The 72089-nt window shown below is 44.1% G+C and overlaps 3 protein-coding genes, 1 long non-coding RNA gene and 1 pseudogene across 4 annotated transcripts; 1 reads left to right on the forward strand and 4 right to left on the reverse strand.

Moving 5' to 3' along the window:
• Nucleotides 1-3973: 3973 nt before the first annotated feature.
• Nucleotides 3974-35500, reverse strand: LOC123753250 (uncharacterized). Its single transcript, XM_045735236.2, has 4 exons — nt 35439-35500; nt 14824-14842; nt 4836-5650; nt 3974-4690 (listed from the first exon to the last, which is right to left on the reverse strand). The coding sequence occupies exons 3-4, from the start codon at nt 5462-5464 to the stop codon at nt 4480-4482; spliced, it is 840 nt and encodes a 279-aa protein (XP_045591192.2). The 5' UTR covers nt 5465-5650; nt 14824-14842; nt 35439-35500; the 3' UTR covers nt 3974-4479.
• On the reverse strand, nt 8281-26939 carry LOC138370715 (uncharacterized). The gene is made up of 5 exons (XM_069335314.1): nt 26580-26939; nt 26354-26431; nt 25993-26226; nt 25571-25774; nt 8281-8525 (listed from the first exon to the last, which is right to left on the reverse strand). The coding sequence occupies exons 1-5, from the start codon at nt 26737-26739 to the stop codon at nt 8281-8283; spliced, it is 921 nt and encodes a 306-aa protein (XP_069191415.1). The 5' UTR covers nt 26740-26939.
• A 4606-nt stretch (nt 35501-40106) lies between the features above and the next one.
• On the reverse strand, nt 40107-43355 carry LOC138370717 (A-kinase anchor protein 5-like). The gene is made up of 3 exons (XM_069335315.1): nt 43346-43355; nt 41091-41518; nt 40107-40490 (listed from the first exon to the last, which is right to left on the reverse strand). Exons 1-3 carry the CDS (start codon nt 43353-43355, stop codon nt 40107-40109), a joined length of 822 nt encoding a protein of 273 aa, XP_069191416.1.
• A 128-nt stretch (nt 43356-43483) lies between these two features.
• Nucleotides 43484-46650, forward strand: LOC138370682 (uncharacterized). Its single transcript, XR_011230205.1, has 3 exons — nt 43484-43782; nt 44969-45056; nt 46433-46650. It is a non-coding gene; the product is annotated as an uncharacterized lncRNA (long non-coding RNA).
• Nucleotides 46651-57811: 11161 nt separating this feature from the next.
• Nucleotides 57812-60394, reverse strand: LOC138370718 (tRNA (guanine-N(7)-)-methyltransferase-like; annotated as a pseudogene).
• Between the last annotated feature and the right edge of the window lie 11695 nt (nt 60395-72089).

The following is a 72089-nucleotide window of genomic DNA, read 5'->3' on the forward strand; positions in this document are numbered from 1 at the left end:
GTAACCTCGCCAGAGCCGTTTCCCAACGCCGGTTACGGTGGTAGGAGGACGGCCACGAGGAAACACAACATTTAAGAGTACGTAGTTTGTTACCAGTAACAGACGACCAAGAAGCCTGCCAACGGGTAAGGACGGAGGAATGGATAACCGGGTATAAGTCGGAATATGGAAAACCTTTACGAGAGATGGGACAAGAGCGGACAGCTTCCTTGGCGGCAGCATCCGCACGCTCATTTAAAGACACCAATATGGCTGGGAACCCAACAAAACTCAACCGACTTAAATTTACTTTGAACAAGAAACAGCCAATGCTGGATCTCGACAACTACAGGATGAACCGGATTAAAGGACCCGAGAGCCATGAGGGCACTACGAGAGTCAACAACAACTACAAAGGAAGACTGACAACGAGAAAGCAGGAGACGAAGAGCATAGAGAATAGCATAAAGCTCTTCTGTAAAGATGCTAGTCTCCGGAGGTAGCGACACATATAAGTGCGATCAGGAAAAACAACAGAGTAGCCAGCACCATCCGCAGACTTAGACCCATCGGTGAAGACAGAAACGGAGCGGGAGTGAGAAAAGTGCTCGAGGAAAAGGCGTTTTAGAACCGTAGGAGGGGTAAAAGCTTTAGTGATACGGGTCAAGGATGTACAAAACCGCGGAAGAGGGACTCTCCACGGGGGCAAAGAAGGAACAACACGAGGAGAAACATCAGAAATACGAACGGAAAGAGAATCCTGTAGGCAAGATAACCGGACAGAAAGAGGGAGGTGGTGAAGAGGAACAGGAACCGCAGGAGGGGTAAAAGTTAAAGCACGGCAGAGGCGAGAGGAAGGATGTTGCAAGGACCGCGCAAGATAGCGAAGACAGTAGCGATCACGGCGGTCCTGGAGAGACAGGAAGTCAGTGTCAACATACAAGCTAAGGATGGGAGTCAAACGAAAGGCACCAGAACTGAGGCGCAACCCAGTATGGTGCAAAGCATCAAGACAGCGAAGAGTAGAAGGAGAAGCAGACGAGTAAGCAGGGCAACCATAATCGAGCTTAGACAGAACGAGAGGGGAATGTAAAGCAAGGAGAGTACGCCTATCTGCCCCCCCAAAAGTATGGGACAAGACCCGAAGGAGGGTAAGGGCCTTAGAGCATTCAACACGGAGGTAAGAGATATGGGGAGACCAGGACAAACGAGTGTCAAGGAATAACCCCAAAAGCTTCGCGGAATCTTTGTATTCAAGGGGATGACCATAAAGTGACAAAGAGGGACGAAGAACGACCCGTTTCCGCGTAAAAGTCATGGCACAAGTCTTAGAAGTAGAGAACTTTAAGCCATGATCGGTGGCCCCACCCAACAAGAAGCTATCGCCGATCATACCGGGACCCCCTAGGGGTTCATCGTGACTATATGCCCCACAAACATCACCTTAAGAACTGTCAGTCCGTCTAAATCGGGTTCAATGACGAAAGGGGGATTGATAATAAAAGGTTTCCCTCGCTCGAGACGTTGGGTACTACAGTTTTACGGATGCAAGAGTATGCCTCAAACACCCGAGCGTCAAAACAAAAGAAGGCCAAAAGAATGATCAAAACAGGGACAAGGTCAGCAGTTAATGACTACCAGAAAGAGGGGGAGGGGGAGAAAAACGAAAAAGGAAAAGGTGTCCAGCAGAATTAGAGAGGACAGCAGCAGGAGCACAAGGTTACAAAAGGACAAGACTCTTTAGAAACACTCCAGCATCCACCCACCAAGCCCCCTCACAGCAACGAGCTTGACAGGGAGGGGGAGCCGGCCATTAAGCAACCCCTCCCCCGTCACGATGGCTACGGCCTGGAAAGAGAAGGGGGCACTTCACAAAACAGCAATACTGAGAGCAAATGGCTGCTCAGAATATAATGTTTTCCCACAAAGCTATATGCAGCCTGATATGCAAATGGCGCCGGCAGGGAATCTAATGTACGATTTGGCATTGTCCAAGAATTGCAGTGTGTGTGTGTGGACGGGGTGGGGAGGGTTAGGGATGGGGGCTATAGCTGCAGTCTCAACCCATCTGACTTGTCCATTACATCCAGCAGTCGACACCCACAGACGCATTTATAAATTTTAAACCATGCTGTTCATTTAAAACAGGAATTCTTAAGTGAATTAATATTAATGTATTAGCATATATATAGGCATAGATTAGGGTAGGTGTTTAAAGTTCTGTTGGCAATTATTTGTATTTGCAGTACGTGGGTGAAGCATTTACAGCGTCGTATTTCAACCAAAAAGCGTCAGTGAAGCACTTTCTGGAACTGTTCAAACGTCATCAGTCGCGAGACTTGTGTAAATCGTTTTTCATTCATAAACAGAGGGTTTGGCGGGTGCATGGAATCACTTTTGGGTCTTTGTTTGGAGGCCAGGCTGGCAGGCTTTATAGTCCGATAACGAACCCAGTGAAGGATCTTTGGCAGAGTCGCCTCTCAAACTTTTTAACTATAGTATAATGGTCCAAGATGAAGCCGGTTGTGAAATTGGGCGTCTACTTACCATATAAACGAGCAAGAGTTATATTCGGCTTTTATTTATGTTTTAGCCATGGTATGATAGGGGACGAGCATACACAGGTTTGCACCAAATTTGTTTAAAATAGTCGTCGCCTCCTCCCTTTCCTTGCAATCTTGACATTCTCCACAGCAAACTTCCCTTAGTCCTTTATAGGAAACTCTGCACAGTGTGGTTCTAGTTGTGCCTATGACCTTTATAAAAAGGTCATCTTAAATTAATACATTTTTTGTTATTCCGCCTTCCAAAGATGTTGATGTCTTCAGTGTTCACTTTCCAGGTTAAAATTCACAACATGAAACTGAAGCAAAAGATTAAGCTAGTGACATTTACTGCCAAAATCTCTAACTGCATTCCGACTTTACCGAGGCTTTAATAGATTATATACCGCACATGCATAATGAATGTGATTGAAGTGACTGTTTAATATCAAGATTAGAAAGTAGCAAGCAAAACCGATTGGGTATTTGTGGCCACCGAGTATATCAATCTCAACAGTCTAGTGATATTGTGACTTCTGTCTGTAAATAATTCGTCAACATGGCTAAGTAGCTTGGAATGTTACATAGAATGCAATTGTAAAATAGTTATTATTGGCCAAAGATTTGTGTGGATCCTCCTCAGTGTGTTGACGTTAACAAGCCTAACATTGTAACAATCACTTTTGGCAAGCTGTTATTGGTGCGTTTATGTCAACACCAGTGAGTGCTGTATTGCAAGTCGAGCATGAAGTTTAACGTTCAATAAAATGTTTCACAACTTTTTCCGAGTCATTTTTTTTGTAGATTAGATTTGTTAATATACTGCAAATTAAATATCTAGTATTAATAGTGTAAACTTTTTATACAAAATTCCCCCATTTACCTCACCCCCCCCCCCCCCATCCCTTCTCCATCAAACTGACCAACTTTTTACAACCATGACCATGTTTAGCTCTTACAATACTGGCGGCAGCGGCAGGCAGGACCAAGGCCCCAGATTCACGAAAGCACTTACGCAAGCACTTAAGAACCTGTCCATCTTTTCTCAATCTTTGGCGGCTTTGTTTACAATTATTAAACAGTTAATGAGCTCCGAAGCACCAGGAGGCTGTTTATAACAATAACAACAGTTGATTGGCAAGTTTTCATGTTTGTAAACTGTTTAATAAATGTAACCAAAGCCGTCAAAGATTGAGGAAAGATGTACACGTTCGTAAGTGCTTGCGTAAGTGCTTTCGTGAATCTGGTCCCTGGTCACTACAGTTACCAATTTAGAGCACTATTTGCCTGGTCTAAAATATTTGTCCCGACTGAAGTTGTCAAGACATTAGATGTCAGGACGAAACGGAGCCATGTTTTAGATCCCACATATTTTAAAGACCTTTCCAAATTTAATAACTATAAGGAAGAGAATTGACAAGTACAAGAATGCCTATTTTATAATTAGATCATTTGCAATTTATAGATATTTATTTGGTATTAAAGGACAATGGTGGAACTATCAACTTTCTAAGCAAGTAAAAGGGTAAATTGTTACCCTTATATATACACGAGGACTTCAGAAGTCAGAGTAAAAGTTGATACTTGCCAGATTTGGTACTCCAAGTAGTAATTAGTTACATTCATAGAGATACTTTTGGTAGGTTCTGGGTCCGAGGCTCGTGCAAAAACACCGACAGTTCAGGATCAATGTCCACCACATTGCCACAGTCTGCTACAAGGCCGAATTCATTAGGTATAAATAAATTTCCTGCCATTTCTTCACTGGGCAACATTAAAGACGTGATCGATCTTGCTCAATCAGTTCACCATACAAGGCGAGGAACCGAGATAGAAATTGTGGATTTTTCTTCTTCTCGTCCAGGGTACTGGAACTCTCCCTCATCACCAACGACACCGTCATTGACCCATACAGCATACCGTACTCCATCTTGTTTCTGTACTCTTGATGGAGCTCCTATAGGGTGAAGGGCATCCCCCTACCCCCAGCCTCCATCACACTTCTAAAGGAGTCATAGTAGTAGGAGAGGAAGTCCCGCCAGTTCGCCTTCCTGTCTTTGCCGTGGACGCTGGTGTAGAGAAGGTAGTTTAAGTCTGTGGCCGGGGAAACCAGACGGTTCAGCTGGAGGTCAAGGAGAATTACATCAACCGGTTTACCTTCACTGTACCTGGAAGTATGAGGTAAAACATTAGTGGCACACGAACTATTTTGTTTATCATTTAACAAAAAATACCGATTTGAGCGAGTTAAATTTTCAAAATTGAGAGCCAAAATACATCTAAAAAGTGTAGGATGAACAAACTTTTTCCTACCTGAATTGTACGTTGTTCACCCAGCAGTCGCCATGACAAATCACATCAAACTTGGGATTTCTGACCAGAAAGTGTTTGACAAGATCAAGAGAGTTGTTCTGATGCTTGGCCAACCACCGCCTCGCCACCTCGTAGCCCTTCATGTTGGTCAACAAGGCCTCGGCACCCGCTAGACTTCCCGAGCATGTCTTGTTATGCATTTTCTTCGCATTTTCCGATAAACTGGTCCAGTCTTCAGCAATGTGCGGGAATGTTTGAGCCAGGTCTTGCAAGGGCGTTTTTGCCTTCAGCAGGAGAGAGGCTGCATGGAGTCGGGCTAGCTCCTTCAGGACCAGGTTTGTATGGTCTACATCGAGGCCCACTTTGCAGTCGAATACTTTAAAGCCCAAAGGTCGGAGGTCTTCCAAGAAGATCAGCTCTTTATCCTCTTCTAAAGATGTGTATAACCACCTTGGCATTCTCAAGTTACTGTGGCCCAAGGAATTCAGCTCTGAGTTGAGTTGCGGAAGGATTTCCTTGAAAAATTCATTTTCTTTCTTCATCATGGATAAATGAAAATCAGCCAAGTGGTCCTCTGATCTATGTGGGCTTATTTTTACCACATAAGACACTTCGTTATGGTTCCCCATCAGGGAGAATTTGACTTCAACACTGGTAACTGTTGAAGAAAAGTGGTCGCCCTTGCCAGCAAGGTCTCTTACGCTTTGAGAGATAAATATGGCCTCTGCCCTTGTCCATCTTCAGTGCCTCCTTCACATGATCGTCCTCTATGTTGGCCTGCGGTCCGACAGCGCCCGTACTTCCTGCAGAACCCACTGCCAAACATACATCTCTTAATTTTAGAAACTTGCTCGCGACTTTCTGGCTTTTGCACGATAACCATTACATATTCATATTACCTTTCATAAAAATACAAAAAAAAGTTACATTAATAGCACAACACTTATAATTTTATCATGTACTATGAGGGTAGCTGTTAAAGGCTCTGGATCCCTCCTGCCAATTCAACATCTCTTCCCTCTCTCCAGTAAGCAGATTTACACATTTATGTGCAAGCAAAGGTAACAGTCTACCCCAACCTCTTCACCATTGAACCCCTTATCTTTCATATTTCACCCCCACCCACTCTCTTAATTTGTAATTAAGGGGGTCATAATAAGTTGTTCAAGGTCAAACTTTTTTTTACTAGTTTGATATGAAAATGGCTGCAACTGTTTCAAGTTTCAGTATTGCAGCTTCAATAGAAAGCAAATTAGTTTTTTTCAACGAATTTCACATTCATTAAGCTGCTACAACCATAATAATTAATAATCAAAAGGAAGGCACTAAACTGGGAAAGCTATGTAGCACCGTCAAATGTGCGGAATAATCAGAGGGTGCTTAATAACACCAAGGATGCCAATACGAGAACAGAAATACACAAGGCGAATGACATTAGAAGTATCCGATTCGCCAAGAACTCTATCGAGGGGAAAAGTGATCGCGAGGGACTGTCGGAAAGCAGGACACGCTTGTCCTGGAAGTCATGGTATTCAACAAGGATATGCGCGACTAAGAGGGACAAAGCAATTCGGAAAATAAGGAGCAGGGCAGCGCTCCATTAAGTGACCGCAAGTTAAGTGCTTATGGCCAATACGCAACCTCGCCAGAGCCGTTTTCCAGCGCTGGTTACAGTGGTATGAAGGAAGACCATGGGGGACACTACGCTTAATAGTACACAGTTTGTTACCAGTAACAGAAGACCAACAACCCTGCCAACGAGCAAGGATGGAGGAACTAATAACTGGGTAAAAGTCTGAATAAGGTATACCTTTACTGGAGATGGGACAAAAGCAGATAGCTTCCGTAGTGGCAGCATCCACACGCTCATTTAAAGAAACGATAATATGCCTGGGACCCCATCAAAACTACCGATTTAAATTTACTAGAGATAAGAAACGGCCAATGTTTTATCTCGACAGCCACCAGATGGACTGGATTAAAGGACCCTAGAGTCATTAGGGCACAACGAGAGTCAACTACAACCATAAAGGAGGATTGACACCGAAAATGTTGGAGACGAAAGCATAGAGAATTGCATAAAGTTCTGCTGTGAAGATGCTAGTCTTCGGAGGTAGGCAACACAAGTGTTGTCAGGAAAAAATAATAACAGTGACCTACACTTTCTGCAGATTTAGACCCATCGGTGAAGATGGAAATCTAGTGGTAGTGGGAAGAAAAATGTTCAAGAAAAATGAGTGTCAGAACCGTAGGAAGGGGTAAAAACTTTAGCGATATGGGTCAGGGATGTACAAGATTTAGGAAGGGGGGACCTCTACAAGGGGCAAGGACGGAACAATACGAGGAGAAAAAGCGGTAATACGAATCTAAAAAGAATTCTGTAAGCGAGATAACTCGACAAAAAGAGGGAGGTGGTGAAGAATAACAGTAACTACCGGAGGAGTAAATGTCAAAGCACGATAGAGACGAGAGTAAGGATGTTAGGACCGCGCAAGATAGGGAAGACGGTAGCGATCATGGCGGACCTGAAGAGATAGGAAGCCAGTGTCAACAAACAATACGAGGGCAGAACGAAAAGTACCAGAGGTGAAGCACAACCCAGTATGGTGCAAAGAATCAAGACTGCGAAGAGTAAGAGATGCAGACGAGTAAGTAGGGCAACCATAAATGAGTTTAGCAGGATGAGAGAGGAATGTAGAGGATCATGCTCTTCTCCGGTCCAAGTAGTATGGGATAAAACCTTAAGGAGCTTAAGGGCCTTTGAGCATTCAACTCTTACATCAGAGATATGGAGCGGCTAAGACAAACTAGTCAAATATTAACCCCCAAAAGCTTAGTGGAATATCTCTACACAAGGGGATGGCCATAAAATGTCGGACGAAGAAAAACCACCCTTCAGAGTATAAGTCATAGCACAAGTGTTAGACTTTGAGAACCTGAAGCCATGATCTGTGGCCCAAGACGATACGGCATCAATCTCGAGTTGAAGCCACCGTTGAAGGAGAGGCGAATCATCACCGACATAGTTTAAGATCGTCGACAGAGCGGAGAAGACGTCAGGAGGAAAGAAAACCATTTAGGGCAACCAGAAAAAGTAGTGCTCAGAAGACTACCTTGGGTACACCCTCGCATTGCCGAGAAGAGGCAAAGTGGGGCACCAAACTTCACTAAAAGAACGACGAGAGGAAACTGGAGAGAATGGGAGATTACCACAAAGGCCATAAGAATGAAGTTGGGACAGAATATGATATCGCCAAGTGGTATCTCAAGCCTTTTACAGGTCAAAAAGGACGGCAAAAAACGTAGGTCTTCGGAGCAAAAGCAGTACGAATATAGACCAAGTTCACCAGGACATCTGTTATGCTGTGGCATTTGCAAAAAACAAATTGAGAGGGAGAGATGGTGAAAGTGTTCCAAGAACATCAAACGAACGTTAACCATACGTTCAAAGAGTTTGCAGACAACGCTTGAGGGCAATAGGGCGGAAGTCCTGAGAAGATGTCCCTAGAGATACTGGTTTCTGAACAGGGAGGACAACAGCATCGAGCCAGTCCACAGGAACTGACGACGACTCCCAGACCCGGTTATTCAGACTCTTCAAATAGGGAGACGTGCACGGAGGGAGATGGCGAAGCATCCCATAATTAATGTCTTCAGAGCCCGCTGTCGTAGAACCGCAGAGGGCCAGGGCTGATTGAAAATCGGAGATAATGGATCGTCATAGGGAAATCTGAGATGGGCACGGAAATCCTAAAATGAGATTCAAGAACAGGCTTACGAAGAAGGAAAGACTGAGGAAGACGAGAACCAGAGCTAACAGATGAAATGCGAGAACATAGTTCGGCTGCAACTTACAATATGTCTGTCACAAGAGTACCGCAGAGGTAGAGGACCGGCGAGATATCGGGAACGAATTTTACTGATAACTTGCAGATACGCTTTCAGATCTGCAGCAGAGGAGTTTCGGACGTAATGGTTGAAACATACGACTTCCAACTCTCCCTTTTACCCCATACGGATGGTCCTACCAGCCACCACTCCCCTTGCGAAACAGGAAAAAAGAATCAGCCGTCTGCCGGCAGCGGTGTCGTTTCCAGGCTTCATGCTTACAGTGGATAGCCCGAGCACATTCCACTTCCCACCAGGGAACTCGCTTCTGCGTGTCCCAAGACGTAGCGCGAGGAATAGAGTGGAAGGTAGCGTCGAAGACTCTTGAAAAAGAATAAAGATACGAGGGAGAGGCAGAATGTAGAGGTTGGAGAGAGTAGCTCAGAGGGTAAAGAGGTTCTAGTCTCTCTTGGACAATTGCCACCTAGGGAAGGAGAGGGGAGGGTGAAGAGAGAGGTAACAAGAACGGGGAAATAGTCACTGCCATGGAGGTCATCAAGAACCCGCTAAGTGAAATGCAAGTAAAGAGACGAGCAGAGAGAAAGGTCAAGACAGGAAGGGTGAGAGCGAGTCTACACGAGTAGGCACACCAGAAATCAGAAAAGACATAGAAGAAGAGAGGATGAACAGTTCGAGAAGACGAACCCAGTAGTCAGAACATCACTCTAGAGGGTATGTCAACCATTTAAATCGCCCAGCAGGAGCACAGGCTCTGGCAAAGAGTCCAGTAGGTGTTAAAGATCGGAAGGTAAAGTGGGACATTTGGGGGAGAAATTTAACAAACCGTATACCATTTACTCCCAAAGACTGGCAGCAGAACATCCGAGAGGCGACGAGAAAAGTAGGGAAACTAATGTTATATCAGAACGAATCAAGAGAGCAGTAGAGTAACGGGCCTCAGCAAAAACCTGGGGTAGGAGAGACAAAGGAATAGCCATGGATGCGACCAGGACGAGCACCAAGCATCTGCTCGTGGAGACAAAGGGGGGAAAACTGAGATCAGAAATTGGAGTTCATGGAAATTTGCGTAATATCTACGAATATTCCATTCAAGAATAAACATTGACAAAAAGAGAGAGGACAGCAACAGAATAAAGAATACGTAAAGGGTTAAAATGGAACATGTTAAAGAAGCTCAGGAAAGTCAGAGGACATGGGTAAACCGAGTAAGGATGAAGGGAAGAGAGCAGGAGGGCAGACCAGAGGCGGATGAGCAGGGTCTGTAGGAGGAGACATCCGAGGGTCAATGACAGCAGGAGGGGCAGAAACCGGGGAGCACACCTTAGCAAGGGCACAAACCGTGAAGGAAGCAGGGGCCAAAGAAACCATAGCAGGAACGGGGGGGGAAACGACCACAGAAATGGGAGGGGATGGAGCAATAGAGTCAGAGGTCGGGTGCGAGGAAGAAAGCGAAGCGTTCTTTCCCGCTGGGGAGGAGGGAGACGAGCCAGGCTTTCGCTTCTGACTCGAGACAGGTGTGCCAGCAACAACGTACTGGACAACAGACCTCTAGCGTGTGAACAGACAAAGAGGGAACACGATTGCTGGGAGTGATGGAAAGCAGTTCGCACATATAGGCAGCGTGGAGAGCCAAGAGACAGGGAAGAAGAACGGGAAGGAGGATCGGAGGGAGATTAGAAAAGAGACAGGAGACATGACAGTTGGTAGAAAGTGAACCCCCCCCCCCCCCCCAGACAGAAGCAGCTGGTGAACCCTCTGGATGTAAAGGAACAGGGGAGGAGGTGGGCGTGTACGGGTCTAATGCCTGGAAACTTGCGAGACTGAGGAAGGTGCGAAGGATGAGAGGAAGATTACAACACAAGATGTCAGCAAGAGTGGGGGAGACGGCGAACTTAGCGCCTTGCTTCGGGAAAATACAAACGTTCCCGGTGCTTCAAGTTGAGGATGGCTGCCTCAAGTTTTAAAAGTATACACGCACAGGAGAAGGTAGGGTGGGGTGGGCTTCAATGCAATTGAAGCAGCTGGCCTGGGGAGAAGTGCACGCCAACAGAGTGACCCTCGTCCCCACACATTAGGACGAGACAGTACTGGAGCATCAGAAGGCACCATGTCCGAACTTCCAGCACTTATTTCAAAGCCGAGGAGAGGGAATGTACTCCTGAACGGAGCATCTGGCACCAACAAGAGTAACAGCGGGCGAAGTGTCCGACCATCAAAGGTACTCTTCACAACCCAAAGGGCCAGACTGGGACGGACACGAGGCGGTCGAGTGAACGTCTACCTGAAGAACAGAATGGCCTAGTGCCTCGAAGATATGTTTAATATCCTCGTGGTAGTACTTTAGGTACCTAATACTGGTCGCAACATGGTGCCAACGGTTAAATGCCAGTGCCAACACTGGCATTTAACCGAGCGTTCTAGGAGACCCAAACAGGGGTCTCCCAATGCAGAACAAAGTGGCCAAGCGGGTGGCTGCATCTTGAGGAGCAGCGACACATGCCAAAATCGGTGGGGCTAAAAAATAACAGGTAATTACTGAATCAACAAGATCCCTATGGAGGGAGAAATCCTCAGAAGGAGAATCCAACTGATGGAAGTCAAAGTACTTATTGTATGTAGCAGGACCAAGCAAGGCGTGGTACGAATTAGTATGGGAAAAGCGTGCGAGAGCGGCCGTGGCGGGGACAACGATGAGAACCCCTAGTGAGGTGTCATAAGGCGCAGTAGTCACCTAGAGATGGAGCCGTGCTAAGGGACGAGACTGTCACCACAGGGAGCTTTGAGCTCAACTCTACCATAGAAGAGGGAAAGGGGTGGGGGGAAGGAAGAGTAATTCAGTCTGAGCCCTATTAAGCAGGGGCTACAGAGCCTGGTCTTCCACCACAGTCCGACCCAGGGACCTGGTCGCCCACCCCTTGAGCCTGGTTAAGAGAAGTCATGTCGTCAGCCATGCATTAGTCACTAAACGTTTGGGGCCTGAATCCAAGGGATACCACCTACCAAGTCAGGGAGGTGGAGCGAGGGCCAGTGCAGGAAGGGGGCGTCGTCCCCAGCAGTGCTCCCCTTTTCAAAATGGAAGTCCTACTCCATCGTTCATTCTCCCATATTGGTGCCAAGACCCCATTCCCCCTATCGCACCAGCCTTGACCCCTAACCATCCACTCAGGACGGCCCCTCACGGGTGACCCCCTCCAGCGAGTGGTCCGATGGCTCACAAGGCCCCTACGGTACGACTTTCTGCATGTACACCACCCAAAGAGGAGGCCAAAGGGGGGGGACCTCACATGTCCCTAGTACGCAAGCCTCTCACTACGACGAGGCGACATCACGGAGGGATCTACAACCCCAAGTGTGAAATGAAAATTTCTATGGCACAATCACATTAGCATATAATAAAGTATCCAAGACTATTCTCCAATATATGTTTAGTAAAATCTATTACAAGTAGTCCAAGTTCCTAAACAATTTTACAAATATGTTTATTACTATTTATAAAATCATTAAATGAACTTTAGAAAAAAAAACGCTTCTTGCAGACTGTATAGAAATTACACAAGGTAAGTTTCATGTAAATTGAATAAAAGATGGAAGTAAATGTTACGTTTATATTACTTTAATAGAAATTAAAAACGAAGTCTAAGGTGCTGCCATCCGTGGCCGGGGTTGATAACTAATTTCCTTCAAAATTGGCATCCTTACAGATAGGCTTACGTGCAGTCAGGTGTAAAAGTTTCATGCAAAACATTCGATAAACAAGGAAAATATTGAATTTTTTTTAGATACAACTAAATATATTTATTATATGTTATTTTGATAGCCGATAGTAAAGATTTCAGTCGACACTTGTTTGATGTTAATTTAACATTTTGGTAAATTGTTGACACTAGTAAATATTTTGTTTCTCCCCATTTATGCTACGATGCCGATACTGACCAAATTAAGACCTTTACATAAAAAACTAGTTGAATTTTTTTTTAATCTAACTAGTTTTCAGTTGTTGCATATTTGAAGATTATGTCCGCTTAAACCAAACTATTGTATGGGTTAATATGCAATTACTACATTAAAGGCAACTTGCCTTTCACCATGAAAATATAAAGTACTCTGAAACAAATTTAAGTAGTTTAAGTTATGTTTATCGGACAAGGCCTTGTTGGTTCCGCAACATAGTAAATTACCTTTTACTTTGAAGAGCTACCCAACAGCTTCCCTTCAGGTTCTTCATGGACACTTTGGTAAAAGGTGCAAAGTCTACTATAAACATTATGCTTAAATATATTTCGAAGTTCATTAATAAAGTAAAATGTGTATCTACATTTATATATTAATGAATCTAAGTCACTTCATGCACGCAACGTGGTTCAAATTCAGTAAAATGCAAGTATATAATATATATATATATCAATCTTTGGACAACACCCACCAGTGGGACTCGAACCCAGAAAGCACAACTACCTTCCAGTAGCTACCATAACTAGTACGCTTTAACCCACTACACCATCAGACCCTACAAAAGAAGTAGAGACTTCGAGATATATATACATCTCAAATATCTCCACTTCCCGAGGGCACCAGATAAGTGTGAGGTTAGTCTGCGTTTTTCATCAAGCCACTGTCAATGTGAGAGAACTCGTGTCCATGCTATAAGCCTATACTTGCATAAACCACAAGTGAAGATTAACAATCTTTGGACAACACCCACCAGTGGGACTCGAACCCAGAAAGCACAACTACCTTCCAGTAGCTGCCATAACTAGTACGCTTTTGTTTGATTGTTAATTGTTAATAATAAAGATTGTTAATCTTCACTTGTGGTTTATGCAAGTATAGGCATATATATATATATATATATATATATATATATATATATATATATATATATATATATATGTCGTACCTAGTAGCCAGAACGCACTTCTCAGCCTACTATGCAAGGCCCTTTTTGCCTAATAAGCCAAGTTTTCATGAATTAATATATTTTCTCTAATTTTTTTCTTATGAAATGATAAAGCTACCTATTTCATTATGTATGAGATCAATTTTTTTTTATTGTAGTTAAAATTAACGTAGATATATGACCGAACCTAACCAACCCTACCTAACCTAACCTATCTTTATAGGTTAGGTTGGGTTAGGCAACCGAAAAAGGTAGGGTAGGTTAGGTTAGGTAGGTTAGGTCGTCGAAAAAACATTAATTCATGAAAACTTGGCTTATTAGGCAAATTGGGCCTTGCATCATAGGCTGAGAAGTGCGTTCTGGCTACTAGGTACGACATATATATTATATATATATATATATATATATATATATATATATATATATATATATATATATATATATATATATATATAATATATATATATATATATATATATATATATATATATATATGTATATATATAAATTATATAATAGTAACCGCAGATAATACAAGATGAAAATTTCTTTTCAGACATCAAGATAGTTATAGCTTACACGTCTACAATAGATCCACTACGGGCTCACCATAGACCGTGCTACTGGGAAGTTTTTGTTCCAGGTAGCGAATCTTAAAGAACAGTCAACAATAAACTTTAGGAATTACATATTGCTAAGGTTCACTACATCAGTCACAGGGATACTGTGATCAAGGCGATCTTTAATACATTTTGAAAAATATTTACCAAACCAAATTGTCGGCAAGTCATCCGATAGTTCATGAATGTCATTCACCCATCTTGGTCTCCAAAGACGTTCTTACATATTTCACCGAATTTCATTCTTAGTCAAGCCGATATTTCTAATAAAGTAAGATATGACGGCGATATTCTTAGACCGGGGGAAAAAAAAGCAACAGATATGTGCATAGGATTTAGTCCGCTTGTCAACGGGCCAGTAGTTAAACCCCCAGCAAAAATTTAATTTAAATAATACCCTTCAGCAGAAGGAACATTAGCTTACTAGCCATGTTACTGCGGCTGAATCTCTTAAGACCCACGTCACTTACAGGTGCGGAAGCTCACTAATCAAATATAGTCATTAGCATAACAATTAGAGTGAAGCGCCAGAACACAACCTCAGTGGGTAACCATGTTACAATAAACTAGAGGACAGGTCGTAAACACCGGATGACCCACGTTGTGAGCACCCAACACCAACTTCTGCTATACGAGAAGGCCTTTAGTAGTGAAATATACGACTACGACCGCGCGCACCAGCTGCCAGCTGGCACTCCCTGGAGTGCCATCCGACAGCTGGTGCGCAGGTGTGTAGTCGCACAGGTTTTGGGGGATTTTGGGGGAATTTTTGGCGCGTTTCGGACGCGTGTGAGCGTGTTGTGTTTGGGTATGTGGTCATGAAAGAGGGGAGGTCATGTTGATGAGTGCCAGGTGGTACGCGACGTCGTCGTCACAGCGCGGGTGTCTAGTCACAGGGGGTAAGGGAATTTCCCGGAAGTTTGGCGCGTGTCGGAGGCAGCCCTGAGTGGCGGGTGAGCAGGTGCGGCCCCCCACCCCGCGCGCGCGAGTAAGTGGTGGAGTAAGAGGAAGGAGTGAAATGAATATGTGTGTTTAGCAAGTGATAGAGTAAGAAAATAGAAGGAAGATGGAGGAAGGAGTAAAAGAATATGTATGCGTGTTTTTGCGTAGCCTTAATCGTGAGTTAGTGTGTAGATGTGAGGAGAAGGCAACACAGTCTGTTATGTTGTTTTGGGTGGGGGGTTGGATGGAGCTTCCCCTTCGTCTGGAGAGAGTGCTCTGGGCCTTTATGTGGTTAGACAAACCATTAACGTCCCCTACAGGAAGAGCTAAGTGTGTGTGTGTGTGTGTGAGGATGAGGGCAAAGTCTCCTGTAGGAGGGGGGTGTACCATTACCTAAAGCGTTTTTCAATGTCGCGACGGGGTAAGCGTACTGGTCGCAGGTTGGAGCCTGACTGCTTTTTCCGTGTTCGGGTCAAGAAAGAGAGAAGTCACTCTCGTTGTGAGACTGCAGCGGGCCATTATGTGGTTAGACAAACCATTAACGTCCCCTACAGGAAGAGCTAAGTGTGTGTGTGTGTGTGTGTGTGTGTGTGTGTGTGTGTGTGTGTGTGTGTGTGTGTGTGAGGATGAGGGCAAAGTCTCCTGCAGGAGGGGAGTGTACCATTACCTAAAGCGTTTTTCAATGTCGCGGGGGTTTTTGTTGTCTTCAGAGTGTTGATGTTCGTCCCACGGCGGGTCCCCTTACACTGTGGATTCCGGTAAGGAGGCGCGAGGTACTTACTGCTGCCGACAGACAGACCCTCACCTGTCACCCATCAATCACTTCTCATTTGACCCAGGTCGTTTCACTCCCCTCACACACAAACGCCCCGCCAGTTCCCTGCGAGACTTCATCCGCTACACACGCGTCATACAGCTCCATGTCATGGAAAGGCGAAGCTCTACAGCATGCATGAAATGCGGAGTGTTTTATATTCCATCACCGAATCAAGTGTGTCGGCTGCAATGCGCTAGCTGTGAAAAACCGCCCCTAGGACATTACGACATCAAATGCAAGCGATGTCAGCAGATTTTCTGTGATAACCGTGAGTGTTATTCATATTTAATATTCCACAGTTCATTTTATGGCATCCACAGGTGAAATATCGCGTGTAAACTACTATAGTGTGAGAATATTAACTCATTCGGTCTATTACATTCCACACAGTTAAATATGTTCTTTCCAATTTCAGTTTACAAAACCGTGAAGTGTCCATATTGCTCACCCACCCCGCGAGGAGGTCATCGCCGGAATAAAACTTCACATAAACGTAGGTAACATATAAAATACACTTCTCGTATCTGTATTTCATCCACTTGCAAGCGAACACACATGCATAATAATAAACATATTTTTTCCCCATTCACCCATGCTGAATATCATTTGTTCCATTTCAGGTTATAATCCATACCTCAATCGACGGAGGGAACAGATCGACGTCATCGAGCCTATACCCCATTCCTCACACACTGAGCTAAGGAGTGCACATCTCACTCGCGGCCACCCCCCACCCCTTCATCAGGCTCAGCCACGCCGCCAGATGGGAGGCTACGAGACCGTATCGCCCCCTGTTAACAGGATGTTACGAATTCATACACACGCACCTGCTCAACCCCTTCACCAGGACATAAGTAAGTTATTATTACTGTCTGATTTCAGTCTATTTCCTAAACATATTAATCCACACTAGTCTGTTCCCTAGCCTCATATATATATATATATATATATATATATATATATATATATATATATATATATATATATATATATATATATATATATGGTTCATTCTTTCTAGAGATAATATGTTTTCTTTTTTTTACAGACGACACACCGCTGTGCATAGATTTGGCATCCAGCGTCAGCTGCAGCAGCAGTGGCAGTGAGAGTGACACAGCAGGGCGGACAGTAGCCACTTCCGGCTCTCACAGGGAGGGGAGGAGGAGGTCTCGTTCACGCCCTCACTCAACCCCCATTTCCTCCCCCAGCCCCATACCCCAATCAATCAGCGACAGCTATGACAGCAACAGCAGCAGCAGCAGCAGCAGCAGCAGTGGTGAGAATCGTACCATTTTCATCTCAGACAGTGACTCAGACGACAGCTCAGCAGACCGTGACCTTGACCCGCCAGCGTCTGTCAATTCTGACTTATTAGCACCGTCAGGCGTAGTAGCTGAGCCAGCGGTCTCACCCATTCATCTCGGAGGGGGAGGGTTATCACCACCCCCCACCCCTCCCAGCCCTATCCCATCACCCCCTCCACCTCTTTCCCCCTCCCCTCCACCTGCGCTAGAAATTCAACCTCAGTTGCTGGATCGAATTGACAACTATAACGGCAGCTACGTCAGGCTTTCATTCTCCATACCAGAACATGTTAACACCTCACCAGGACTCTATCTGAGAACATACAGGGATTTTTTCATTAATGAGGTTCGATCCCTTTTCTCCCCACAACACCCATTCCTCCTAATTTACCCAGACATCACTCTAATTGTGAGAAATTTAAATGTACAACAAGACGGTGAGGATAATCTATTGGATCCTATAAATAACGACGGCTTTCCCATACGAGGTGAGGGGCAAAGAATTACTCTAGAGGAAGTAGAAACTCTTATTGATTTTTGGGCTGATGAATTGACAGAGAAAATATCCCAGTATCTGGAAGCGAAGGAAGGGTCCAATGTCTTGGTTGAGCGGCTCACCGGGTTTTACATTAACTGTGGTCAGATAGAACATCCGATAAGATTAGGCTCGCATGTAGACTATCCTAAAGGCTTGCGTGGAAAGCAGTTGGTTTTCAATCCAGAGGGAGAGGCTGATATCTGCCTTATGCAGTGTGTTGCAGCTTATAAATGTTTAGCTAAGGGAATGCACCTAGATAATATTCGCGCTAGATCTGTGAATGCTAGTTGGTGTCTCAGACACATGAAATGGCCAGCAGATGTCAATTCTGCAGTGACGTTTGAGGATATTCTCAAGGTAGAGAAAATGAATAAAGTCAGTATATTCATCTATTCACTAGAAAGAGATGAAAATGCTAGACGACAGCAACGACACTACATTACACTGGCTAGGAAGGGAAGAGGAGGATATACAGATGTCATACCATTGCTGATGTTGGAAGCTCAACATTTAGTATTAATTAAGGATTTTAACCAATATGTACGTAATATGAGCAACAATCCAGATCTAATCCCAAGTCATCACAGCTTCTGTCATTGTTGTTTAATATCACTCCCTGCAGATAGCATGCAGAGCCATGAAAGTACATGCAAAGTAATCTTCCTCTCTGGTGGGTAGAATTTGAGAGTTTGATGTACTTTGCATGTACTTTCATGGCTCTGCATGCTATCTGCAGGGAGTGATATTAAACAACAATGACAGAAGCTGTGATGACTTGGGATTAGATCTGGATTGTTGCTCATATTACGTACATATTGGTTAAAATCCTTAATTAATACTAAATGTTGAGCTTCCAACATCAGCAATGGTATGACATCTGTATATCCTCCTCTTCCCTTCCTAGCCAGTGTAATGTAGTGTCGTTGTTGTCGTCTAGTATTTTCATCTCTTTCTAGTGAATAGATGAATATACTGACTTTATTCATTTTCTCTACCTTGAGAATATCCTCAAACGTCACTGCAGAATTGACATCTGCTGGCCATTTCATGTGTCTGAGACACCAACTAGCATTCACAGATCTAGCGCGAATATTATCTAGGTGCATTCCCTTAGCTAAACATTTATAAGCTGCAACACACTGCATAAGGCAGATATCAGCCTCTCCCTCTGGATTGAAAACCAACTGCTTTCCACGCAAGCCTTTAGGATAGTCTACATGCGAGCCTAATCTTATCGGATGTTCTATCTGACCACAGTTAATGTAAAACCCGGTGAGCCGCTCAACCAAGACATTGGACCCTTCCTTCGCTTCCAGATACTGGGATATTTTCTGTCAATTCATCAGCCCAAAAATCAATAAGAGTTTCTACTTCCTCTAGAGTAATTCTTTGCCCCTCACCTCGTATGGGAAAGCCGTCGTTATTTATAGGATCCAATAGATTATCCTCACCGTCTTGTTGTACATTTAAATTTCTCACAATTAGAGTGATGTCTGGGTAAATTAGGAGGAATGGGTGTTGTGGGGAGAAAAGGGATCGAACCTCATTAATGAAAAAATCCCTGTATGTTCTCAGATAGAGTCCTGGTGAGGTGTTAACATGTTCTGGTATGGAGAATGAAAGCCTGACGTAGCTGCCGTTATAGTTGTCAATTCGATCCAGCAACTGAGGTTGAATTTCTAGCGCAGGTGGAGGGGAGGGGGAAAGAGGTGGAGGGGGTGATGGGATAGGGCTGGGAGGGGTGGGGGGTGGTGATAACCCTCCCCCTCCGAGATGAATGGGTGAGACCGCTGGCTCAGCTACTACGCCTGACGGTGCTAATAAGTCAGAATTGACAGACGCTGGCGGGTCAAGGTCACGGTCTGCTGAGCTGTCGTCTGAGTCACTGTCTGAGATGAAAATGGTACGATTCTCACCACTGCTGCTGCTGCTGCTGCTGCTGCTGTTGCTGTGGGAACCGACCTGTGAGATTTATATTTATTTAATTTATATGAATTTATATTTACGTTAATTTATATACTTCGATAGCAATTTGTATAATGTTAAGTGGACTGTATTTCTGCAATAATCTCTTAATCTCACAAATCGATCCTCTACACATTAGGGGGGGTTATTAAATTAATATATATGCAGCCAATCAAACTACAGTAATAGCTACATACATTGATGAGGTTCCTTATCTTATAGTACAGCAGGTTAGTCCACCAGGTATAACTAGGGTGTAGACACCAAATTATCCTCTTTGAGGTAGCTTCCATATCACCCAGTAACTGGTGCACAAACTCTTCCTCGTCTTGACCTGTCAAAAGGGCGCTAACTGTGAAGCCAGAATCCTATATATGACAAGCTATATCAGAGAAAACACTATACAGTACATGGAACATGAAGACCTGGCTTAATTACCTTTAGTTTGAGGCTTCCACGTGATCTAACCGGACACCCTATATCCTGACATTAATGGCCATAAATGAATGATAAACGGGTTTCGGATAGACTTAACTTGAATTGTAGACATCGTGTTGGAGATGGTACCTTTGGTTTCCATAACACTACGTCCAAGTAAAATTAACAGGAGCCGAATTTGCTCCCGTGTGAGCCTCTGGTCTCAATATAAACACAATGGCTGTTTAACACTCCATACTATTGACGTTACTGGCCGACATTGTCCAGAATGATAGGAGCTAAATTTGCTCCACACGTCTCGGAGGTGACACAACAATGGCTCCCCCTTCCTCCCTGACGCCTGGCCTACTTTGTCCAGATTTCAGATAGTGATAGAAGGGTCACATTTACTCTACTTTAATATTGATAATTAAGTTAATTTATATAAGATGTTTTTATGATGGTAAAGTCCAAAGACTAATGTATTTAAGAATAATTCCCACCATAATAGGTGGTGAATTATAATAGTATGTGGTGATGATATCCCGTTTTCTTTAGATGGTAATTCCACTACAAGTTACGTTTTCTATGGGTAACTTGTTTATACAACACAGCTATTATCTGTATGATATTATTATTAAATGGTGTCGGATTTTCCGACATAATTCCCCAGGGGCTGCTCACGGGTCGAAGTCCTAATTAGAACAGACGAACACCGATACTCCTCCTTCGAATTATTAGATTAATTTGATGTTAGTAGTTAGTAATCACACATTTGTGTGTCTGTTCGTACAGGACGGATGTCCCGTACTAGAGTTGCAGGGGTTAGAAGTCTAATGCGATTTCATTTCCCTGTCAACTCTTGAAAGGCTAATATTCAAGCCTTATTACATATTATTTAACCCAGAAGACTGGATGTGATCAAGTACTACAGTCAAGTATGATTCAGGGACTGCAGTGAGATCAGTGACATTAGATATAACTTGAAGTTTGTTCAGGTAACTGGTCACTGATATATAAACACTGAGGCCCATGGAATACATCTTGATTAAATAATAAATGTATCAAATCAGTCATCAGATTTATTGGGGTTTAATTTAGTTAATTGATTCAGAAGATTGAATAGCTCATCATTAAAGTAAAGTATGGTTCTGAGACTGCAGTGGGTTCAGTGACATTGGTCGCAGTGACTTGTAGCTGTTTTAGGCTACTGTTCACTGATTTGCCACTGAGGCCTCATGAACTCTTCTTCAGCTTTAAATGATGATACTAACATCAACCTCTGTTGGTATAGTCAGCTGTAATCTCCTTAGTATAATGCTACTGGAGAAATATAATCAGCTGACAAATTTAGATTTCTATTGGTATTGTTTATCTGCAGGCATAGGTCTCCTCAGGCTTGATACTGGGCCTGAGAGTAATTTACCTCCTGCAGAGTTTAACATGGTTATACCCTGATATTTAGTAGGGCTACCGATGAATCGATGACAATAGTCTGTCCCTACAAGGAGACCGAAGTCGGTGAGGTGATCAGACTTAATATTATCTGCCAATTTTATTCCTCTATTTCTCAGGAATTTGGCTGTTGCTCTCAGACCTTGAACTTGTAGGTCTACTGGTATTTTCTCCACCACAATGGCTTGTACTCGACAGACGTACCTGCCTAAGCGTACTGATGGTTGTACCACCTGGTAGACTTGAGGTCCTGCATCTGTTACAAACCCTGAGATGTTGAATGACATCTGGGCTACAGGCCTTAATTGTAATTCATCTGCCAACCTTTTAGTGATGTATGTTCTTTGGGATCCTTGGTCAAACAACCCACGGGTATGGACCTTGGCCCTCTTATTCAGGATGGTAATTTGGGCAGTAGGCAAAGTCGTATTACCTTTAGACTTTGCTGATTGGACACTCTTTGTTTGTTGCACCTTGCAGTACTGTACTGTGGTGGGAATGCTATCTTCCACCTTGGGGTTTGGAGACGTTGTTTTGGTGTCTCTGCACAATGCTGCATGGTGTTGACCTTTGTTACACCTATTACAGGTGTGTAATTGGGTATCACAGTCCTTGATGTTATGTTTCCTGAGGCACCTCGTGCAATGTTGCAAATCTTTGAGTCGCTCAACACGGGCGTCACTATCAGGAAAATTAGGGCAGTGGTACATTGAATGTTTCTCATTGCAGAACAAACATGTTCCATAGCTTCCAGTACCCTTTGGTGTCACGTTCTTGGATGACACAGTAACTATAGGCTTGGAGGGTCCCACTGCATATACGCCCACACTGCCTCTGTTCCACTTTGGTGTTGAATTATATTGTCTAGATTGATTTGGAGTACCTTTGGTACTCTGTGGTTTACTATTATTGGTTTCTGAGGGTTTACTTGGTGGTTTTAATTTGTCATGTGTTCGTAATTGATGAACTACTGACTTTAAACCTTCAGATATTTCATTCATGGATAAGATGCTTTTATTGTAATGAGCACTCATTTGTCTCAATATGTCCCTAGGTATTTTCTCCTGGACAATTATTTTCAAGACCCACTCAGCCCCGTTTGTATCTGCTGTCAGGCTGAGGGCATTGATCAATGATTCTACCTCCAGCTTGAAGACTTGGAGTGAATCAGCTGAAGCCTCCGGTGGGGGTAAATGCAACAGCTCATGAACTAAATGTGATGTTCTTACTTCTGGATCAGCATAATTATCCTTGAGGAGTTTTTACTGCCAGATCATAGCCGTCATTAGTTAATCTCAGATGGGATACTACTGTTTTAGCCTCACCTGATAATTGACCTTGCAAATAAGAGAATTTACTACTCTTTGGTAAAGATTGTTTTGAGTCTACAAGGTCAACGAATTTGTTCCAAAATTCGTCCCAATCTTCCTCATCTTTTCCTGAGAAAGTGGGTAAATTAATTGGAGGGAGTCGAGCTTCTGCTTGACTCGTATTAGATGCAACTGTTGTTGTTGTTGCTGTTGCCTTGTTCTGGGCAATTAATTTGACATAAGGCTGTAACGTGGCCTGAGTGTGATCTTCATAATTCGCAAGATCAACCATAATGTCGTCTATTTCTGTTTCTGATAAATTAGTGTTGGCAAGTTCAGCCACATATGTTGCTATTTGGCATTTGATTTGCTCAAATTTACCTGCAGCTGCTTGATAATAGCTTTCCAGGTCAGCATAATCAACTGTTGATTGTTGTGACAAATCTTCACATTTCTTGATCTGTCTTGTTAAGTGGCCTTTAAGACCTGCAAGGGTTCTTTTCATTCTCCCTGCATTATCCATACTGGCTCGTTGGTGAAGCCTTGTGGGGCTTGTACTTGGGCTGCTCATAATACTGAACAAACACTAATGGTAGCCTAGGGTAAATTCTGAACTCACTAGGCAATATTCCTACCTCTACTAGAGGTTAGCACTTAAAATTAATACACATTATATATATATACAATCATACACACTAATGATTTGAGTGATAAACCAGTGTCACTGGAAGTACCTTTAGGTTAGCTCTTCTATATCACCCTAGGATGGTAGAGACACTAACTAATCACTCAAAGGTGTAATGATCATAAGTAAATTATTATATATACACAACTCAACTCGAGTTGATAAAAATTACACCCAAAATAGAGTCAGCACCATTCATTAATGGTGTTAGGTTGTTGAATATAGTACAACTGACTATAGTAATAATGGGACTAGGATGAACAATAATAGTTCAACTAGTCAGTATCCTACCCTGTTGTGGGTTGGCAATTAGTAAATATTATACTGTGATCACTAGTGCAATTTATATTAAATAATTCTCTATTTGGAGAAATAATATACACAATTATTGATAATAGCCTCTTAATTAGCCTCTATGAAACTTCTAATATTATCTAGAAGTATTAAATATTATTAGTGACCTCGCGAAATAAAGTCCACAAAATTCGTAGATAATCTCTCGCGAAATGTAACACCACGAAATCCGTGAACAATCTCGCAAAGACACAGTCACTAGTTTGGCTGGCTTCTATATTAGCGCTGTCATTTCACGAAATAACACGCCACCAAATATCTGTGGGTGTGCATGAAACCGCTGACGAAGCTGAACTGGGCTGAGGGAGGCTCCTGAGCTCCCTCGAGGCTAGGCTGCCGTCTTGACTGCTGGCCTTGTTTAAATAACACTGCACTAGTATATTTAATGAATCCACTGGTTAACTGGTTCATCCGGTACTAAGATGACCAAATGTGGGTTCATAGGATCAAATAATCCGTCATCCGGTTCGAAGATGACCAAATAATGTGGGCACCGACTTGTGAGATTTATATTTATTTAATTTATATGAATTTATATTTACGTTAATTTATATACTTCGATAGCAATTTGTATAATGATAAGTGGACTGTATTTCTGCAATAATCTCTTAATCTCACAAATCGATCCTCTACACATTAGGGGGGGTTATTAAATTAATATATATGCAGCCAATCAAACTACAGTAATAGCTACATACATTGATGAGGTTCCTTATCTTATAGTACAGCAGGTTAGTCCACCAGGTATAACTAGGGTGTAGACACCAAATTATCCTCTTTGAGGTAGCTTCCATATCACCCAGTAACTGGTGCACAAACTCTTCCTCGTCTTGACCTGTCAAAAGGGCGCTAACTGTGAAGCCAGAATCCTATATATGACAAGCTATATCAGAGAAAACACTATACAGTACATGGAACATGAAGACCTGGCTTAATTACCTTTAGCTTGAGGCTTCCACGTGATCTAACCGGACACCCTATATCCTGACATTAATGGCCATAAATGAATGATAAACGGGTTTCGGATAGACTTAACTTGAATTGTAGACATCGTGTTGGAGATGGTACCTTTGGTTTCCATAACACTACGTCCAAGTAAAATTAACAGGAGCCGAATTTGCTCCCGTGTGAGCCTCTGGTCTCAATATAAACACAATGGCTGTTTAACACTCCATACTATTGACGTTACTGGCCGACATTGTCCAGAATGATAGGAGCTAAATTTGCTCCACACGTCTCGGAGGTGACACAACAATGGCTCCCCCTTCCTCCCTGACGCCTGGCCTACTTTGTCCAGATTTCAGATAGTGATAGAAGGGTCACATTTACTCTACTTTAATATTGATAATTAAGTTAATTTATATAAGATGTTTTTATGATGGTAAAGTCCAAAGACTAATGTATTTAAGAATAATTCCCACCATAATAGGTGGTGAATTATAATAGTATGTGGTGATGATATCCCGTTTTCTTTAGATGGTAATTCCACTACAAGTTACGTTTTCTATGGGTAACTTGTTTATACAACACAGCTATTATCTGTATGATATTATTATTAAATGGTGTCGGATTTTCCGACAGTTGCTGTCATAGCTGTCGCTGATTGATTGGGGTATGGGGCTGGGGGAGGAAATGGGGGTTGAGTGAGGGCGTGAACGAGACCTCCTCCTCCCCTCCCTGTGAGAGCCGGAAGTGGCTACTGTCCGCCCTGCTGTGTCACTCTCACTGCCACTGCTGCTGCAGCTGTCGCTGGATGACAAATCTATGCACAGCGGTGTGTCGTCTGTAAAAAAAAGAAAACATATTATCTCTAGAAAGAATGAACCATATATATATATATATATATATATATATATATATATATATATATATATATATATATATATATATATATATATATATATATATATATATATATATATATATGAGGCTAGGGAACAGACTAGTGTGGATTAATATGTTTAGGAAATAGACTGAAATCAGACAGTAATAATAACTTACTTATGTCCTGGTGAAGGGGTTGAGCAGGTGCGTGTGTATGAATTCGTAACATCGTGTTAACAGGGGGCGATACGGTCTCGTAGCCTCCCATCTGGCGGCGTGGCTGAGCCTGATGAAGGGGTGGGGGGTGGCCGCGAGTGAGATGTGCACTCCTTAGCTCAGTGTGTGAGGAATGGGGTATAGGCTCGATGACGTCGATCTGTTCCCTCCGTCGATTGAGGTATGGATTATAACCTGAAATGGAACAAATGATATTCAGCATGGGTGAATGGGGAAAAAATATGTTTATTATTATGCATGTGTGTTCGCTTGCAAGTGGATGAAATACAGATACGAGAAGTGTATTTTATATGTTACCTACGTTTATGTGAAGTTTCATTCCGGCGATGACCTCCTCGCGGGGTGGGTGAGCAATATGGACACTTCACGGTTTTGTAAACTGAAATTGGAAAGAACATATTTAACTGTGTGGAATGTAATAGACCGAATGAGTTAATATTCTCACACTATAGTAGTTTACACGCGATATTTCACCTGTGGATTGCCATAAAATGAACTGTGGAATATTAAATATGAATAACACTCACGGTTATCACAGAAAATCTGCTGACATCGCTTGCATTTGATGTCGTAATGTCCTAGGGGCGGTTTTTCACAGCTAGCGCATTGCAGCCGACACACTTGATTCGGTGATGGAATATAAAACACTCCGCATTTCATGCATGCTGTAGAGCTTCGCCTTTCCATGACATGGAGCTGTATGACGCGTGTGTAGCGGATGAAGTCTCGCAGGGAACTGGCGGGGCGTTTGTGTGTGAGGGGAGTGAAACGACCTGGGTCAAATGAGAAGTGATTGATGGGTGACAGGTGAGGGTCTGTCTGTCGGCAGCAGTAAGTACCTCGCGCCTCCTTACCGGAATCCACAGTGTAAGGGGACCCGCCGTGGGACGAACATCAACACTCTGAAGACAACAAAAACCCCCGCGACATTGAAAAACGCTTTAGGTAATGGTACACTCCCCTCCTGCAGGAGACTTTGCCCTCATCCTCACACACACACACACACACTTAGCTCTTCCTGTAGGGGACGTTAATAGTTTGTCTAACCACATAATGGCCCAGAGCACTCTCTCCAGACGAAGGGGAAGCTCCATCCAACCCCCCACCCAAAACAACATAACAGACTGTGTTGCCTTCTCCTCACATCTACACACTAACTCACGATTAAGGCTACGCAAAAACACGCATACATATTCTTTTACTCCTTCCTCCATCTTCCTTCTATTTTCTTACTCTATCACTTGCTAAACACACATATTCATTTCACTCCTTCCTCTTACTCCACCACTTACTCGCGCGCGCGGGGTGGGGGGCCGCACCTGCTCACCCGCCACTCAGGGCTGCCTCTGACACGCGCCAAACTTCCGGGAAATTCCCTTACCCCCTGTGACTAGACACCCGCGCTGTGACGACGACGTTGCGTACCACCTGGCACTCATCAACATGACCTCCCCTCTTTCATGACCACATACCCAAACACAACACGCTCACACGCGTCCGAAACGCGCCAAAAATTCCCCCAAAATCCCCCAAAACCTGTGCGACTACACACCTGCGCACCAGCTGTCGGATGGCACTCCAGGGAGTGCCAGCTGGCAGCTGGTGCGCGCGGTCGTAGTCGTATATTTCACTACTATTTCACTACTAGTAGTAGTGAAATATACGACTACGACCGCGCGCACCAGCTGCCAGCTGGCACGTTTGGCGCGTTTCGGACGCGTGTGAGCGTGTTGTGTTTGGGTATGTGGTCATGAAAGAGGGGAGGTCATGTTGATGAGTGCCAGGTGGTACGCGACGTCGTCGTCACAGCGCGGGTGTCTAGTCACAGGGGGTAAGGGAATTTCCCGGAAGTTTGGCGCGTGTCGGAGGCAGCCCTGAGTGGCGGGTGAGCAGGTGCGGCCCCCCACCCCGCGCGCGCGAGTAAGTGGTGGAGTAAGAGGAAGGAGTGAAATGAATATGTGTGTTTAGCAAGTGATAGAGTAAGAAAATAGAAGGAAGATGGAGGAAGGAGTAAAAGAATATGTATGCGTGTTTTTGCGTAGCCTTAATCGTGAGTTAGTGTGTAGATGTGAGGAGAAGGCAACACAGTCTGTTATGTTGTTTTGGGTGGGGGGTTGGATGGAGCTTCCCCTTCGTCTGGAGAGAGTGCTCTGGGCCATTATGTGGTTAGACAAACCATTAACGTCCCCTACAGGAAGAGCTAAGTGTGTGTGTGTGTGTGTGAGGATGAGGGCAAAGTCTCCTGTAGGAGGGGGGTGTACCATTACCTAAAGCGTTTTTCAATGTCGCGACGGGGTAAGCGTACTGGTCGCAGGTTGGAGCCTGACTGCTTTTTCCGTGTTCGGGTCAAGAAAGAGAGAAGTCACTCTCGTTGTGAGACTGCAGCGGGCCATTATGTGGTTAGACAAACCATTAACGTCCCCTACAGGAAGAGCTAAGTGTGTGTGTGTGTGTGTGTGTGTGTGTGTGTGTGTGTGTGTGTGTGTGTGTGTGTGTGTGTGTGTGTGTGTGTGTGTGTGTGTGTGTGTGTGTGTGTGTGTGTGTGTGAGGATGAGGGCAAAGTCTCCTGCAGGAGGGGAGTGTACCATTACCTAAAGCGTTTTTCAATGTCGCGGGGGTTTTTGTTGTCTTCAGAGTGTTGATGTTCGTCCCACGGCGGGTCCCCTTACACTGTGGATTCCGGTAAGGAGGCGCGAGGTACTTACTGCTGCCGACAGACAGACCCTCACCTGTCACCCATCAATCACTTCTCATTTGACCCAGGGCGTTTCACTCCCCTCACACACAAACGCCCCGCCAGTTCCCTGCGAGACTTCATCCGCTACACACGCGTCATACAGCTCCATGTCATGGAAAGGCGAAGCTCTACAGCATGCATGAAATGCGGAGTGTTTTATATTCCATCACCGAATCAAGTGTGTCGGCTGCAATGCGCTAGCTGTGAAAAACCGCCCCTAGGACATTACGACATCAAATGCAAGCGATATCAGCAGATTTTCTGTGATAACCGTGAGTGTTATTCATATTTAATATTCCACAGTTCATTTTATGGCATCCACAGGTGAAATATCGCGTGTAAACTACTATAGTGTGAGAATATTAACTCATTCGGTCTATTACATTCCACACAGTTAAATATGTTCTTTCCAATTTCAGTTTACAAAACCGTGAAGTGTCCATATTGCTCACCCACCCCGCGAGGAGGTCATCGCCGGAATGAAACTTCACATAAACGTAGGTAACATATAAAATACACTTCTCGTATCTGTATTTCATCCACTTGCAAGCGAACACACATGCATAATAATAAACATATTTTTTCCCCATTCACCCATGCTGAATATCATGCAGGTACTGCGACATGTACAAATCTTTCCTTGCACGTTGCGTATAGATCTCGACACATACCTGATTGAAGTGTTTGTTTCAAGAGTGTGTTGAAATGAGTCATGTGAGAGTTTCTCTTGTAGATGGTATGGTACGCCCTTACACTTACAAGTGTGCTCCCCATCATGTGTGGTGAACGAATATGTTTTAGGTCTGAGAGCAATTAACTGGTTAATAATCTTAGAGCCTATTTCAGACTTGAGCAATCCTAGTTCACCTTCTCGCGCTTTAGAGTAGGATGGATGTGTGACATTAAAATTGCTAAAATCCATACAGTCGAAGAGAGGAGACTTATTCAACTCTTCAAACACATCCTGACAGTCCAGTTTAATGATGAAAGAGTCTGTGTCTGTATATAACAGACTCGCTTTATCCCCATACGCAGGTTTGACAACATCATACCAGAACTCATAGAGTCGCCTCTTAGCAATTTGAAGTATATGGTAACCCAGATACGTAGGAGTGTTGACTAGGAGAGACTTCTGCTTGATAGTACATATCACACGATCCTTACTTAACAAAAGACTCCGCTTGAAGAATGGGTTTCGAGCATGTTTCAGGAAATGACTACGATCTGTGACCAAATAGTGTTTGTTCCCATATTTAGATACATCTGTGAGACTCTTTCCATATATAGAGTTTGATACGAGTTTGAAAGCCTTTTTTTTTTATCGCGCATTTGGTACTGGCTCGTTCACGAACATTGGTTTCAATGAAGTCTTTAAGGTAACTCTCCTGCTCGAATTCGTAGATGTCGTGAACTTTAGCTACTTCTAATCCAATGCGCATGAGCAACTGTAACAAGTCCAGACTAACGAGGTAATCTTTCTGAGGAAGGTGAGAAGCAATTAATTTAGTGTTGTTTTTAGGCAGTCCACGACTTTCTTCTGTAAGAATATTCTTACTGTAGGGTGAAATGTGATCCTCAGTAATGCATGTATGTGAAAGAATTAGGGGCAGTTCATCTGTATACCTAGCTACCTCAGGTCGGACCTGGAGTGTATCACACAACACCCAATACCCCTTGGTCCCGTCACATGGGATATTCTCCAAACCTTGCTCCAGCAGTACGTCACACTCATCATGTGTCAGTTTCCGGATCCCACCCCGAGGGAGTAGTTCAGTCATACACGCCCCGTAAAGACTATTAAAGTCTAAGTAGATGATGTAGCTACTATCTTCCCCTAGATCTAAGCCTGTGTGCCTGTTCTCCACATTCGTGTACTGTCTCGTCACACTGGTGAACCCACCTCGGAGATTCCGACGAAGTAAATCATATAACAATGGGTCTGACACAACATCAAGTTGAACTTTCGATTTAAGCAAGAACGCATCCCAAGCAAATGAGGGTAAAGAAATGTAGTGTGAAATGTCTAATTTGTAGAGAGCAAGCATGGTGTCTCGCCAGACTGTGAACACATCGGCTAGCAATCCTGTGTCCACTTTGAGGTAAAGGAGCAGATACTCCCCTATGTTACGACATTTAGCCAAATCAAAAATTTCTAAGGCTTGTTTATAATCTGTTTCTGACAACTCTTCGTCTTTTAGTGTATTGTAAAACTTATCACGAGAAGGAAGGTGTGGTTCATCTAACACAGACATAGAGGATAAATAATCATAGCAGAATGATTGTTTACCCGTGAGCAGTTTTGGGATGGCCGCTTTATTTACCCCTTTTAACATAGCCAAAGTGAATGTGGTAGGTTTCCCACTATCGATATGATCCTTGGCTATTCTTCCTAGCGAGCCGTTGAGAAGGGCTAAACTATCCAAAAATCTTAAGTTGTTCACATCAACTTTCATAAATTTAAATCCATCCTTGGCTAATATATCTATTTCACTCCCTTGTCGATCTCTCATCTCGTTTAGGATTACTCCTAAATCATAGGAAGCGTTGTGGGAGAAAGTGTATAGGAACTTGTATGAATTTATACATTGCAAATTACATCTATCACAGTAAGCTGCTTGATAATTGTGGAATCTTACTGTGTGGTCGTGATGACGGACTTTGATTACATCTTCTCCGTTAAAAGGTACATCACAGAGTTCACAGGCTGTTTTTGTCTCAAATATCACCTGCTGTTGCTGTGACATGTGAAGTTCATAGGATGCTAACCCCTTCTTGATTCTATCCCATGACGCTTCTAGCGTGGTTACAAAGTGATTGACCGCATCTTTACCCAAATAAGTATTTTTCTCAACAATATTCTTCTGTCTGTCAATGATGATGTACGCATACGCCACTGCGTTGTGACGTGTTTCTATCATTCCCTTAGGGTTCGAGCGGTCTAGCATGCACTCAAAGTCATAAAAGCACATGTGACTAGGACCATAACCCCGTCCATAGTTACGGAAAGTAATCTTCCTCTCTGGTGGGTAGAATTTGAGAGTTTGATGTACTTTGCATGTACTTTCATGGCTCTGCATGCTATCTGCAGGGAGTGATATTAAACAACAATGACAGAAGCTGTGATGACTTGGGATTAGATCTGGATTGATGCTCATATTACGTACATATTGGTTAAAATCCTTAATTAATACTAAATGTTGAGCTTCCAACATCAGCAATGGTATGACATCTGTATATCCTCCTCTTCCCTTCCTAGCCAGTGTAATGTAGTGTCGTTGTTGTCGTCTAGCATTTTCATCTCTTTCTAGTGAATAGATGAATATACTGACTTTATTCATTTTCTCTACCTTGAGAATATCCTCAAACGTCACTGCAGAATTGACATCTGCTGGCCATTTCATGTGTCTGAGACACCAACTAGCATTCACAGATCTAGCGCGAATATTATCTAGGTGCATTCCCTTAGCTAAACATTTATAAGCTGCAACACACTGCATAAGGCAGATATCAGCCTCTCCCTCTGGATTGAAAACCAACTGCTTTCCACGCAAGCCTTTAGGATAGTCTACATGCGAGCCTAATCTTATCGGATGTTCTATCTGACCACAGTTAATGTAAAACCCGGTGAGCCGCTCAACCAAGACATTGGACCCTTCCTTCGCTTCCAGATACTGGGATATTTTCTCTGTCAATTCATCAGCCCAAAAATCAATAAGAGTTTCTACTTCCTCTAGAGTAATTCTTTGCCCCTCACCTCTTATGGGAAAGCCGTCGTTATTTATAGGATCCAATAGATTATCCTCACCGTCTTGTTGTACATTTAAATTTCTCACAATTAGAGTGATGTCTGGGTAAATTAGGAGGAATGGGTGTTGTGGGGAGAAAAGGGATCGAACCTCATTAATGAAAAAATCCCTGTATGTTCTCAGATAGAGTCCTGGTGAGGTGTTAACATGTTCTGGTATGGAGAATGAAAGCCTGACGTAGCTGCCGTTATAGTTGTCAATTCGATCCAGCAACTGAGGTTGAATTTCTAGCGCAGGTGGAGGGGAGGGGGAAAGAGGTGGAGGGGGTGATGGGATAGGGCTGGGAGGGGTGGGGGGTGGTGATAACCCTCCCCCTCCGAGATGAATGGGTGAGACCGCTGGCTCAGCTACTACGCCTGACGGTGCTAATAAGTCAGAATTGACAGACGCTGGCGGGTCAAGGTCACGGTCTGCTGAGCTGTCGTCTGAGTCACTGTCTGAGATGAAAATGGTACGATTCTCACCACTGCTGCTGCTGCTGCTGCTGCTGCTGTTGCTGTCATAGCTGTCGCTGATTGATTGGGGTATGGGGCTGGGGGAGGAAATGGGGGTTGAGTGAGGGCGTGAACGAGACCTCCTCCTCCCCTCCCTGTGAGAGCCGGAAGTGGCTACTGTCCGCCCTGCTGTGTCACTCTCACTGCCACTGCAGCTGCAGCTGTCGCTGGATGCCAAATCTATGCACAGCGGTGTGTCGTCTGTAAAAAAAAGAAAACATATTATCTCTAGAAAGAATGAACCATATATATATATATATATATATATATATATATATATATATATATATATATATATATATATATATATATGAGGCTAGGGGACAGACTAGTGTGGATTAATATGTTTAGGAAATAGACTGAAATCAGACAGTAATAATAACTTACTTATGTCCTGGTGAAGGGGTTGAGCAGGTGCGTGTGTATGAATTCGTAACATCGTGTTAACAGGGGGCGATACGGTCTCGTAGCCTCCCATCTGGCGGCGTGGCTGAGCCTGATGAAGGGGTGGGGGGTGGCCGCGAGTGAGATGTGCACTCCTTAGCTCAGTGTGTGAGGAATGGGGTATAGGCTCGATGACGTCGATCTGTTCCCTCCGTCGATTGAGGTATGGATTATAACCTGAAATGGAACAAATGATATTCAGCATGGGTGAATGGGGAAAAAATATGTTTATTATTATGCATGTGTGTTCGCTTGCAAGTGGATGAAATACAGATACGAGAAGTGTATTTTATATGTTACCTACGTTTATGTGAAGTTTCATTCCGGCGATGACCTCCTCGCGGGGTGGGTGAGCAATATGGACACTTCACGGTTTTGTAAACTGAAATTGGAAAGAACATATTTAACTGTGTGGAATGTAATAGACCGAATGAGTTAATATTCTCACACTATAGTAGTTTACACGCGATATTTCACCTGTGGATGCCATAAAATGAACTGTGGAATATTAAATATGAATAACACTCACGGTTATCACAGAAAATCTGCTGACATCGCTTGCATTTGATGTCGTAATGTCCTAGGGGCGGTTTTTCACAGCTAGCGCATTGCAGCCGACACACTTGATTCGGTGATGGAATATAAAACACTCCGCATTTCATGCATGCTGTAGAGCTTCGCCTTTCCATGACATGGAGCTGTATGACGCGTGTGTAGCGGATGAAGTCTCGCAGGGAACTGGCGGGGCGTTTGTGTGTGAGGGGAGTGAAACGACCTGGGTCAAATGAGAAGTGATTGATGGGTGACAGGTGAGGGTCTGTCTGTCGGCAGCAGTAAGTACCTCGCGCCTCCTTACCGGAATCCACAGTGTAAGGGGACCCGCCGTGGGACGAACATCAACACTCTGAAGACAACAAAAACCACCGCGACATTGAAAAACGCTTTAGGTAATGGTACACTCCCCTCCTGCAGGAGACTTTGCCCTCATCCTCACACACACACACACACACACACACACACACACACACACACACACACACACACACACACTTAGCTCTTCCTGTAGGGGACGTTAATGGTTTGTCTAACCACATAATGGCCCGCTGCAGTCTCACAACGAGAGTGACTTCTCTCTTTCTTGACCCGAACACGGAAAAAGCAGTCAGGCTCCAACCTGCGACCAGTACGCTTACCCCGTCGCGACATTGAAAAACGCTTTAGGTAATGGTACACTCCCCTCCTGCAGGAGACTTTGCCCTCATCCTCACACACACACTTAGCTCTTCCTGTAGGGGACGTTAATGGTTTGTCTAACCACATAATGGCCCAGAGCACTCTCTCCAGACGAAGGGGAAGCTCCATCCAACCCCCCACCCAAAACAACGTAACAGACTGTGTTGCCTTCTCCTCACATCTACACACTAACTCACGATTAAGGCTACGCAAAAACACGCATACATATTCTTTTACTCCTTCCTCCATCTTCCTTCTATTTTCTTACTCTATCACTTGCTAAACACACATATTCATTTCACTCCTTCCTCTTACTCCACCACTTACTCGCGCGCGCGGGGTGGGGGGCCGCACCTGCTCACCCGCCACTCAGGGCTGCCTCCGACACGCGCCAAACTTCCGGGAAATTCCCTTACCCCCTGTGACTAGACACCCGCGCTGTGACGACGACGTCGCGTACCACCTGGCACTCATCAACATGACCTCCCCTCTTTCATGACCACATACCCAAACACAACACGCTCACACGCGTCCGAAACGCGCCAAAAATTCCCCCAAAATCCCCCAAAACCTGTGCGACTACACACCTGCGCACCAGCTGTCGGATGGCACTCCAGGGAGTGCCAGCTGGCAGCTGGTGCGCGCGGTCGTAGTCGTATATTTCACTACTGCCTTTAAGGAGGAGGCCAACTGTTGACGGAGAACTCGTCCACAACTATACATGTCCACCAACCAGTAACGCGAGCCTCGAACTGAGCCTGGTGTCGGCCCACATGTCCTCAGGTCAGTTTGTCCAACTGGCGGTCGTCACTTAAGACACTTAAGTTAAAAACAATAACTATTGTTTGTTCTCATATAAAATTAGTACCATTATATATAAAATTTCAACGTATAGTTAGGCGTAGACTAGGTTAGGTTGGGTTCTCTTGGCGGTTATTTGTAGTTACAGTACATCGGTGAACCATTTAAGAAATTGCAATTCGTACAGAGATCGTCAGCTGAGCAATGTTCGAACGTCATCAGTTGTGAGTCGTGTCTAACCGTTTTCCTTCATAAACAGGTGGTTTGGCGGCTGTATTAACGAGCATTTGCCCTATGTTGCAGCACATCATCATAAACAAAGGGCAAAGTCGATTCCATGCACCCGCCTAACCCCTGTTTATGAATGAAAAACGGTTTATACACGACTCACAACTGATGACGTCCGAACACTTCTAAAATAAGTGCTTCGCTGACGACTTTTGTTCGAACCACAACGCTGTAAATGCAGCCCGTCCTCCAAACAAAGATCCAAAAGTGATTACATGCACCCGCCAAACCCCCTGTTTATGAATGAAAAGCGGTTTACACACGACTCACAACTGCTGACGTTCGAACATATCCGGAACAAGTGTTTCACTAACGAATTTTGTTCGAATCACAACGCTATAAATGCTTCACCCACGTACTACAAATACAAATAATCACCAACAGAACCTAAACACCTAACCTAACCAATGATAAATATGCACATTATGCTAATAAATAATAATAATAATTTATATATGAAAACATTCCTTTATCGAATAAACAGCATGTTTATGCGAATTAATGTCAATTGATGAATGCGTCTTTGGGATCAACCGTTGGATGGAATGGACTTGGTCTGAGAACGAGTTGCAGCATGACGACGACGGTAATGATACCAATATGCCCTCTTGCAACTCCCTGACCGTATAGCACTTGACGTTATTCTGTTGGGTTATGTGTGGAATTAATAACTGCATGACGCTTCATGATGCTTCATGCGGTTGGTACACGAACAAGGGGACACAGGTGGAAACTGAGTACCCAAATGAGCCACAGACACATTAGAAAAGAACTTTTTCCCAGTCGTCAGTAAATGGAATGCAATAGGAAGTGATGTGGTGGAGGCTGACTATACAGTTTCATATGTACATATGATAGAACTCGAGAAGCTCAGGAATCTGTACACCAGTAGATTGACGGGTGAGAGGCGGTACCAAAGAGGCAAAAGCCCAACACCCGCAAACACAACTAGGCAAACACAACTAGGCAAGCACACACACACACACACACACACACACACACTACTGATACCCCAACCCGTTCTCGCAAATTTAATAAGGCAATATTGACTTATTAAATATGTGCATAGGTGACATACTAAACATAATAGTTTCCCTTGAAAAGCTTCATAGAAAACACCGACCTTAACTAACCTACTTAGTATGTTAAGATAAGCATCTTATTGCTTCGTAATTACAATTATTACCTAACCTATACCTATAATAGGTTAAGTAACAATTGTAATTACGAAGCTATAAGATGCTTATTTTAACATACTAAGTAGGTTAGGTAAGGTCGGTGTTTTCTATGAAGCTTTTCAAGGGAAACTATTATGTTTAGTATGTCACCTATGCACATATTTATTAAGTCAATATTGACTTATTAAATTTGCGAGAACAGGTTGCAAACCCCGAGGAGAAGTGTTCCAAGAGGGCTAGCAGACTTCTTCAATAGTACTTAAAGACTCTCAGCTTGTTCCCTCTCTTTAACCGATTTCTGATTGTCCAGGAACAACACTGGAGCACCAGTAGAGCAGGAGCTAGTCCACCGGCTCACAATACATTGTCCAGGAACAACACTGGAGCACCAGTAGAGCAGGAGCTAGTCCACCGGGGCCACAATACATTGTCCAGGAACAACACTGGAGCACCAGTAGAGCAGGAGCTAGTCCACCGGGGCCACAATACATTGTCCAGGAACAACACTGGAGCACCAGTAGAGCAGGAGCTAGTGCACCGGGGCCACAATACATTGGTCCGGCGTTCGAATCCCGGGCTTGGTGAGACGTTTGTCAACGTTTTACTTATAATATGAGCGGATGCCTCTGTCCATCAGGCCTTGGTGGATAGATACGTGATGGTGAGCTAACTCATGTGAGCTGCGTTCTGGGGACGATGAGCCACTGACAACGGCCACCTTGGTACGTGTTACGGCCCTCTCGGGTCGCAACTGGGTTCGTACTCTGATGTTATTAGAGGAAGGGTATCCGGCCCCAAGCCAGTAGTGGCTTTCAAGGGATGAGATCCGTGACGCAAGTAAAATAAAAGGGGAAGGGAAAGAAAGGCAAAAACTTAAGATTATAATTAATACCTTCACCAATAAATAATATATAAAAGTTACACAGGGGAAGGGGTATTAACACTTATTTACACTGTAGTCTTCTTCTGAAGACTCTGGATCCTTTCGGTGCTGAGTCCTCGGTGCTCTCGTGGTCTCTTGACGAATCCTTCGATCAAGCTGAGTCTACCCCTGACACAGGCCAGCCAAAACACCGTTCCACTGGGGGCACCGCCGTGGAGGCCGTCAACCACAAGTCCAGCAGAACAGCTGGCAGGTTCCGGATCAGCAACGCTGGTCAGGCCACTCCACGAGCGATACTAGGGTAGCGCCCTAGTCAGGAGCCTCGTGTGATACCACAGATCACTCTCCTGTCTACTATACCCCAGTGGTTAATCGTCTCCAGCAGTCGGTCCCGGGTACGACAATCCTTCACTGCCGCTTCACAGGCAGGGTAACACCACAGTGTTCCTCCGGGAGGCGACTCACAGCTGCTGCAGCAAAGCACAAGGTATGGGGACGGCTGCCTTGGGTAGACTGACCCAACTTCCCTTACAGCAGTCCCAGGTCGACTCTGTAAGCAGACACGTCATCAATAACAGGGACACACTAAAGCACCTCACTTACAGGCTCAGACACAAACGCCCGACGTATCCACTCCATAGATGGCGTTGTCGTCTGAGCACCACCTCACCAGAGGTCAGCAGCGGCGGTGTTGTGAGCTGCACAGGACTGGAAACTGGCCCTTGTGGCCAGTACACTTCGTCCTCACCAGGTGTCGTCGTCCATTTGGAGGGGGTTTCGGGAGCTGACCCACAGATGGCGCGGTCGTCACTGCTCCGTGCTCGGACGCTGGATTCGGGTCCGTAACAGTACGCCGGACGGGCTTCCTATCCCACACAACACCAAATACCAAAGGGACACAATGTTAGAACATGAGCACGAGGGATATTAAAGACTGACGTTTGTAAGAGGCGAGGCAACGTTTGTTTACATACAGAGACTAAGTCACGTGTGTGTGAATACCATGATAACACTTTCCTGGGAGTGACCAGCTGCCTCTTGTGGGTCAATAGTAGCTGCCTCGTGTGGGTCAATAGTAGCTGCCTCTTGTGGGTCAATAGTAGCTGCCTCATGTGGGTCAATAGTAGCTGCCTCTTGTGGGTCAATAGTAGCTGCCTCTTGTGGGTCAATAGTAGCTGCCTCGTGTGGGTCAATAGTAGCTGCCTCGTGTGGGTCAATAGTAACTGCCTCGTGTGGGTCAATAGTAACTGCCTCGTGTGGGTCAATAGTAGCTGCCTCTTGTGGGTCAATAGTAGCTGCCTCTTGTGAGTCAATAGGAACTGCCTCGTGTGGGTCAATAGTAGCTGCCTCTTGTGGGTCAATAGTAGCTGCCTCTTGTGGGTCAATAGTAGCTGCCTCTTGTGAGTCAATAGTAACTGCCTCGTGTGGGTCAAGAGTAGCTGCCTCTTGTGGGTCAATAGTAGCTGCCTCATGTGGGTCAAGAGTAGCTGCCTCTTGTGAGTCAATAGTAGCTGCCTCTTGTGGGTCAATAGTAGCTGCCTCTTGTGGGTCAATAGTAGCTGCCTCATGTGGGTCAATAGTAGCTGCCTCTTGTGGGTCAATAGTAGCTGCCTCTTGTGGGTCAATAGTAGCTGCCTCTTGTGGGTCAATAGTAGCTGCTACCTCGTGTGAGTCAATAGTAGGTGCATCGTGTGGGTCAATAGTAGCTGCCTCGTGTGGGTCAATAGTAGCTGCCTCGTGAGGGTCAATAGTAGCTGCCTCTTGTGGGTCAATAGTAGCTGCCTCGTGTGGGTCAGTAGTAGCTGCCTCTTGTTGGTCAATAGTAGCTGCCTCGTGTGGGTCAATAGTAGCTGCCTCTTGTGGGTCAATAGTAGCTGCCTCCTGTGGGTCAATAGTAGCTTCCTCTTGTGGGTCAATAGTAGCTGCCTCGTGTGGGTCAATACTAGCTGCCTCGTGTGGGTCAATAGTAGCTGCCTCGTGTAGGTCAATAGTAGCTGCCTCGTGTGGGTCAATAGTAGCGGCCACGTGTGTTTCAATAGTAGCTGCCTCGTGTGGGTCAATAATAGCTGCCTCTTGTGGGTAAATAATAGCTGCCTCTTGTGGGTCAATAGTAGCTGCCTCATTTGGGTCAATAGTGGCTGTCTCGTGTGGGTCAATAGTAGCTGCCTCGTGTGGGTCAATAGTAGCTGCCTAGTGTGGGTCAGAAGTAGCTGCCTCATGTGGGTCAATAGTAGCTGCCTCTTGTGGGTCAATAGTAGCTGCCTCTTGTGGGTCAATAGTAGCTGCCTCATTTGGGTCAATAGTGGCTGTCTCGTGTGGGTCAATAGGAGCTGCCTCTTGTGGGTCAATAGTAGCTGCCTCGTCTTGATCAAGAGAAGCTGCCTCGTGGGGGTCAATAGTAGCTCCCTCGTGTGGGTCAGTAGCAACTCCCTCGTGTGGGTCAATAGTAGCTGTCTCACGTGGGCCATTAGTAGCTGCCTCGTATTTGTCAATAGCAGCTGCCTCGTATTGGTCAGTAGCAACTCCCTCGTGTGGGTCAATAGTAGCTGTCTCACGTAGGTCATTAGTAGCTGCCTAGTGTGGGTCAATAGTAGCTGCCTCGTGTGGGTCAATAGTAGCTGCCTCGTGTGGGTCAATAATAGCTGTCTCGTGTGGGTCAATAGTAGCTGCCTCGTGTTGGTCAATTGTAGCTGCCTCTTGTGGGTCAATAGTAGCTGCCTCGTGTGGGTCAATAGTAGCTGCCTAGTGTGGGTCAATAGCAGCTGTCTCGTGTGGGTCAATAGTATCTGCCTCTTGTGGGTCAATAGTAGCTGCCTCGTGTGGGTCAATAGTAGCTTCCTCTTGTGGGTCAATAGTAGCTGCCTCGGGTGGGTCAATAGTAGCTGCCTCGTGTGGGTCAATTGTAGCTGCCTCGTGTGGGTCAATAGTAGCTGCCTCGTGTGGGTCAATAGTAGCGGCCACGTGTGGGTCAATAGTAGCTGCCTCGTGTGGGTCAATAATAGCTGCCTCTTGTGGGTAAATAATAGCTGCCTCTTGTGGGTCAATAGTAGCTGCCTCATTTGGGTCAATAGTGGCTGTCTCGTATGGGTCAAAAGTAGCTGCCTCGTGTGGGTCAATAGTAGCTGCCTAGTGTGGGTCAGAAGTAGCTGCCTCATGTGGGTCAATAGTAGCTACCTCTTGTGGGTCAATAGTAGCTGCCTCTTGTGGGTCAATAGTAGCTGCCTCATTTGGGTCAATAGTGGCTGTCTCGTGTGGGTCAATAGTAGCTGCCTCTTGTGGGTCAATAGTAGCTGCCTCGTGTGGATCAATAGTAGCTGCCTCGTCTTGGTCAAGAGAAGCTGCCTCGTGGGGGTCAAAAGTAGCTCCCTCGTGTGGGTCAGTAGCAACTCCCTCGTGTTGGTCAATAGTAGCTGTCTCACGTGGGTCATTAGTAGCGGCCTCGTATGGGTCAATAGTAGCTCCCTCGTGTGGGTCAGTAGCAACTCCCTCGTGTGGGTCAATAGTAGCTGTCTCACGTGGGTCATTAGTAGCTGCCTCGTATGGGTCAATAGCAGCTGCCTCGTATGGGTCAGTAGCAACTCCCTCGTTTGGGTCAATAGTAGCTGTCTCACGTAGGTCATTAGTAGCTGCCTAGTGTGGGTCAATAGTAGCTGCCTCGTGTGGGTCAATAATAGCTGTCTCGTGTGGGTCAATAGTAGCTGCCTCGTGTGGGTCAATTGTAGCTGCCTCTTGTGGGTCAATAGTAGCTGCCTCGTGTGGGTCAATAGTAGCTGCCTAGTGTGGGTCAATAGCAGCTGTCTCGTGTGGGTCAATAGTAGCTGCCTCTTGTGGGTCAATAGTAGCTGCCTCGTGTGGGTCAATAGTAGCTTCCTCTTGTGGGTCAATAGTAGCTGCCTCGTGTGGGTCAATAGTAGCTGCCTCGTGTGGGTCAATTGTAGCTGCCTCGTGTGGGCCAATAGTAGCTGCCTCGTGTGGGTCAATAGTAGCTGCCACGTGTGGGTCAATAGTAGCTGCCTCGTCTGGGTCAATAATAGCTGCCTCTTGTGGGTAAATAATAGCTGCCTCTTGTGGGTCAATAGTAGCTGCCTCATTTGGGTCAATAGTGGCTGTCTCGTATGGGTCAATAGTAGCTGCCTCGTGTGGGTCAATAGTAGCTGCCTAGTGTGGGTCAGAAGTAGCTGCTTCATGTGGGTCAATAGTAGCTGCCTCTTGTGGGTCAATAGTAGGTGCCTCTTGTGGGTCAATAGTAGCTGCCTCATTTGGGTCAATAGTGGCTGTCTCGTGTGGGTCAATAGTAGCTGCCTCTTGTGGGTCAATAGTAGCTGCCTCGTGTGGATCAATAGTCGCTGCCTCGTCTTGGTCAAGAGAAGCTGCCTCGTATGGGTCAGCAGCAACTCCCTCGTGTGGGTCAATAGTAGCTGTCTCACGTGGGTCATTAGTAGCTGCCTCGTATGGGTCAATAGTAGCTGCCTATTGTGGGTGAATAGTAGCTGCCTCTTGTGGGTCAATAGTAGCAGCCTCGTTTGTGTCAATAGTAGCTGTCTCCCAAGGGTCAACAGTGGCTGCCTCGTATGCGTTAATATTATCTGCCTCACATGGGTCAATAGTAGCTGCTTCGTGTGGGTCAATAGTAGCTGCCTCGTGTGGCTCAATAGTAGCTGCCTCGTGTGGGTCATGAGGAAGCTACGAGTAGAGACTACGGGAATTAATCCTCACGTCACTGGGAGACAGAAATGTTGAAGGGGACATGATCACCACATACAAGATCCTCAGTGGAATTGATAGGGTAGATAAAGACAGACTATTTACCACAAGGGCACACGCAGTAGGGGACACAGGTGGAAATTGAGTGCCCAAATGAGCCATAGAGACGTTAGAAAGATTTTTTCAGTGAAGAGTAGTAGTGAAATGGATTGCATTAGAAAGTGATGTGGTGGAAGCTGACTCCATACACAGCTTCAAGTGAAGATATGATAGAGCCCAATAGGCTCAGGAACCTGTATATTATTTGTTTGACAGTTGAGAGGCGGGACCAAAGAACTAGAGCTCAACTCCCGCAAGCACAATTAGGTGAGTATACACTCGAGGCTGAACACCATAACCGGTTACTGTACCTGGCCCCTGGCCTAGACCCCAACACACACTCGAGGCTGAACACCTTAACCGGTTACTGTACCTGGCCCCTGGCCTAGACCCCAACACACACACGAGGCTGAACACCATAACCGGTTACTGTACCTGGCCCCTGGCCTAGACCCCAACACACACACACAAGGCCGAACACCATAACCGGTTACTGTACCTGGCCCCTGGCCTAGACCGCAGCATAACAGTTACAGAAGGCGTTATGGAGCCTCCATGCTACTAGGTTGGTGTGGTAGTGGGTTTAATGTCCAGTAGAGAAATATGTGCCTTTAATACATACTCACACTTGCTCATATTTCACATTAATAGAAATAAACTATATTAATATTGTTGAAGTGACTTGTTACTTGTGAATTATTTGTAAGTGAGACGGCCTCATGTGAGGTGAGGTGAATGACGTCATAGGTAGTTGACCCATCAGGCCTAGGTAGTCAGGAGTCGCGGCGGCCAGTGTGGCGCGGGTCGTCGTGGGGAGAGGTGCTGCTCGCCGCCCACCACAGGCCAAGGTAGTCAGGAGTCGAGGCGGCCAGTGTGGCGCAGGCCGTCGTGGGGAGAGGTGCTGCTCACCGCCCACCACAGGCCAAGGTAGTCAGGAGTCGCGGCGGGCAGTGTGGCGTGGGCCGTCGTGGGGAGAGGTGCTGCTCACCGCCCGCCTCACTGGTGTTACTAATTAGCCACCTGAACAGTGCTGTAGATCAGGTTACCTGCGCCAGGCTTACAGGCAAGTTACTCTAGATGTTTAGTTATTTTATTATATTGTTTTCTGTTGGTAGAACAATATTTGCTGATTTTCTAATTAACCATGGCTACAAAATATTAAAACTTTATTTAAAATAATTCAATTAGCTCTGGTTTACTTGTTAGTAAATATGATAGTGTAATATACCTTTGTCTATTAGTTGACAATTTTACCTTGCTCAAGACTTTTCATGAAGCTTATTAAAACAAAATTAAATTCTAAAACGACTGCTATGTGATTAACTGTTCCATAACAGCGGCGTGTGTTAACTTTATAGTGAAATTGAACCTTCGACCAAAAGCAGGTGGAAAAAGTTTACAAAATATTAGTTAAATTCTGGCAGTTACAAGGTATTTCTTGTGAATTATCAGACTTCAGGCTTTGAAATTCGGACCAAAGACTTTTAATTTAGCAAGTGTCACTCTTCACTCCCCCCCCCCCCCTCTCCGACCATCCTATGTGAATGCAACTAGCCATCCTGACTCAATGTCGTGCACGCTGCAGCCAACACCAGAGACGCCATAATTAACATTAACCTCCTGTGTAACTAAGCACTATATTTTGTCCAATACAAGTAAATATTAATGTATATTTATATAGTGTATAGGTCTGATAGTTGTTGGACATTATAGCTCCCGAGTGTATTCCAACCAGTCTCCCTCGCGTAATAAATAACTATGTATAATAATAGTTCACGTATGAAAAGCTATTTTAAATGAATCTAGTGTTAAAATGTATGAACTGTTGGGGGTCAGAGCACGGAGGAGCATAGATTGAGGTAAAGTTGTGTGTGAAGCGTTCTTCACGTTCATGTTTGGCTGCAGGGTTAACGATCACTTGGCCGTTGTTGAGAACGGTCATGTTTGGCTGCCAGCGTTAACGATCACTTGGCCGTTGAGAACGGTCATGTTTGGCTGCCGGGTTAACGACCACTTGGCCGTTGATAAGAACGGTCATTTATTGGCTGCCCGGGTTAACGACCACTTAGCTGTTGAGAACGGCCTGTGGATGAGTCAAGTCTGAGGTTGGGTTTCGCCGTTGTGGTAAGTCGGCTTTTTAGATCAACCAAAGTCTGACCTGATCGATTGTTTAGCGGGATATTTCTCAAACTTTACATGAAGATGTGTTCATTTTATTATTTTGAGGTATTTAATATTTGTAATTTCAGATATATGTACGAGAGTGCATCAGTACAACGGCACTGCAGTAATGGTCAACCAGACCCAAGAAATTGGTCTCGCACAACGGCACTGCAGGTATGGAGGGATTAAAGTTACTTTGAAAAACTTCTCTTGAATTGCAGTGGTCATAATGGTCCCACAAGAACAATAAGTGAAGTGTTTAATAATTTTAAATTAATCATTTAACTCGCTATACCATGAAGCGGTGTTCTTGTAATAGGTATAGTCTAATGTAATTTGTGCATCAACCATTTAAGTGGTAAACCATTTTTTTGCCCAGTAATTTGACCATTTAGTGGTAGGTAGTGTAACATGGTTAATGTCAATCTAACATTTTTGGGTACATTTCAATTCTCTTGCCTCCCCTCTCCATCCATCCTTCTGTCAGTCTCTATCCCACCAGTCGAATCAATTATAGACAAAAATTACCCAAGAGGGTGATGCTTCAGCTGGGGTTAGAAGACTGTCCTGCGAGAGGAAAGTTGTAGAATGAGGGTAAAGTGTCGGGGCAAAACCTAACAAGCTGAATATACCGTCGGGGGACAGTTTCGGGAGGCTGACCACTTGGCAGCTACGTGGCCATCATCCGCATCTTGTACCAAGGTATTGGTAGCTCTGGAACGCTGCAGCAATTCTACAGATCAACAGATATTGTGGTCAGGTGGCAGGCCCTGTGAAGTGTTATAGGTAAACGTTTCTGGGTCTCCAGAACTGCGTAACGTAGTTTACCTGGTTTGTTGTTAGTGCTAAGTGTCCCTCATTATTGCGAGAAGACTATATAATTGGCAGAGCTCCTATGACCACAGGATAAAAGGTTTTAAAGCAGGGACACTAGACTACTCAAGGGGTCTATGGTTTTGCTGGGAATGAAGCATACTAATGTCACTGGGGGATGTTCCCTTTGTCCAAGCTAACAAAAAAGGCTCCGAAGGAAGCGAGTTTCAGGCCGGATGTTTACCGAAGGTTTCCTTCATCCAAGACTAGAGCGTGTTAACTTCCTTTCGGATGCTTCCTGAAGTTGTCGGAATGAGTAACTTGGGTAGAACCTTCCTCTATAGACTGGATGTGTGTTCCCGTACAAAATGTTGTCACTGGAGAGGGGCCAGTTTCTTGGCAGCTTTTCCTATTAGAGATTCTGGGCAGTCACTTGACTGCCCCAGATCTCCTCCAAGCCTTTCTCCAGATTACTCTGATCACTAGTTATACCTTTGACTCGGGTTCCCAGGGAGAAAGGTAGATCTCTTGAGAAACCGGGTGGCAGGATGTTTATAAACGTGAAGGTTTCAGACTTTGTAATAAACCTTTATGGGCCTCTTTCTCCATCTATATATATACATACACAGGTACCTAGGAAGGGCAGCTCCTCCCAATGGTAAATTTCAGGTCTGGATGAACTTAGCCCATTCATGGATGGGTTGAACTGTAGTAAACCAACCTCTCTTTTTCGACAGGTCAAATGCTCGTTTCCAGCATCCGTCCTCAGGCCAGGCTCATTAGTGGTGACCGTCCCCCCCCCCCCCCCTTCGTTAGCTCCCGGTCAAATGTATTCATCCGGTTTAACATTGTGTAAACAATTGGTTGTCATGCGTTAATATTATAATTTCAATTTCAATGTAAAGTTAGGGGGTAGGTTAGATTAGGTGTTAAGGTGGCATATTCATGTAAAATTAAAAGTGGTTCAATTTGCTTATAAATTTTTTTATGAAATGTATATAGAAAGGGCTGCAGCTGGTCCAAGTTTCATCATCACACCCTAAACAGAAAAGGAGAAAAAAAATAAACAACGAATTATGCAACGAATTTTCAAATAGTTTCAGGGAACACACGTGTCAACTAAAATCATTTCTATAACACTCAGATATTAAATTTAGCACATAATAAAGGATTCTAGTGATCAGTTTTATCAAAAAAGTGTTTAGTGCAATAATATAATTTTTCAAAGTTACCCTACTAAAAAAATATGCAATTTATGATATTTATAAATTTTTATAAAATCAACAAATAGACTTTGGACTAAAATGTCTACTAGAGTCTGTAGAAGCACAAACGCTACATATAAGGTGTAATTTGCATATAAATTGATTAATAAATGAAAGCTCTTTTCAGAGTAAAATAAAGATCCAAGTTCGGCCACCTGTAGCTGAGCTTGACTTCGACAGATTTCGTTCATAATTTGCACCCTTGCAGATAGGCATCCATTGAGCAAGGTGTGCAAGTTTCATGCAAATCCGTTGATAACAAACGAGAAAAAAAATTGGCAAAAAAAAAAAGAAAAAAAAAAATTAAATATAAATATATTGAACATACATATTACAATTATTACAAGTTTGTGCTTCTACAGCACATAGTAGACATTTTAGTTGACACGTGTTCCCTGAGATTATTTGAGAATGTTGAACATTCGTTGCATAATACGTTGTGTATTTTTTTTCTCCTTTTCTGTTTAGGGTGTGATGGTGAAACTTGGACCAGTTGCAGCCCTTTCTATAACCATTTCATAAAAAAATTTATAAGCAAATTGAACAACTTTTAATTTATAACGATTTACAATACAATACAATTTTATTTAGGTAAGGTACATACATACAATAAATATTACAAGGATTGTTTAACTTATAGGTATAGCTAGTACATACAATGCCTAAAGCCACTATTACGCAAAGCGTTTCGGGCATGATAAACTTAAATGACAAGCTTAATACTAATTGAGCATAATGAGTAGAATGAAAACAAGAAATGAAAACATAGATGAAAAAGCAGCACAAATACAATTATGTCGACAAACAGCGCTCTTTAAAGAAAAAAAAGACATTGGTTGACAATAGAAGGGTAAGGTAGGTTACAGGGAATTTATTAGGTATAGCTTCGCTTTTAACTTAAACTGGTTGAGAGAGGTACAGTCTTTAACATGGTTGGGAAGGTCATTCCACATTCTGGGCCCCTTGATTTGTAGAGCATTTCTAGTTTGATTAAGTCGTACTCTAGGAATATCAAAACTGTATTTATTTCTGGTGTGATGCTCATGGGTTCTGATACAACCTTCTATGAAGCTTTTGAGATCAGGATTGGCATTATAGTTTAGCGTTTTATATATGTATAATACACATGAGAGAATGTGCAGTGACTTAATGTCTAACATATTTAGAGATTTAAGTAGGGGTACCGAGTGATGTCTGGGGCCAGAATTGGATATTGTCCTAATAGCAGCTTTGTGTTGAGTAATTAGAGGACGTAAGTGATTTTGGGTAGTAGAGCCCCAAGCACAAATACCATAGTTGAGATATGGATAGATAAGGGAGTAATAGAGAGTCACCAGGGCAGGGCGTGGTACATAATATCTGATCTTAGAAAGAATGCCCACAGTTTTTGAAACTTTTTTTGATATGTTTAGAATGTGTCCCTGGAAATTAAGCTTGTGGTCAATGAGAATGCCAAGGAATTTGCCATCTAATTTGTTACAAATTTGGGTATTGTTTTTGAGATTTATTTGATTAGAGGATTTATTGCCAAACAGAATATAAAAGGTTTTGTCAATGTTAAGGGTGAGTTTGTTGGCAGTTAGCCACAGATGGACTTTATTTAGCTCAGTATTTACTGTGGCATTTAGAGCAAGGGGATCAGGACTGGAGTAAATGAAGGTTGTGTCTTCAGCAAATAGAATTGGTTTGAGGTGTTGGGAGGCATTTGGAAGGTCATTAATGTAGATGAGAAAGAGGAGAGGGCCAAGTATGCTGCCCTGGGGAACACCAATGTTGATGGGTAGGGTGGGAGAAATTGTATTATTCACAGAAACATATTGGAGCCTGTCAGTAAGGTAGGATTTGAGGTATTGTAGGGAGTGTCCTCTGACTCCATAATGATGTAATTTAAGAAGAAGGTTTTGGTGGTTGACAGTGTCAAAAGCTTTACGCAGGTCCACAAACAACCCAACAGAGAACTCATTTTTATCAAGAGCTGTATGAATCGAGTTAAGCATACTAATAAGTGCATCGTTAGTGTTTTTTTGGGGTCTGAAGCCATATGGGCAAGGGCTAAGTATATTGAGTTTGGCTAGATATGAGTAAAGCTGCTTATAGATTAGTTTTTCAAAATTTTTTGACAAGTTTGGCAGGATAGATATAGGTCTGTAGTTGTTAACATCTGTGAGATTACCACATTTGTGGACAGGCGTTACTCTCGCTTTTTTTAGAATATCTGGGAAGGTTTGGAGTTCAAGTGACTTGTTGAAGAGCAAAGCAATAGCAGGGGCTAAAGATCTGGAGGCTTTTTTGTAAATTAAAGTAGGTATCTCCTCAAGGGCACCAGACTTGGTTTTGGGAAAGGATTATCTCATTGACGTCAGTGGAATTAATAGGCTTTAGGTACAGAGACTGTGGATAGTTACCTGAAAGATAGTCATTAATGTCTGTACTGGAAGATGGAATATCATATGCAAGGGATGAACCAATGGAAGAGGAACCTATTGAACTCAGTAGCAGAATCAGAGGCTGAAAGCTGACCATCGTTATTAGACAGGAGAGTCGGTTTGTTATTTAAAGACTTCTTTGATCCCAATATTTGAGAAATTGTTCTCCAAGTTTGTTTAATGTTGCTCTTTATTTGGGTAAATTTATCTTCGTAGTATTTAGTTTTGGCTCGTCTAATTATCTTAGACAGCAATAATGAGTAATTCTTTGAGAAATTTAGAATGATATGCTCCCTTAAGATTCTGTTGGCTATTACTTATATATTATTAGTACATGAAGTGAAAGTTAGAGCTTTCGAATTCTAATAGAGGTCGCCAGCTAAGCACTGAGAAGTTTGCACACGATCTATTGAGTCAAGTGTAAAAGCTCGTCCTCGTAAACAAAGGCTAAAGTACATTCCATACACCTGCTAACCCCCGCCCCCCAAGGTTTATGAATGAAAAACCTGTTTTTAAATGTCTCGCCTTGAGGTGTTTTCGGGGCTTAGCATCCCGCGGCCCGGTCATCGACCAGGCCTCCTGGTGGCTGGACTCGTCAACCAGCCCCTTGGACGTGGCTGCTCGCAGTCTTGCCGTACGAATCACAGCTTGGTTGATCTGGTATCACAGCCTGGTTGATCAGATAGGTCAAAACTGATGACGTTCAAACATATCTTTAACACTGATTCGTTGACGACTTTTGTTTGAACCACAATGCTGTAAATGCTTCACCCACGTACTACAAATACAAATAATCGCCAACATAACATAAACACCTAACCTAACCAATGCCTAAATATGCACCGTATACTAATTGTATAACAATATTTTTTATGTATTTCTTATATACTGCTTATCACATAGACCAACCAGGTCGTAACACTTGCACCAGAGAATCTTCTAAGGAACCAAATCTTTTGTATGGGACTATACCTCATTTTGTTGTACCAATATCTCTCCTCCGTTGTACCCATAGTCGTTGTCTCTTGTGTAGCTCTCGTATCTCTAATTCCTTTTTCGTAGTGAGTCTTCAAAAATGTAATGCCCCTCTGAGGCCAATGTTACAATTGGCGGTCATTCCATGGGTTGTCAAACATTATTGAATCAGTTGACCTGGTTCCTATTCTGGGGGGAGAACCACAGCCTTCTCTGGGGGAGTGGGTGGCCCCTGTTACCAAATACCCGCAGGACATTACATGGTCTGTTACAGCTATAGCTTCTTTGTAGTGTAACTGGTCCTGGTGACCAGGCGTATCCTCCTCTTAGCCTCTTGGTCTGTGCCTATCATTGTCTCCAGCTTGTTTGCCATATGCATTATTTCTGCTCAATCGACAGAATCTTTTATTCAATCTTTTATTCTTTCAATCGACAGAAATATAATTTTTCTGCCGTGTTCTGGGTGCCTGCTGTAGGAATCATAGTCCTGTGTACTCTTTGAAATCCTTAGTCAAAGTCCACAATTCATCTAGGTCTGCTCAGAGTACTAGTTCCATCATTATCACATACAAACAAGGATAGAACAGACTTCCTGGTTTCATGTTTTCTCTCAGTTGATGCTGTTGATGAGTTCTGTCAGTAGTGCTTGCTGCACAATCCTGGCTGTGAAAAAAAAAATCCATAATTTGGTCTATTTTCGCTTTGCCTAATTATCTAGTGACCTAATAGACGAATAGCAGACAAATGCGTAAACGGATGTGTGACGGGAAACGTTGGTGGTCGTGCAGTCTCTAATACCAGTCACAAAATATTAAAAAAAAATAAACTGCAAAGGTGTCTTCACAGTTAGGTAAACTGTAGGATAAAGCAGAGGGAAAAAAACATTTAAAAAATAATTTACTTTAAAAATAAATTAAACAAATTAAAAAAATATCCAGGCTTGGCTCTAATACAAAGTGTGCAAAACAGGATGAACAATCAAATTTACGTTACGTTAAGGTGCAAAATATGGTGCAGAATACTATGGGCTAGACTGACTAAATCCGTTACCACACAATGTTAACAGGTCTACTCAGTTGAGCACACAGGAGTAATCTAACTCATGTTGAGCAAGAACGCCCAATTTATACAGAATATCAGCCGGGCAGATGGCGCTGGTGACTACTTTAACTATTAACCGGCTGTTAAACTGCTTGTTTCGGAAGGCGTGGTCTCCCAGCAACCCAGGTGCAAGGTGGGGTGAGGGTCGATGGGGTTATCTTGAGGTTATCTTGAGATGATTTCGGGGCTTTAGTGTCCCCGCGGCCCGGTCCTCGACCAGGCCTCCACCCCCAGGAAGCAGCCCGTGACAGCTGACTAACTCCCAGGTACCTATTTACTGCTAGGTAACAGGGGCATTCAGGGTGAAAGAAACTTTGCCCATTTGTTTCTGCCTCGTGCGGGAATCGAACCCGCGCCACAGAATTACGAGTCCTGCGCGCTATCCACCAGGCTACGAGGCCCCTTAACTTAAGGGGCCTCGTAGTTATAGGGGCCTCCAATAGGGGCCTCCAATAGTTATAGGGGTAGGTAGACTGGTGGTATTGTCTAGACGTCTGGAAGTAGTAGTTGTTCTTGGCTGCAGTTCTTGATTAAATAGACATGAATGAGTAGAATAGGTGATAATGGAGTAGGCTGAATCTGTTCCTAGAGATTTTACCGTGACAAATGACAATTCCATAAAGTAATGTCAAGGTTTCATGGTGTCGTGGACTAGTAACAAGGAAGGTTAGACCTGCCTTAGTGTGAGTGAACCCTTCAGACCTGGGTGCACGAAACTAACCCTCTACGTTCTCTCCCTATGATGGGAACAACAGAGTGCCACTGATGACTTGCATAGTCTCCTCTGGTGATCTGGGCGTGCAACAACTCTTGCAATATCCTTGGCCAGCCTAGCCAGAGTCCAGCCCATAGATACCCAGCAAGGCAGACCTTGGTCCCAGACCAGAGAATACAGGAGAGTGCACGGATGGATGTGCACTCCTGTAGATTCCACGCTGATATACATCTGGTCATACTCACTCACCCAACTTAACACAAGTGAAAATCCTCTCTCTCATACCAGGACAAACTTGTGCCACCTCCTTGCTCTTCTGGGTGATGTAATCAATAATGTCTGTGCAGTCTTACTTTTTGAGCTTTGCTACCTGTGTTTATATTATAAATTTTGTTTCCTTGTAATTTCAATTTAGATATTGCAGGCTTTGGCTTTCTGGTCCCTTCCCTGAGCAAATTATCCCTTCTGTCACCATATATTTAAACGTAAAGACAGTGTTCACTCATTCCCATGGGTCTTCGAACTTTATTTCCCATGCATGTGAATCGTTCAGTGAATTCGAGGTAAAGTCAAGCTGGTTAATCATTACGTGTTGATTACATGTTGGATTAAAACGTTTGTCATGTCCAATAGTTTAGCTCGCTCGTTGTGCCACCATATGGTTCTTGTATCTTTCAATGGGTGGAGTCCCTATGATTGGAAGTCGGAATCGATTTTTAACAGGCGACAGTCTGCCCTTTCAGTTATGGTAGGAACTGCAATGGTTGTCATTTAATGGAGGGTTATATATCACAGCTACTGTCTTTGGTCCTGCCATCGTCATGGTGACTGTTATGTAGTCTCTGAACTCCTCGCAGCCTGGGATATCAATCTCCTGGAAACCCTAATCCTTTATCAGCAGGGCCGCGACTCCTCCCCTTCCTTCCCTCTGTAGTGTGAGGTGTAATGTTGGCGCGAGTACACAGCCTTGTGGCACTCCAGCATTAGGGTCCAAATAGTCAGTGTATTGTTGGAGGAATTTTTTATTTTGTAGTTGTCAAAGAAGTATTTTATCGGACGTGGGTCATTCATAATTTACTTCTAGTAGTCAAGCCAGTGTGTCAATGGCCTTTTCAGTCAGTCAAGTGTTATGATATATTGTGTGGTTAATGTACAGCTTCTCAGTATGTTAATGTCTTATGCAGGTCGGTTTGGCCTGACTCGGATTTTCAGTAGCGTCGCCCAGTCTTGGGAACGTTTTATGCTGCCCATATACATAGGTTTCTGATCTAAATAAATCACAGGTTTATATGCTGGTGTTTTCAGACCGTTGGGAGTCGGTAATTTCTCTTATACCAGTGTTAAACAATATAGTCTTGACAAGAGATGGACACCTAGGTCTAATTTAACTTCTCCTTGTTACACGCAAATTTGGCTACAGTCGGTTATTATGGTGGGTTATATTTGTGAGATGGTATCCATACACGAGATTCTGAACCCTTTATTCTGCGACTATTTATAAGTGCAATTATGAAGCTCTTACTGTCGATCATGCTGGAAAAGTTTTGAAGAGCAGACTTTGAAACACAATTGTCACCACCTCCTGTGACTATATATATACTGAGAGCTAGTTGTAGTGCAGCAGCAGTTTGTACAGAGGTCAGCCAGTTGTTTAACCTGGCACTTACTGTGTGGAAGTATTGTTCCTGTACCTGCATACTGCTGCAGTCCGTCCTGTAGATGATTGGACTGGGTCATCGGTGTAGACAGTACTCATGGGATCTTGAAAGTTATGACGAGAGGCAATTATTTATAGTGTGACAACTTTGGAAAGAGCAGATTCTCACTACCTTTCTTAGTGGCAGGTGTGTATGGTACTTGAATTGTGGGAACAGATGAAGAGGAATATCAGTTGCAGGTATATTGCATTTAAAAGGAATGTTCAGTTTGATTAGATTGTTGGGATTTTACTCGGTAATTTATCATACAAGGAGTGAGTTGGTATGTTGCACCACTTAATACGGTGTTAACGGTAAAGAATACTTTGTCTCCGAGCAAGGCTGGAGATGTAGGGTCTCATGACTTTAAGGGAAAAGGTTGAGTTGACTTGTATGATTCTCTAGTATAGTTGGACGCTTCAGTTCTTCCCTCAAGTTAATGATTCATGTGCATCTTGGGGTACCAAGAATTACCCTCATGGCTTCATTATGTATTACTTCCAATTTGTTCAAACAGGCGAGGAAGATAAATGAAATCAACTAACAAGTGTTGAATAGTCTACCATATTTAACATTAATACCAATTTTCTTACCAGAAAGTATTTATTTTCCGTGATTTGTCTTTTAACCCAAGTTGAAGGTCGTTTACATTGTCACTGATACCTACTCAAAGATATTTGTGCTGCCTATATTTGTTTTGGTTGTTGACTTTGAAAGCTTGAGGGACATTGATTCATTTTAGGGAAAAGAGCGATGGATTAAATTATATACAAAACTGAATTCGATGCTTTTAGCAGCGAGTGAATCGCGTAGAGCTTGCAGTCTCGTTTGGGTATTCGAAACAATACAAATGTCAGACATAACAGATGACAGCTTCATCAGCTAGTGTGGGATTATCAGTTTATTTGGTGTTTTAGCACATTGAACAATGATGGGCTAAGCACGCCTCCTTGCGATGAACTCGACTCAAATGGTGCAGAAAGTTTACTTATGAGACCCCTTGAAAGAACTGAGGCAGTTGTGATACAAGGGTACCCCTTGAGGTATGTCAAGTATAACATTATCTCCAAAAGAGGTTAATTGTTCTAAGATTAATTCCCCTTTTTGATGAATCAAAAGCAGTTTGGAGGTCAATAAATGTCGCCCGAGAACATGGTCCATGTCAAATAAAATATTCAGTAAAGCAAGTCTGAATGCTTCTTCCAGGAAGTAAACCATACAGGTTAGTAGCAAGTTGGAATCTAATTTGAATCATTAGCCTGTCGTGCATAATGTTTTCAAGAACTTTAAACTTACAGGATGTCAGAGATGGGTCTGAAGGCTCCAAGAAATCACATTAATGTGATGTATCAATGAGAAAATTAGGTGCTTGTGAGCAGGATTCGAACCTCGGCTCTGGGTAATCAAAGACAGGATAATCAGGGTGAAAGAAACGCTACACATTTGTTTCCGCCTCCGGCGGGGATTGAACTCGGAACCTTAAGACTAGGAATAATAAAAGCTGTCCACTCAGCCGTCAGGCCCCTTTGCAGCAATTAGGCAAATAAGGATTCACAGAGGAAAAAAACATTTTTCAAGGTCGCTTCAAGGAACATTTAAAGTAGATTGTGTGAAGCCATTAAGGTTTAGAGTGAGGAGATAAGCATTACCAGGTTAGTGTCAGCATGAAGGAAGGTTTAGGGGGTGTGAGATACAATACCTGTTAGCAATGATTACTTCCCGTACAAGAGTAACACCCAGTCGTGACTGTCTGCCCTTCCGTTCGTCGGCCGACTGTGGTGACTCTGCCCTTCCGTTCGTCGGCCGACTGTGGTGACTGTCTGCCCTTCCGTTCGTCGGCCGACTGTGGTGACTCTGCCCTTCCGTTCGTCGGCCGACTGTGGTGACTGTCGGCCCTTCCGTTCGTCGGCCGACTGTGGTGACTGTCTGCCCTTCCGTTCGTCGGCCGACTGTGGTGACTGTCTGCCCTTCCGTTCGTCGGCCGACTGTGGTGACTGTCTGCCCTTCCGTTCGTCGGCCGACTGTGGTGACTGTCTGCCCTTCCGTTCGTCGGCTGACAGTCCGGACTGTCTGAACCGCCTCCTCCCACTACACATTTAACGTGTAAATAATGTCGATGCATCACTAACTGTCCTGACCTAACCTAAATAGTCTTATTGTGTACAGGAACGAATTGTGTGATATAAACACCATTATCCCTCGGTGCCCCCTCTTAAAGCTCATTGATCTAACAGTATTGTTATTCCACCATTCATCTACCAGTTATCCATCGTCCTATTAATGCACCATTCATCTACCAGTTTACCATCTCCTTGTTAATCCACCATTCATCTAACGGGTCACACCATTGTCCACCGCCTACCAGCTCCTCTAACACTGACCTATAGTGATAGCCCCAATGTTTATTTTTTAATTAGTTGAGAATCTTGCAATAACGAACCAACCCAACCTAACCTGCAAGGTTGTGTTGGATCGTTAATCACCCTAACATAACAGTGACGTGTTCGTCATCCAGTGTATTAAGCATAATGCAATATGCTGCGATTGATCTGTATATCAGAGGCACATAACAATACAACTGGATGGGTACTCAACCCTCTGGAGGGAAATCTTTCCTTATCCCTTTGACCTGCCTCACCAATATGGCTACTCTCTCCCCAAATTTCAAAGATTTAGACACGTTCCAATCAAGATAATTGTTCTTTGTTATGCATAGTTAATACATTAAATAATCTCTACAAAGTGTTGAAAAGTGAGTTGTTAAATAAGATATTTCAGCTATACTTACCCACTCACCTGAGGACACCTCGCCCAGTGCTGGACACGCCAGGGATGGTCAGGTAATCTTCGTCTCCAAGACTCGGCCTTCACCTGTTCTGGCACTGACAGGCTAATCGCTGTGGACATGGACAAGTCAGTGGAAGACAATTCAACACACAAATAATAAGTTCGTGAAAATCAAATCCACATCCAGGTGACCTTATTTACACAAGATGGTGGCTGTGACCACACCCAGGTGACCTTATTTGCACAAGATGGTGGCTGTGACCACACCCAGGTGACCTTATTTACACAAGATGGTGGCTGTGACCACAGATGGGTGACCACTGTGGTCAAGCACTTACAGCTGCCTGAGATTCAGGAACCACCAGGAGGATGATGGTAACGTTTATACCTGTAGTACTGGGATGTGAAGCTGCTAGAGATTGTTGGTAGTGTACACAGTTGGGGACATGTGTACCTGTAATACTGAGGCGTGAAGCTGCTAGAGATTGTTGGTGGTGTACACAGTGGTGGACATGTGTACCTGTAGTACTGAGGCGTGAAGCTGCTAGAGATTGTTGGTGGTGTACACAGTGGAGGACATGTGTACCTGTAGTACTGGGGCGTGAAGCTGCTAGAGATTGTTGGTGGTGTACACAGTGGTGGACATGTGTACCTGTAGTACTGGGACGTGAAGCTGCTAGAGATTGTTGGTGGTGTACAAAGTGGAGGACATGTGTACCTGTAGTACTGAGGCGTGAAGCTGTTAGAGATTGTTGGTAGTGTACATAGTGGTGGACATGTGTACCTGTTGTACTGGGGCGTGAAGCTGCTAGAGATTGTTGGTGGTGTACACAGTGGTGGACATGTGTACCTGTTGTACTGGGGCGTGAAGCTGCAAGAGATTGTTGGTAGTGTACACAGTAGTGGACATGTGTAAGAATGTTACTTGGCTGCCCTCGCTACTCTTCTCTTGAGGTTATCTTGAGATGATTTTGGGGCTTAGCGTCCCTGCGGCCCGGTCCTCGACCAGGCCTCCTTTTTGTTACACACACCCATGAAGCAGCCCGTAGCAGCTGTCTTCCACCCAGGTACCTATTTACTGCTAGGTAGCAGGGGACATCAGAGTGAAAAACTTTTTGCCCATATGTCTCCGCCGCCCCGGGGATCGAACCCGGAACCTCAGGACTACGAATCCGAAGCGCTGTCCACTCAGCTGTCAGGCGTCCACTCGTCTGTCGTCTGATACAGTTTGTTACTGTACACACACTTCCAAAATGCTAAGTTGTCCTGGATCTAACATGCTGCGACAAAACAGCCAGGAACTTGTCTCCACTATTGCGGGATACCTTCTGACCCTCCTCGGTGCTCTCAAATAGGCACTGTGCCACTGGATCATTAGCCAAATTATTCTCATCCACACGAATAAATAAAGGATGTTCTGTAAAATGATGAACCATTCACTCATGAAGGTCCTTCACATCCGTCAGTGTACACAAGGTCCCCGTTCACGCAGAACGTAACCATATTCTGCCAGGAGTGATGCATTGATAATTCTCCATTTGTGCTTGGCTCTTTTGAAGTGTGGATGACGAAACAGGAACATTTTGCTTAAATGGCCTTTCTCAAAGAAATTTGGAAGGTACTTCATTGCATTAGTACGAATACAAGCTACATTTTGATATCCGCCAGGCACATCCTTCTTATCTCTCGAGCCATGAATGCGGTCAACAACAAAGTCTGGCACCTTCACCCGTATTTCCATGCCTAACATAAGCGTGTCAGGAAAAATCTGGGCAAGGACATCCAACACTCCTCCATAGCCATATCCAATGTCGGCAAATTCCACCTTCTTGGTACTGTCTGCAGACAAGTACTTGGGGAAAGTATGGACTCAGGTCTATTGTAATTCCAATTCCAGTCCGGTAATTGGGTTGAAGTGAGCACACAGTGTTGGAAATGTCCAACATAATACAACACTGTTGTATTATTATTAATTATTACTAAATCTACTAATCATTGTAGTAATTAAAATTAACCAAACGTAGAGTTCACATGTACTAATAATTACATCTGTACAATAAGGCTAGAATTCTTAAGTCACCAGACGCCAGTATTGCGTCAGAATCCATTATAATAAACACAACTATATCCAGTGTGTGTGAGAATTGAGTTTGATTCTCTATAAAACAACAGTGTTCTGTGTGATAATTATTTACAGATAAACTGATCCCCAACTAATGCCAAATAGAGCGTTATAGTTATAACTGTTATCTGGTAATAAATTTAACGTCACGCGTGAATGCCCTGGAGAGACTTTAATTCATCTCCATTGCTCGTTTACCATCGTAAAACGGGCAAATAATAATATTTAACTCCTCTGAATATAAACCCGTCCTTATCCGAGCATTTCAATCACAACTGCGAGAAATGATAATATTCGTAGTAAATAATTTGTGTATCAAATGCGGGACGCGGAGCGGGGCAGGGGAGACGCCAGTACACGAGGCGACGCGCTCAGAGAGAGACGCCATTACCCAAGCCACCAGGGTAGACGCCACCAAGAGCTCAAGACGAAAGTCGCCACTGTGAGGTGTGAAGAACCTTTGCAGACAACAACTTAGCTGGTGTCAGTGTCACTTTATACATTGTGTTGAATTGTCAAGAGATTTAATTTGACATTCAGCCAGGAACCTGTTAAATTTGTTCCGTGTAACACAACGTGACCGGCCAGAGAAGCGCGTCAACATCTAGGCTAGGCTCGACACCACGTGTTCGTTACGACGCCGGAACCTAGGACGCGAACTTCGGCAAGCCTTGACTTACACAGTGTCCTATTAGCTAAGTACCTTTATTCCCATTTGATGCATCATTTAAGAGGGGGTTATAGCTGGGTAGCTTGTCGTCACGCAGAGCGACTATAAAAAAACCACAGGTTATTATCTGCCTCCATTCTTTGATTTAATTTTCTTGAACATAGATGTCTAGCAGCTTAATCTGTTGCTACTGAATATAATTTGATTTGCAGCGTGTGTGAAGAATTCCCCGAGCTGTCATTTCCCGTGTTAATCTTCTCCCAGTGTTCCATGAGGAGTCCAGGAGATTCCGAGGATGAGTCATAACCGATGTCTTGGAAATCGTCTTCAAGCCAAGACCCTTTCCGTATTCCATAAATTCCATTATCTGTAGTATTATTCATGCGGAGCACTGTTTTATGGATTAACATGTGTTTATTATAATTATTAATTTCTCATGTTCATAATCTGTTCTTATTGGTGACAAATATGATGATTCTATAATTGGTCATAGGATTAGATTATTGCATAATGAACTGGTGCACGAACCACACTAGTTCCTGGACATATATGAAGTTCCAGTAATAACCCCCCAATGTAGGTGTTTGAGGCTTTGATTCAGCTAAATTATACAGCCCATTAATTATATAATTGATCATATTCTCTAGTATTTTATCCATAGTTACTGGTTCATCTAGGAATTTTCTAATGATCATGTTTTATTAGTTTCCCTCTTTACTATAAAAGCGGGTGGTCCTTCGTAATTGATTTTCATTACATTAATATTTAGTCAAGCCCCAAATGTCCCACACACAGTTGATAATTTTCCTTCTGTGGTGATTTAGGCATTTTTAGTAAATTACTGGAGAGCTTGGCAAGGGAGAATAGGTTGTCTCTGGAGGCCTTTTTCTCTCCATTATTTGAGCATTGTTGGTTGTGGGGCGAAGAGCACACGTGGCCATGTGAGCACCGAGCACCGTAGTCCGGCTCACCACTCACAACACTCAAACCCAACACGATGGCTGCAGTTGCTCATCACATAGCGCTCATGTGAAGGAATGCTCATCACATAGCGCTCATGTCGAGGAATGTTCATCACCTGGCGGTGTTAGCATGAGCAGGAACCTCTTGAGCTCTCCGAGGTTATGACGACGGGATCGTCTGCTGGATGAGGTCTTCTTGTAGACAATCACTACATAGCATCTGTTGTACTTAATGTTCTTGTATTAAATGTTCTCAGACGAAACATTTTGGGTTCGCAGCAATCTCCAGTGGTACGAGGAAGTGAACTTGCACAGCTGTTGATGAAACATGTTGACTGCATATGTGTGTCGGGCCTCCCGGAGTGCGTGGGGGCCCGGAGTGCGTGCCGCCGGAAGTGCATGATGTTCTAGAATCTTTAATAATTGGGAGGGATCATGGATGTTTGGTATGTGTCAAGGCCAAGACGCTAATAAAAGTATACCATAACTTGGTCTATCCATTAAGAATTGAGTGAAGCTATAATACAAATTACGAGTAGTGAAGCATCAGGCGAGAGGTAGAGGTAACTAAGAACTATAGGCTGTGGCTAAAGCTCATAATGACCTACATTACTAGGATGAGCCTATCACAAGCCGTGAGTACTCGCCACTGGTACAGCAGAGGAGACACACGGGTTTGTTCTATGGAAAACTTCAGACTTTGAGCAGTTATGAGATCAAATCCTCGCTGTTTTGTGAGGAACAACCAATTAGTACCCAAACTCTGATCATAGCTTGTTTGGAAGGAACGTTGAAGATTTCGTCTGCAATTCTTTTATAAATACAGTTGTTGACTATTTGCTGTTTGCACCTTATGCAGGAGACCCACAGTTACCACAGTGGTCTGGTAGCTCAGCTCCCATGACCTATTATTTTGTGTGAGGGCATTACCACTGACCAGGTCACTTAGTCATACCCTGAAGGGCGAGGCAATACCCTGTGGGTAGTGCCACAAAGGGGCATTTTACAAGGTGCACTGAGCTTGCCTGTGAAAGGTAGACCAAACAGCTCAATTAGGTGTTAGGTATCCCTGATTACAATGTTAAAATCACTTTAGACCTCCATTGGAGTGAAATGAATTTCTCCAGACCTACGAGTGACTTTGAGATTAGGGTGGGCAGTGAATCTGTCCTCACTATGGGGAAACGACATGAAGTTCAGGAGAAAGGGGAAATGGAAGCCTTTTCCTGGTAACGAGGGACAGTGCACCGAGGTACAGCAAGTAGAGAAGGAAACTGCTATCAAGGCTACACAAAGTATTTCTACCAGCAAGACACCAGATATAATGAACCTAGAGAGGATAACACCAGTCATACACCATCCACTGTCAGACTCGGCACATTTTCCCAAATTCAAGATAATGCACAGCCAACTTTTCTATAACATATGGAGTAGTAACGGCAATGGAAGAGGCAACCAAAGCTCAAAATTCCCATCTCAGTCAACCTAAAGGGATAAATTATAATGACACAACCAGACCAAAAGACTGCAATTTATCTAGAAATGGTAATATTCCTGCAAGGAAAATCTGTGTGCTTGCTCAGCTGGACCCTTCAGAAAGACGCGCACGAGTCGTGCTGTTGGGATACCCAGTCGACGTAACACTAGATCTAATACTAAAACACAAGCAAATCTGGAATGCAGAATGATGGCTCACAAAAATATACAAAAGCAGCTACACGTCAGGTTCTTGTGACCGTCATGGGATATGTGCCAGAAACATTCGGTCATGGAAGTTGGAGAATGTACAGAGACCATACGTCTCGGAACCCCTGCGCGGCTTCAGATGTCAGAAATACGGCCTCCATCAAACACGCTGCACCGAGGAGAAGAGATGTGGAGTGTACAGCCTGAGGCATCCAACCAAAGACATTATAGCAAAGCACAAGGCAACCCAGACCACAGCAGACAAATGTCCAAGTTATGGTGGCAAACATCGTGTATGGAGGACAACCTGAGCCACACGGAAAGAAAAGGTACAGACAGCTGAGGTCAGGATAACCAGACCAGCACTACATACACAAACACCAACGTCTGGAACACTCGTGTACAGCCACGACAGAAACGCGTACTCGGAACACAATTTCCCGACTCGATCAACTCCAAATAGGATAATAAACAAAAACACTGCAGAAATACATGGTAACAAAATACAATTAGCAGGCGATGTTTCACAATAACGGGAATGAAGTATTTTGACCGATCCACACACTAGAAAATGAAGAGACGACGACACTCAGGTCTGTTTTGGACCATTCTCAAGTCGATTGTTAAGACAATCGACTTGAGAATGATCCAAAACGGACCGAAACGTCGTCGTTCCTTCATTTTCTAGTGTGGATTGGTCAAAATACACTTACTTTGAGTCAACACAAGATTTACAGTTTTACAGAGGTCCAGCTGAGAAACATTGTGAAGATCATGGCTAAAGACCATTATTAAGTGCTTACAGATAACGCAGACTCTACCAACAAGACTCTATAAATCACGTGTAATAATAGAAACGGTCGTGCATTAGACCACAGTTACATAAGGAACAGTATGAGAAAAGACTGAGCACAAGAGGACAAACACGACATGGACACACTACCAATACAACCCGTTCTCGCAAATTCGTAAAGTCAATATTGACTTATTAACTACGTGCATAGGTGATATACTAAACATAATAGATACCCTTAAAAAGATTCATAGAAAACACCGACCTTACCTAACCTTGTTAGTATCTTAAGATAAGCATCTTATTGCTTCGTAATTACAATTATTACTTAACCTATACCTATTATAGGTTAGGTAATAATTGTAATTACGAAGCAATAAGATGCTTCTCTTAAGATACTAACAAGGTTAGGTAAGGTCGGTGTTTTCTATGAATCTTTTTAAGGGTATCTATTATGTTAAGTATGTCACCTATGCACATATTTAATAAGTCAATATTGACTTATTAAATTTGCGAGAACGGGTTGACCAATAAGAGTCTGGTAGTAAAGACATCAGACCATAACGATCCACAAAAGCAGCTGCAGGAAGCAGTAGCCACTCAGAATCAATGATATCTTGTAATTCAAGAGAGACAGACATGAACAATCAATGCAGTTTGATATGTAGCAACAACGAAATACTGGATGACAGAGATGCATTCAGACACCAGAAACCGGCATAAATAATCAATGCAGAATCAATTTCTGTTGGTATTACCTGTCTTAGTAGAACTTATCTATGGAATCGACTTCCATATTCTCCCCTTCGCTAGTAGACATTGCGAATCGGACTGCATTGATTATATAATAATTATAATTATTTTGTAGACATTGACTCTTAGGCACAGGCGCACATGCTTTAGTAAAGCTGTAAGGCAAAGTGCGAGGCAACACTTGTATGAGTGGAACTCTTCGAGGAGTCCTCCTCAGCCCTTGGCCTTTTGCCATCCTAACTTTCGCCTTAGTCATGAGAAACCCTGCATCTCCTGCATTACTCTGACATTATTCAGTGTTAACACCCTAATGACTGGTGCCAACTTAGACTCACGCCTTTTGTGATTAATGGCTGAGCATAAATGCCTACAATCTCATCAAACTCGACATTCCTTTTACATTCAATCTACTTGTCTCCGATACTCCTCTTCATCTGTACCTCACCATTCTGGTGTCATACACATCAGTCACCAAGAAGGGTAATGCGAAACTTGCTCTTCTCAATAAAGTTACACTTGAAACAATTGCCTCCTTCATAAACTTAAGATCTCACGAGCACTGTCTACCCCGACGGTACTGTCCAATCTTCTACTGGACGGATTGCCGCAGCATAAATGTTTTATAGAAATAACACAGACTGTCGGTGTCCGGTTAAACAACTGGCTGTACTCCACTCAAGCAGAACTAGCAGCACTTGAACTAGCTACCAGTACATTAAAAAACATAGGAGGAAGAAAAATATTTAGTGATTCAAAGTCTGGTCTTCCAGCAATCAAAAACTTCTGGAAGGTCGACGGCAAGAGCCTCATACTACCACTTTTAAATGACCTAATCGCTGCACAGAGTAAAGGGTTTCGAATCTACTTTGCATGGATACCATCACACAAATATAAGCCATCATAATGCTCACATAAATATAAGCCATCATAATGACATGGCAGCCAAAATAGCGTGTAACAAAGATGAAGTTAAATTAGACCTGGGTTCACCATCTCTGCTGTCAAAACTATATTGTTCCAAACACTCGGGTCTGAGAGGAGAGAAATTACTCCCAACAACCTGAAAGCACCAGTATAAAAAGTTATTTGTTCAGATCTGAAACTGAAACCTATGTTTATGGGCAGTAGTAAACGTCCACCAGACTGTGCGACACAGTGGTTGCCAGGATCAGGTTGGGTTGGTTACCTGTGGCAGGTGGCTACAGGTGACAGATCTCCCAATCCTGAGCACTCCAGATGCAAACTGTGAGTAGGAACTGGGGGGATGATCTTGCACACATCACCGAATGCCCAGTTATCAGACCATTCAGATCCTTTGGCATGAGGTACCTGGAGATTTGCAATAACTTTATTCACACTCGTGTTCTTGAGGATATCCTAATAATGCACCCAAAATTTGCCAGTGCAGGCTACTGCACATGTGGCCCCAAATGACTAACCATCCTGTGATGGGGATTTAACCATCACGTAGCTAATTTTTGACACACTGTACTCTTCCTTCATATTGTCTAGGATAGCTGCACAAATGCAGATGTACCTAAATATGTTAATAATGATAAAAAGTTACCATGGCATTTGCAGGAGTTAAATTAGAAAGTTATGCTGATACAGCATTAGTCGCCAAAGGTCCTTCACTCGCGAATAAAGCACAAGTATTACTAGATAAAGTAACAGCCGAATGCAGCATTTTAGGGCTAAACATATCTGCACAGAAACCTAAGGCAATGAAACAAGGTGACAACACTCCAGACAGGCACCTACGCATTCCCGACATTAACCTTCAGTGGGTTACACAACTCTGGTATCTTCGGGGGATTAATTCTAAAATGACATTCAGCCAGTAAATTCAATATCAGAAGGCATAATTGCGACTGAGCAATTATCACATGGTACATGGCGACTGAGCATTATCACCACAATAAGAGCAATCACATGGCACAGTCTAGGAGCTGGACAGTATTAATGTTTTACAAACGCGTCGTTCGTTCCCTAGTTGATTATGCAGCATTTTCCTTAATCATTCTTCCTCCTGGCCAATCAGCCGATCCTCCAAACAGACCCAAAAGTGATTCCATGCACCTGCCAAACCCCTCTGTTTATGAATGAAAAACGGAATACACACGAATCGCAACCGATTTCATTCGAACACTTCCGGAACAAGTGCTTCACTGACGAATTTTGTTCGAACCACAATGCTATAAATGCTTCACCCACGTACTACATATACAAATAATCAACAGAACCTAAACACCTAACCTAACCTATGCCTATATATGCACAATTTGCTATTATATTATATTAATTTATCTCTGAGAATTTCCGTTTTGAATGAACAGCATGTAAAAATTTGGGAGTGCATCTATGGGGTCGACCGCTGGATGTAATGGACTTTAGTCGAGGACGGGTTGGGCCAATGGGCACAGGTTGAGGTTGATCAAAACGATGTAATGCGAGACATAACAGGAGCGCCTAGATGAACGAAAATATTAACACCAAGACTAGAATTTAAACTAACATCGGTTGAAATAACGGTAAATGGGCTTGATGCATACATGACCAAGATAATGATTAGACAAATAATCGGTTCACTTGAAATTATAATCACTGGAGCACCAACTCGGAACCGAAGAGCTTCAGACTCCAGCACGTGGACCCATTGTGCAATAAACACATCATACATAAGAGGTCACAAATACAATCGCTGAGTGAGTTGTCGACGAAATACATGCAGACTTCTTCATGTAGGCTCCTTGGTAATCCATCTGCCAGCAGACTTTAAGATCATTGCTCTTTAAGAAAAAAATAATCGGCCTAATCCCGATCTGTTGTTTCATTGCACAGATGAATACGAAGCAAACTTACCTGACAGCTTCACTTCACTGACGGATCAGTAGACCAGCAGGGACAAGAATCCGGAGCTGCAGTTAAGGCAGTAAATTCTGTAGCTAGTTGGAGAGACTCAAACAGGTGTTCTACCTTACAAAAATGCTGGCCATTCAAATGGCTATGGAACCTGCTCTTGTTGAACAGACATTGCAACATCCATCTGACTACAAATGTCATAGCATTAATGTGAACACTACAGTTAAGATTGTAGGATACTTAAACAAACTTGCAACAAAGAGAAAAATCTAGACATTTACATACTAGTTTAGCACAGATTAAGTAAATAATTGAGAGGGGAATGCCAAAGACGTACAGTGACCACAACACAGCAGCTGCAACATCAGAATCGGTGAGATGGTTCAAGAATTTGACCAAATACGAGCCATTTGGGAGTCCACCTGGAGCTGCCGTGAGGTACAGACGTGTCGTTTGGCCGCTGGTAGCTTGGGGTGTTTGCTGTTTTCGTCACCAGGGGGTGTGGGCGTCTCTGCCTCCCCCCCCCCCTGCTGTTGTTGGTGGCTGCGTGTTGACGTGGCGAGCTTGCCATGGGTGGTCCCCTTCCTCCTGTTAAGCGTGTGAACTCCGTGGGCCTGGAGTTCACTGGTCGTGCTGGATATGAGGCTATTGAAATGGTCATGTGCGACATGCTCCGTGTCCCTGTGATGGCCGTTTACGGTGTTGAGCTTGTAACTGCCCACCGGGTTGTCATCAAGTTCGTGACGGAGGTGGTGTACCGTGATTTTCTCCGTCGTTACGAGGGACGTTCGTTGTCACTGCCAGGTGGTGCTGGCTCTGTCACCATCTCGGACCGTAGTGGTGCACTGACGTATGTCAGTGTGCATGGGGCGCCCCGGAGTTTCCCGAGGACATTCTCCGGCGTTAGTTTCAGCGGTTTGGGGCGGTCATCAGTGTGCTGGTCAACAAGCTCTCCTCTGGGAGGTATGCAGGTAGGCAGACGAACGTTCGCACCTTGGGGATGCGCCTGCGGTCGGATAGTCCATCTGCGGTCCGGCTTCTGGGGTACTACGTCCGGGTGTACTATGCCCGGCAGCCTCGTACCTGTTTCCGGTGTGGCCTGTTGAGGCATCAGGCTGCCGGGTGCGATGCGGCCCCGGTTGCTCAGGTCAACTTGTTCCGGGAAGAGGATTTCCCACTGCTCCCTCTGGACGAGGACTCCGGGGGTGAGGAGGTGAGTGTCCCGTTCGTTGCTGAGGCTTCCCCTGAGTCGCCCGACGTTCCCCCGGTTGTCACCGACCCTCCTCCGGATGTTGCGGTGCCGTCGGATGCTACTCCTGCTCCTGTCGCTGTTGCGCCCGTGGACCTTCCTGTTGCTACCTGTGAGGCATCGCCGTGTGCACGCCCGACTTCAGCTGCTGCGCCTGGCCCTGCATCCTCGCCTCGGGTCCCGGCTGTGCTGGGTGCTGGGGTGGCTGTGGGGGCCCCTGATGTGTGTGGTCCAGTTCCCCCTGTGGTCGAGGCTGCTGGTGTTCTGCGGCGGGCGTCAGTTCGTCCGGCTAGTGGGGCCCGTGTTTCCGAGTCAGCTTCCGGCTCTGACGATCTCAGGCCGGTGCCCAAACGTTCCCGGCGTTCGTCGTCTGCCTGGACTGATGTTGGGGAATTTAGTGACTGTGGGTCTTCGGGTGTGGATGGAGTGGTTCCGGATGCGTCGTTGGCTCCGAAGTTTGTGGTGGCGGAGGTCCATGTGTCTGCTGACGTTGATGCCTGTGTCTTGGGTGTGCCTGATGTTTCTTCTCCACCTGGGGCCTCTCCGCGGTGGGGAGTGGTGGCCTCCGCTGCCAGGGATGGTGGGGATGAAGGGGTTGGGCGTGGCCTGGTGGTGACCTTGCGGAAGGATGTGCGCAGTTCGGTATCCCGGCGGTCGTCCGGTGGTGTGCCCGTGGACGCTGGTGCCCCTGTGGTAGTGCCTTCTGTCCGGCTCCCTCCTCTGAGGATATCCGTTGGGGACTTGGGGACTGTTACCGGAGTCTGTGATGCCGTTGGGTCACTGGGCGCGGATTGCTCTGTTACCGATCTGCGAGGAGGCGCTGGACTTTACGGGTGGGGCAGTTCCATTGGTGTGGGAGCGTGTGCCGGTCACTAGGATCAGGAGTGATACCATTTGGGTGCCCTGTTTGAGGGTGTTTGTTGCCAATGTCCCGGATGATATGGCGTCCCCGGTGGATGGTCAGGGCCCTTGGCAGTGGTTACGATGGGAGGCGTTCCATGTACGATTCCCTCGGGACGTGTTTCTGGGCAAGTATGTCTAATGATTTTCTACTTTTGTGCTTAATTTTGTGCTGTGCCCCCTTCTGGCTGTTTGTTTGCCTTTCGGTAGTTTGTGCCCGTGCCTCTCCCTTTGTTTGTGGCGAGGCGGGTGTTTTGGTGTGTGTGTTAGTCTTCATGTATTTGTTTTGTTATTCCCGTGCCCTATGTGTTTTATTTTATGCTTATGTATTGTTTGTCTTTTATTTGTATCTTTTTTATATTTTTTATATTTTTTTGTTTATTGGCTGGTTGTGTGGTGTGCTATTTTCTTGTATTTTTTATTATGTTTCAATTTGTTCATACTGTTGTGCTTTGTTGTCGGTCCTTCAGGCCGGCGATTCTGTTTTGTTTCGTACTACTAAAATGATTAACTTGTTGCCGAGTTCTTGTTTTGCTTGCATTGCATGCTTGTTTGTGAATTGTTTTCTGTTTTGTTCTCTATTTTGTAACCTTTTGTGTATTTATTCTGCATTTCTTGTACCCTTTCCAGTTTTGGTACTTGTTGTTCTGTCGGTCCTTCTGGCCGGCGGTTTCTTGTTTTGTTCTGTTATGTTTCTAATTTTGTTTTATTGTAATTTAAATCGCATGCTTGCATGTAAAAATATAAATAAAAAAAAAACTACGAGCCACTTACTTAGATGAAAGGGAGTAATAGAAAAACGGGGATTGCACCAGCCTTCAATGACTTAAATGTAAAGATATGGTTATGAAAACAAGGTCTTTAGCAGCACACGCAGGCCAGAGGTAAAATGATACATGAAACAAATTCTGAAATTGCACCATGTAGAATATTTTGATTTGTCTAATTCAGGCCTTCCCCACAGTCATTGATATCCACCCTACAAATGTGCTAGGTGGCCCAGAGAATGTTTAAGTTTGTGGGAATGTGCGAGTTGCACGATTTTGTTTATAACGTCAGCTTTGAGGAATTCGCAAGGGAAGGTATTAGCCTAGTACTCCAAATTTGGCTTCTGTGACAGTTGTAGGGGAGTTGGTTCCCATCTAGGGCGGTGACACTGGCATACCCGGGATGCAACGAGAGACGTGATTGGCTACAGCCCTGCACCTTCCTCTAATCAATAGGAAAGGTGCAGGGCTGTACCTTCCGATTGTTTTGGGCGAGCCGAGCTACGAGACAGCTCATAGATCCTGACGATGTAACTGTTATCTCAGACATGGACGAGGAACGACGTACACGTGAGTGCTCAAAGATTTTTGCTGGATTACCTTTGTACTGTAAAGTGTAGCTTTAAAGAGACAGCAATAGACCTCTGCTTTACGTGAGGGGTGGCTGATGACATTTTGAAGAGGTATATGGGATGGAAGAGACTGTGCAGGAGGGCCTAGTGAGGGGTCGGTCCACAGCTTAATGAAGTGTCCAAGGACATCAGCCACAACCCCAAGAGTAACTGTGGGCAGTGTAGTCACCCTCCAGGTCCTCAACGCAGTCCCGAAGAAGTGAGGGAGTTGGTCAGTGCACACGAAGTGCCGGTGTGGAAGTGGCCAGTGACAATTTTCACTGAAAAATTGTAATGTAAAATTCCATCAGTGTAATGTTTCCTGTCACTGCAATTTTTTGACTGAAAATTGCAGTGACAGGAAACATTACACTGATGCGGCAAGGCAGTGATTAATGAGGAGTTTGCTGTCGAGTCGAGAAACTATTGGTCAGCAGAGATGGTTAGTGTTAAATATTGGCCAACAAGTAGTGACAGTGGTTATGTGGTTCTCGGCGCTAGTGTAGCTTGTTAATGTGTGAAGCAACTTCCCAACAGCTACACGAGGATGGCGAGTAGGCTAGTAGAGCGAAGAGCTTTTACAACAGCTTAGCCCGAGTGGGTTCTGGAAGGGCCCCGAGAGGGTTCAGGAAGGACCCCCGGGAACGTGACCTGTGACACTTACGAGGAAGCCCAGTAGTGGTGGGCTCGGATGTGAGGAAGCTGCAATATGAAGCCAGTGAATACCCACCGAGGCTATTAGAAAATGGAGTGGATTCAAGGATGCACCCAACATCGGAGGATAACTGGTGAGGGAGTGACGTCATTGGAGACAGCATCTGAAGCAGTGGCGAGACTTGGGCCCGGAGCAGCTCTTCGCCTCAGTGATACTAGTCAACTGTTAATACCCCCCCCCCCCTGCCCCCGAAATATCCCCTTATGATAAGGAGCTCCTTAGAGAACAGGTTTTATAATCCAATACTGTCAGGATATGCTTTGATTTACATATATTAAGGTGTGCTGATTACTGATGTGGTATAATAATCAAACTTGAGCTGTAGCCTAGTGGCGGTTAGGTCATCTGCTTAATTTTGACCAAGAGAATTTAAATTAAATTAAATTTTGGCTCAACATCTCGTAATTATTGGGGATTATTACTATTTGTCACTACCAGTATCCCTGTAATGTAGTGAAAACTGAGAACCATGGCCGAGAGCGGCTAATAAATACTTGGTAAATGAGGCTAGTACTACCAGTGTTGTATTTATTATTCTCGGTGAATGTTAGTTATTTTGTTTCCGTTCTCGCCTCTATTATGCTTTGCCATAGCAGCTATGAGTTGGTGAACTCGCGCCACCACCGAGTATTTGAATTATTCAAGAATGTCCAACACTGCAGCAATGTTTTAAAAACACACGAGAGGGAGAAGGAGATGCAGGCTAAGTTACCTTGTGATCAGTGTTCTTTTTAATGAATTATCATTTAATTATTATTTATTACACATGTAATTATAATCATACTTTAACCAATTTTTAACAATTTCTAACAAAAAATTTATTTAACTTCCTCAATGAATCATATTGAAAATATATTGTTTAGAATCTGCACTAGACGGAACATGTTCTACGGCATACTTGTTAGCTGCTCTAGTTTTGAGCAATAATTTGTGCTTAGTGCGTTTCAGTTTGTGCTTTAATTCTACCCTTTCGACAGATGGCATTTCTCTTCTAAGGTGGTTTTGTAGTTCTGCCTCGTCCTTTGCGTCCTTGACTGCATCAGTCAACCCCTCTAGCTCAAAAGCAATAATTGCCAGTTTGTCTGGTGGTGATCCTAGTGACGATAGTAGTCTGACAGTGCCTCCATTACTTGTGGTCTCCATTTTGATGAACCTGTTAGCGAGCGTCCTGACAGTTACAGCTCAAGACGAAACTCATCAGAAACAGTCATGACATTTCTGCCTGGTTGTGTGTGTTCTAAACTCAGGCCAATAGTTAACCAGAAGCTCGCAGTAGTGTTGATGCTGTTGAGGGGAAACCTAATCCAGAGTAGGACTGTGGGGTAATCTAGTCTCTAA

Source organism: Procambarus clarkii, chromosome 33 (genome assembly GCF_040958095.1).
Source record: "Procambarus clarkii isolate CNS0578487 chromosome 33, FALCON_Pclarkii_2.0, whole genome shotgun sequence".
In the NCBI taxonomy this organism is placed as follows: Eukaryota; Metazoa; Arthropoda; class Malacostraca; order Decapoda; family Cambaridae; genus Procambarus; species Procambarus clarkii.

Coding starts and splice junctions, on each gene's coding strand:
- LOC123753250 (XM_045735236.2), bottom strand. CDS start 5,464: ATGGGGAACCATAACGAAGTGTCTTATGTGGTAAAAATAAGCCCACAT. Junction 4,691..4,835: donor GTGAACAACGTACAATTCAG/GTAGGAAAAAGT, acceptor TCATACTTCCAG/GTACAGTGAAGGTAAACCGG.
- LOC138370715 (XM_069335314.1), bottom strand. CDS start 26,739: ATGGAAAGGCGAAGCTCTACAGCATGCATGAAATGCGGAGTGTTTTAT. Junction 26,227..26,353: donor GAATGAAACTTCACATAAAC/GTAGGTAACATA, acceptor GTTCCATTTCAG/GTTATAATCCATACCTCAAT. Junction 25,775..25,992: donor ACCCCTTCACCAGGACATAA/GTAAGTTATTAT, acceptor TTTTTTTTACAG/ACGACACACCGCTGTGCATA.
- LOC138370717 (XM_069335315.1), bottom strand. Junction 40,491..41,090: donor CTACTATTGACCCACAAGAG/GTAGCTACTATT, acceptor GACCCACACTAG/GCAGCTACTAATGACCTACG.